Source organism: Odontesthes bonariensis, chromosome 1, assembly GCF_027942865.1.
Source record: "Odontesthes bonariensis isolate fOdoBon6 chromosome 1, fOdoBon6.hap1, whole genome shotgun sequence".
In the NCBI taxonomy this organism is placed as follows: domain Eukaryota; kingdom Metazoa; phylum Chordata; class Actinopteri; order Atheriniformes; family Atherinopsidae; genus Odontesthes; species Odontesthes bonariensis.
Genome location: NC_134506.1, coordinates 45,942,389 through 45,993,351, shown reverse-complemented (window position 1 = coordinate 45,993,351; position 50,963 = coordinate 45,942,389). Strand labels below are relative to the sequence as shown.

Genomic DNA, 50,963 nt, shown 5'->3' with positions numbered 1-50,963 from the left:
TTCACCACCAACACGACACTGTTGGAGCTCTGAGCTTCTCCTTCAGCCACAGACTGATGCAGCCACAGTGTGAGAAGGAGCACCACCACAGACCAATCATCCCCAAAGCAGGAAGAGTTTCCACCAGCAGCACAATGTGAAAACTGTTATCCATCGTTCCTGTTTGTCTGCTCAACCTTTGTCATTTCCAGACAGTAGTTGCTGGATAATAAACTGGAGTGGTCTGCCAACATAGAAGCAGTGTACAGGAGGGGCCAGAGCCATCCTTCATCACATGATGTGCATGTTTTATCACACTGTCACTGAGAGTGCACTGTTCTATGCTGTTGTCTGCTGGGGGAGTTGCACTGCAGACAAAGGCTGTAGGCGCCTGGACAAACTGGTGAAAAAGGCTGGTTCTGTTGTAGGCAGAAGGCTGGACCCTCTCAGTGCTGTGGTGGAGCAGCGGATGAGGAGGAAGTTAGATTCTGTTCTGGAGAATAAGAAACATCCTCTGCACAGCATCCTGGCAGGACAGAGGAGCAGCTGCAGGTCTGAGAGGTTCAGGAGGTCCTTTGTCCCAACAGCCATAAGGCTTTTTAACAGTGACTGCTGACATTTTCTCAAATTTATTTATTTATTTATCATTATTATTGTTTTAATATACAATCGTTGTACATATTCCATTTTTTTTAGCTACTTGACTAATTTGAATTCCCCACACTGGGGGATGAATAAAGTATTTTTCTATTGTATTTCCAACATATATTCCCTGTAAGCTGGTTGTGTCATCAACAGATTGTTTAGTCTATAAATGTCTTCCCAGCTTGTTCAGCCTCACATTTTCCTTTCCCCCACAGACTGTGTGTGTAACACCATCTTCAGATTATATCTGTGTGTAAGTATTACTGTACATGGTGCTGGTTTTGAGTCTGTTTTCTGTGATGCGGCTGTAACATGTAAAACCCCCTGTGGTGATGAATAACGTCTTGCTGATTCATTATTAAAGTTTTAAAGATGCTTTACCTTTCGCGGTGTTACGGTGACTTTCTGACATGGAAGAGTTGTCTCCATCGTTACTGTGACGCCTCTTCTTTGGCACCAGCTCTGCATTTCCAGTTGATTCACGCCCACTTCCTTCCTGATCTTGGCTCTGATCTTGGAGCTGGACATTTGTTGGTTCTGCTTCACTACGGTCACTTTCCTCATAAGTTAGGGTCACCGTAGGGTTATCAGTCTCCTGCTTCAGTAAGAGCTGCTGTTCCTCATGACTGGTGCAGGCTTCCACCGGTTCCTCTTTAATCTGTGGAGGTTCTGGTTCCTCCTGGTCCAGACTGGAGTCCTTCTCAAGGTTAACAGGAATCTCTTTCTCACAGAGATAATACTGTGGGAGCTCTGGAAAGACAAAAGGTCACAAGGAAATGGTTATTTAGACCATCACTAAATAACAAAGACTGTAGTTATAAGTAAGGCCCGACCGATATTTAGCATTTTGGAGATATCGGCATCGGCCACACTTTCCATAAATTTCCACCGATAAGTTTCTATAATTTTCACAACCAATTTTGCAGCCATTTCGTTCTGAACGCGTCTTCTGCTCTCGCCACTTTGAGTTCATGAGCATTGCCCCGCCTGTCACAGCATCTGATTTGTTTGGCACACGGAATACAACCAATCAACACGCAAGGCTGCGAACGGTTTCAAGGCGGCCAGTGTTTCCCACAGATGTGAAGGCAATGTGTGGTGGTGGGCCGGGGGGGGGGGTTGGTTGGGTGTAAAAAATTAAAATTCTTCAAAATAATTCCTCCGTTAATAATTGGTCACACAGAACTTTATTGTATTAACCCATAAGAACCCAGACCCATTTCTACTTAAATTAAAATTAAGGGGGTTATAACAGACTAAATAGACCACATAGAACCCATTTAAGAATTTTTTTCCAAAATACCACCCCCCACTGTCAGAGATCTGTAATGTGACATATATGTCACATTGGGAGTTAAGAACCTGGATAATTTCTCCATCAAGGAAAATTATGGGGGACGTAAGGATGTGTGACACCTGTGTGGGTGACACAGGTGCGGCTTATCTGCAGATTTTCACATCTTCATTGTAAACAAATGAATAACATTAATTACACTGGTGGGACTGTTCAGCTGTTTCAGACTGATACCTCCAGTTCAGGCTGCTCCTCATCCTCAACACGCTCTTCTCTTTTTCAACCGCGGAAAATATTTTTCAATACTCATCTGGATTGAAGTAGCAAACATTCAGTGTAAGAGTTTAAAAAAACTACTTTATTTGATTCACAGCTGCTAGTGTTTAGACCTCGACAACCCAACTACATTTTTTTTTTTTTTTAACGGCAAACTTGCAACTAGTTAACTTTAAAAAGAAGGCGTAATCGCGTGTTTGCTATGGGACGGGTCGGGACGGGACAACATTGTATTCAAAATATAAAATATTTTTATAGGACTTTTTAATGTGTGATTTTATAAAGGTGCACGTGATACCAACCTTTCGTGAATTCTTTCGGTTGAGCTAATCTAACGCGACGCTGAGACTAGCAAGCTTCCACGCTTCCAGGGAAGCACGGAGGGGAGGGGCTGTGTGTGTGAGTAGGCTATGCGAGAGAGACGGAGGGACAGAGAGACGGAGGTAGAGCAGCAAGGAAATGCAGCTGAACGAATACGAGTATTTTTTTAAATAGCGTTAAAAAAAAATAATAATAACGAAACGCAATATGTGGCGGCCGGTGTTGAATCTGTGGCGCACCGCCACGAATTACTCTATGTGTGGGAAACACTGGCGGCCGTGGCGCAAGTGGGGCCACGGTGGTGGCAGTACTGCCTGAAGCAGAGAGAACAAACTCCCTTCAAGGTAAGCACATATATATATAAATATATATATTTATAAATATGCACAATGATAAAACAAGAAAATACATTTATTAATACAAAGGCCAAAAGAATGTGCAGGAGAGGAAAGGAAGCCCAAGGGCTTATATAACGTCACCAAACTCACTACACGTCACTGGTCTCCTACGGATTACACTACAACTCTTGGTTTGAAATAAATACATTTTTCATAATTTCTGGGAATTTTTATTAGAAATATTAATCAATAACTTCATGATGATACAGTGTAGTGCTGATTAATTATTAATATTTCTAATAAAAATTCCCAGAAATTCTGAAAACTGAATTTTTTTCAAACCAAGAGTTGAATTGTAATCTGTAGGAGACCAGCAACGTGTAGTGAGTTTGGTGACACTACACTGTATCCTCATGAAGTTATTGAATATTTATTGATTATTTTTTGTAATGTCTCTCTTGGGTTGCACTTTGTAGACGGTCCCTGCTCGCTGCTCTCACAGCCGGCTGCACAGAAACACTGTTATAAACACAGAAACACTGTTAGAAACACAGAAACACTGTTATTAGTGTGGCGCAGAGGATGGCTCGTTTTGATCAAAGTTAGCTTGTAGCTGCTTGTCTGTCTTACTACGGTTGAAAATATTCTTGTTTTGTGTTTTAACAACGTCACACTTCTGAGTTACTGATCCCGGAAGTCCGAATCTGCCAATATCTTTCCAACTTTACCGAACTTGCTTGGTTCTGCTGGACCAGAGGTCCGTAAAATGACTGCATCCGTACAGAGAAGTGGAATAAAAACTTTGTTTTTCAATTAAATTTGTGAATAATCGCGATCTCAATGTTGATTTTTTTTTTTAAATGCTCGTGATTATCATGGCAGGCCTCGAGCGGAGGATGTAAAAGCCGTTCAGGCTGACAGAAACAGCGGATTCAGGATGAGGCCCGTTAAAGCCCAACAGAACCGGAGCGGAGCTCAGAGCTGCAGCCCTGTTCCTCCACACAGCCTTACTTACCCACTCTGTGGAAGTTTATTTGCGGTTTCCAGCTGATATCCAGCAGTCTGCGCTGACGGCCGATCTCTTCCTCGTACTGGACGATGGTTTTCTCAAACTCTGAGAATATTTCTTCGGCGGCAGCAGTTAGTCGCTGGCTGATAAACTCTCTCAGATGCTGAACTGAAGACATTGTTGCTGCACACACTCAGATATTCAGCTCAGACACGCTAACACACCGTCCAGCAGCTGAGTCCCACACAGAGAAAACTGGCGGCCGGCTGCGGTGTTTGCTTCCGGGGTCACAGGGTGGAGTTCCGGCCCAGAGGTCCTGGCTGCAGACCTCCACTGTCAGGCCCGGAAATGCACGGCGTACATTTCAAAATAAATTCGCGAATGCACTTCCGGTTGAATCGTTTTCCTCACAAATTAATTAATTATTAAACAGTATGACATAAAATCTATCAATTCCCGGTCTATCTTATAGGACCAGCCTGCTTTACAGCAAAATAAATAGAGCTGCAGGAAGTATTCATGGAAATGAAAAGAGATAAAGAACTAATATTTTCAACATTATGACTTCAGTTGAAATGAATTAACAGTTAGTCTTTCTGCAAGTTCTGCCGAACTCGAAATGAATAAATGAGCATAACTTTATTGGGGTTTATAAGGGCAGCTGGACTTCTTCTTGGATCTTGAAGACATTTAAAAAGATAAATAGTCTTGTAGACAATGAATAGGTGAGAATGACTGAAATAACACGGATGCTGGTCAGGTTGACTGTCTGCTATTCGGCTGATACTCTCCATTATGTAGTTTAGGACTGAAGAAGCCTTTCAGATGAGAGAGGAAACGTCTTCAAGAACAAATACAGCTGTCCTTATTCAAGCTCTGGGGATTACCATGAGCTGGATGACTGGGACTCTACACCAACTTTACACCCTACATAATACTCCTATGGAACAAAAGAAACATAATGATCAATAAAAAAAACAAGTAAAATCTAATTAATTCTTATAAATGGATAATATGCAAGTTTGTTTGATAAGAAAAATAACTTTCTGAAAATGTAATGCTATTAATTACTATATATACATATATATATATATATATATATATATATATATATATACATACACATACACACACATGTAGACCCTATCATGACTGATATCAACATGAAGCAGCTGTTTTTGTGTGGAGGTGAGATGACATATAAACACCAGAGATGACATAACAAGACAGCTGCGTGAAATAAAACCTTTTCTTTGGGCTTAATAGTTCTAAAAGTGCAAGTGGGAGCATTGACAGAGCTGGTAAGTGTTTGAGTTTAACAACACAGAAGTCACTTATGATTTTGTGATTTTGTAAAGCACATAACATTATTATTTATCTTTTATCATCATTATTGGACACAGATTGAGTCCATGCCCCTCTGGTACAACATGAGTCATTGATAGTGTAAGAAATGACAAACTTATGAATTACAAAACATCGTCATTGGGTACATTTATGTTTCCAGCAATATTCTCCATAAGCAGCATAATCCCTCCAGTGAGTTCTGGTTCTGCCCCGGGGCCTCCTCCCAGGAGGCATCCAAACCAGGTGAACCACCTCAGCTGACTCCTTTCTATGTGGAGGAGCAGCGGCTCGACTCCGAGCTTTCACCGGATGGTGGAGCTCCTCCCCCTATCTCTGAGGCTGAGCCCCGCCCCCCTCTGAAGGAAACTCATTTCAGCTGCTTGTATCCACCACCTCATTCTTTGGGTCACTACCCAGATCTGTGACCACAGGTGAGGGTTGGAGCAAAGATATCACTCTCCTTCAACAAACTCTTTAATCTTTAACCAATATAATCAACATGTCATTGGAGGCTTTGATGGAGTATCACTGTAACAAACACACATTCCTCAAAGTGTTTCCGGGCTCAGTTACAGCAGCAGGTGATGTAAAACCACAGCAGTCTCCTCCCCTCGGTATCAGAGAATGTCTCCTGGATCTACACCCAGAGCAACATTTTGCCGGATGACTCTGCAACGACTCATGCAGCTGATGCAATTCAGGCGCAATATGCCTTTAAACTCAACAGTTTCTCTCTGTTAGATTTTTGTTGTTGGGACTGTGAATCGTGACGTTGCTGTAAGAACACAGATTATCTGTGAAGTGAAAGGGAAATCCTCACTGTTTCCTTTATATTATAGAATGAAAAACAAGAGTGCAGCTTTTCACCTGTGTTGATTATGTAATGTTCTCTGATTTTGAAGTTATTCTTAAAGGGTTTCCCACAACCCTCCAGATATTTTACAGAACTTGTACCTGCATCAGTGTTACAGGGATTCTCCAATGTGGGAAAAGTGTTTGACTTGTACATCTGTGATGTATCACCTCACTGACAATCTGCTGAGCGAGTTCTGGAGAGAGACACAGACACAAGAAAAAGATTACTAATATGATAATATATATATATATATATATATATATATATATATATATATATAATAAAAAACATATATATATCTTCATGATAAAAAGGCACTGATCCACTGGTAATGTTACAGAAAGAGTAATAAGGAGCATTAAATGTTCACATGTACTTCAGAGAAGCGGCTTTATCTTGGGCAACATATAATGATTTTACATTTTCCATCAAAAGAAGTTCTAATAATATGTATATATGCTGTCAGAGTTAGGAGAAACAACATCAGTTGTTCAGTACAGACAATCCTGAGAATACAATGAAATGAAAACGTAAGAAGACAGAACAGCTCTAATCTTAACGACAATGATTGACAATTTCAACCCAATTCTTACAAGTTGAGACACGGTGAGAAATCTAAATAAAAACTAAATGAAATCAGTTTGAAATCTTAAACCATTTAATTCACAATAAAACTAAGAAAATATATCAAATTCTGACAATGAAACAGGGGCTGATGGTTCAAATCCTGGCTTGGTTCTCCCTGTATATTCCAGCTTCCTCCCACCAACCAGAAACTCTGTCAGGTGACTCAATTGACCCTTGGAGTGAGTGTGAGCGTGGATGGGTTCGTTCGTCTCTGTGTGGTCCTGTGATGCACCGGTTACCTGTCCAGAGGTCCGTTTCACGTAGCAGGTTTAGTGAAAACTCTGAGTTGATTAACCCTGAAATGAGGGAAACTCTGAGTTTTCCGTTTCACAAAGGGAGGTAACTCAACCCCGAGAAAGAGGGGTAACTCCAGCCTGTTTCACAAAGAGAGGTAACTTAACCTCTTGGTCAGTTACCGTAGTAACAGACTCTCTGAACCTAACCTGGTCGGGACCAGGTTTTATTCAAGAAACCTCGAGTTTCTTTCTGTCTCCGCCCTCTTTCAGCCACACACACCATTTGATTTCCTCATTCATTCAGTCAGCAGAGCGAGTTCTTCTACTTGTAGAAGTCCATTAGGCACAGCAGGAGGCGACTTTTTTCACGAACATGTCCTTTTGTCTTTTGTCACTCACTCAATTCTGAGGAAAAAATGATGGAATCACCCTGTAAACATCAAAGCGTCAAGACAGAAAACTTAAAGCAATATGTCTCAAAAACCGAAAATGCACAACAAAACAAATGAGGAACGAATGGGAGGAAACTGGAGTCAACGTCTGTGACCGAACTGTAAGAAAGCGCCTAAAGGAAATGGGATTTACATACAGAAAAGCCAAACGAAAGCCATCATTAACACCAAAACAGAAAAAAACAAGGTTACAATGGGCTAAGGAAAAGCAATGGTGGACTGTGGATGACTGGATGAAAGTCATATTCAGTGATGAATCTCCAATCTGCATTGGGCAAGGTGATGATGCTGGAACTTTTGTTTGGTGCCGTTCCAATGAGATTTATAAAGATGACTGCCTGAAGAGAACATGCAAATTTCCACAGTCATTGATGATATGGGGCTGCATGTCAGGTAAAGGCCCTGGGGAGATGGCTGTCATTACACCTTCAATAAATGCACAAGTTTACGTTGATATTTTAGACACTTTTCTTATCCCATCAATTGAAAGGATGTTTGGGGATGATGAAATCATTTTTCAAGATGATAATGCATCTTGCCATAGAGCAAAAACTGTGAAAACATTCCTTGAAAAAAGACACATAAGGTCAATGTCATGGCCTGCAAATAGTCCGGATCTTAATCCAACTGAAAATCTTTGGTGGAAGTTGAAGAAAATGGTCCATGACGAGGCTCCAACCTGCAAAGCTGATCTGGCAACAGCAATCAGAGAAAGTTGGAGCCAGATTGATGAAGAGTACTGTTTGTCACTCATTAAGTTCATTAAGGCCTCAGAGACTGCGAGCTGTTAGAAAAGCCAGAGGTGGTGCAACACAATACTAGTGATGTGCTGGAGCGTTCTTTTTTATTTTCTTCATGATTCCATCATTTTTCCTCAGAATGGAGTGATTCCATATTTTTTTTCCCTCTGCTTGGTCTAAAAAAAGTAACCATTACTGACTGCCACAATTGTTTTTTTCTTGATTTATTTTAGTGTTTCTTAAAGCCAGAAAGTTGCCATTTGAAATGACTTTAGTTTTGTGTCATGTCTGTGATCTGCTTTTTTTCTACAAAATGAAACAACTGAATGAACATCCTCTGAGGCCGGTGATGCCATCATTTTTGCCAGGGGTTGCACTTAGAATATTGTTATAGCACGATAAGTATATCGTGTTACCTTTTTTTTGTTTTTTTATTAAATAGTGTGCTTCAGTGGACACACTTGGGAATTGTCGTTGCCTTTCAGGATGCAGTGATAATAATAATAGATCGGTTTTATATAGCGCTTTTCATAATACTCAAAGCTACTTCCAGTAAACACCAGTGAATGAAACAGCAAGTTTCCCCAAAGTTCTGCCAATCTCCGTCAACAAGTTCTCACCCAACAAGATAGGGTGAGAAGCTCGGTCATCCGGGAGGGGCTCAGAGTAGAACCGCTGCTCCTCCGCATCGAGAGGAGTCAGATGAGGTGGCTCGGGCATCTGGTGAGAATGTCTCCTGGGGCATCTGGTTAGGATGCCTCCTGGGGCATCTGGTTAGGATGCCTCCTGGGGCATCTGGTTAGGATGCCTCCTGGGGCATCTGGTTAGGATGCCTCCTGGTGAGGTGTTACGGGCCCGTCCCACTCGGAGGAGTGGCCTCGGGGTTCCCCCATAAGAGCTGGAGGAAGTGGCCGAGAACAGGGACGTCTGGGTTTCTCTGGTCAAGCTGCTGCCCCCGAGACCTGACCCCCGGAGAAGCAGTAGATGGATGGATGGATGGATGGATGGATGGGTGAGCTATGTAATCATAAAACGTAAGACAAGTCGCTGTGGGACAAATGCGATTTAATCTGAATTTTAACTGCAGAGCGGCTTTGAACAGCAGAAGATGAACCAGCAGCAGACAATGAAGACAACATCATTTGACAGTTAATAACCAAAAGGAGACCGACACTCATTTGAATTTGGAGCTGACTCCACCAGGTTTTAGAGCAGACTCAACTAAACTCTACAGCAGAGATCTTTTGTCATTTGGATTAATGGGTTTTCAGAGTTTATCCAAGCCAGCCCATTGGTGGCACCCACTGTTTGGGAACCTGTGGTCATTATGCACTTTGACCCAGTGTTTGCACAGTTTGTATGATCAGGAGGATTCCCCAAAACATGACCTATTTTTGTTATGTGATACACAGTTTGTCTGATCTCTTTTGTTGCCCCATCCCAACATTTTATGTTCTCTAGTCTATTGTGAATAAAGATTTGAATATGAGCTTCTTAAATCATTGCATTCTGTTTTTATGTACATTTTACACAGCGTCCCAGCTGGATTTATGGTTGTTCTTGGCATCCATTAAAGTCATTCACATTATTTCTTTACCGATGTTTCAGGACTGTAACTTTTTACCTGTGTGAGTTCTCATGTGCTGCCGCAGACCTCCACTCCGACTGAAACATTTGCCACATGTTTTGCATGAATAAGGCTTCTCACCCGTGTGAGTTCTCACATGCTGCCGCAAATTACAACTCTTAATGAAACATTTGCCACATGTACAACATGAAAATGGCTTCTCACCTGTGTGAACTTTTATGTGAGTGGTTAAGCTACTGCTGTAGCTGAAAACCTTCCCACATATAGAACACGAGTACGGCTTCTCACCTGTGTGAGTCCTCATGTGCTGCTGCAGATTACCACTCTGTATGAAACCTTTACCACATGTTTCACATGAAAATGGCTTCTCATGTGTGTGAACTTTTATGTGAGCGGTTAAGTTACTGTTGGATCTGAAAGCTTTCCCACATGTAGAACATGAAAACGGCTTCTCACCTGTGTGGATTTGCAAATGCATTTTAAGTGTGTCCCTTCCATAAAACCTTTGCTTTGCATTTTGAGTTGATTCAGACTCTTCGTCTCTCAAGTTTTTTTCCATTTCTTGTCTCTCAGCTACAGAGGAGTTCTGAGAGAGGAGCTGGTCACTGGTTAGTTCACTTTCCTCATAAGTAGGAGTCACCGATAAGATATCAGTCTCCTGTTTCAGTTCAAGCCACTCTTCCTCTTGAGAGGTGCAGCGTTCCTCCAGCTCTTCTTTAAACTGTGGCGGTTCTGGTTCCTGCTGGTCCAGACTGGAGTTGCTCTCGTGGTTAAAGAACTGCTGGTCAGTAAGAATCTCCTCCTCCTCATAGACATATTGTTGTGAGAGGTCTGGGGGAAAAGGGACAAAACCAAAGGTTAATAACTCGATGACAGATGAATCTAAGATCTGACAAAAAAATATTTTAGTTTGAAATGTCGACAGTGTTCGACAGATATGTGGGGAACCGTAAAATATGCAAATGAGACTAATTATATGTCCAACTGAGCCTGAAGTTTTGAAGGTTTGATGAGTAAATGAGACCTTCACACAACAGTGCACGTGCTCGTACGCTCTTCCTGTCCTTTGAAGCGCTCTGAGTGGCAGGTTACAGGAATAAGGTGCATGAGCAGCCAGCACAGCATGCCGGGTCATTCCTCAGCTCCAGAAGGACGATCATTCGAACCATCAAAAGAGATACAGTGATCTCATTGATAACTGCTTTTAGCTTGATTGACAATCAGAGTCTCAGATATCAGGTTCTGTGCAGGTAACATTTATATAAAAGCCACAGGCTGGTTTAGATCATGCTTACTGTGACAGACTGCATCAAGACAGCCTCATGACACACAAACTAATAAATAAAGTAAATCAAAGTAAGAAGACACAAAGATTTTGTGAAAGCTTTATGAGTGTCTGTGTTTTTAACAGTGTCTGCTGACATTTTCTCAAATTATTTGTTGCCAGACTCTTATTATTTTCCAGTTTCCGTCATGAATTTTACTAATCAAGCACCGATGGTCCGACTGACGTAAAAAGCACACCGCTGCGTGCGCAACGACCTCGTTGAGCCCAAATATGCCCTATTTTGGAGGCGTCATAACTCAGCTATACTGAATCACACAGACATCATTCAAAGTTTATATGTGAGAGGACACTCTCTGTTTTAACTGAACCAAAGGGTTTGTTGATACATTATACAGCTTTGACACAACGGCAGTTTACGTTTTAGGAAGCCTACATCTCGGCCGAGGTGGATCTCCCACTCAAATCCCATAACAAACGAGCAATACATTGTAGCCGAATAAAAATTACACCGCTGGCTTCTGCTATCTCTTCCGGCGCTGACGGTTCAAGAATTATTCGGATACGACTTTTACTTTTCGAACAGCGACCGTTTGTTCGAGACAGTGCAGTCAAAATTAAAGTCCAATTTTAAGAAGCCATAGTGTGTGCACATATGTCAGTTTGCTCTCTGTCTAACACAGATGAGCCGCAGCTGGTTCCGTCTCCGTAGCAACGCCTTGTTAGCCTGCTCTGTTCTAAGACTGCTTATGAGGGCAGAGCCAAGATGGATGCCCTGTTTTAACAGCTTAATGTTATTAATCTGATCTGCTTTTCTCCTTTTAACTGATAGTGAGGGGAAGTTTGAAAATACCCACAATGCAAAGGGAAAATGCATTAAACAGCACTTAACGAGGCAATTTTGAAAATGCCATAAAAAGCACCCATCAAAATTTCTTCCGAAATTTTCTAGTTTATTATTATTAGGGACCGAGAAGTGAAACTGCAATGACCCCATTGTAACTGAAGGAGTTATTATTTTCTTTGCAAAAGGTACTCTAAAACTCGTCACGTGGAACAATGAAATTCGGTACACTCATTCATCATGCCCAGACGCACAAAAAAGTCTCTTGCCGCCATGGTCCCACGTTGGTCCCATTTTGGATGGAAAGTGAGTTTTCGGGCCATTTTTGACCAATTACACGCCTCGCATATGATCGAACTCGTCCTACAGATTTAATGCTAAAGACTTCAAACTTGGCCAGGGTACTCTTAAGACATGGGGGGAAAAAAATCATGGGGAAACTTTTTCAAAACTTAAATGGCGTGGCCGTGGAAAAGTTTGATGACTCGCCATCACTCGGCACAAAAAATTAAGTGGCTTATAACTCCCACATACATTATCCAATCTGTCCCATACGGTGACTGCTGGACCCAGCCTGAACGCGTACATATTATCATAGTGACATCCATCCATAGCGCCACCTGCTGGGGGTTGGAAACGTCTTATTTTTTCCACACCTCACATTCGATCGAACTCCTACTACAGATTTAATGGTAACTAGAGACCGACCGATCGATCGGCCAGCCGATTTATGCTATTTTTTAATCAATCGGCATCGGCCGATTTTCTTATTAATTTTTTTTTTTTTATAAACCGAAGTAATAATGCTTTGGCAGGCTCAGACATTAAAAGACACCCGACGGAACGCTATCCGCGCAAAACCCCTGGTCCCGGCTGACGACTCACCACCTTGACTAAGCAATTTCCTGCGGGAAACACTGTATAGTAACAATAATCTAAGTGGAAATATAACAAAAAAGAGGACGCTAATCTAACATGTGAATGCTTTATAACATTGTCATCCCATGTCCATTTGTTTTCAACTGCATTGGAGTTGAAGAAGAAATGAAAGTTGCTTAGCGTTGTGGTTACGAGTGCGTTGGGAATGCGCCGACTATGCAAGCCCCCTCAACGCTGGCTCTAAATTAACACCAGCCAACCGGTCAAATGCTGTTGAAAATTCAGTTTGGCTGGTAAAAAATAAAACTTACTAGCCACTTCGACCCATTAGTGAGTGTGTGTTTGGCTAGAAAGATTAATATCCACTAGCCATTTTGGCTGGAAATGTAAAGAAAAAAAGTTAATTTAGACCCCTGCTGGGGACTGCTATGTTACGATCTAAACTGAAGTAACGGACAATCTAAGTGAAATGTTAACAAAAAGAGGACGCACAAATAACAAGTGAACGTTTTAAAACATTGTCATCCCATGTCAATTTGTTTTTCGCGATGTATATCGCTTGATTTGATTGTGAAGTTGAGAGCGATCAAACGGATGTTTTCTAGTTCCCATTTCCGGTTTCCTGCACACCATGCTGGGAGACGGAGTTTTATATTGTTGAAACATAGGAAAGTGTATGTGCAAACATAAGAACGTTTAACGCATGGAAGTTCCTGGCAGTATTAAGAACAAGAAGCATAAAACATGCCTGTGAAACTGAAATAGTAAAACTTGAACCTCCTTGTTTACATCATTTTTTATGTTGGTCGTGTGTTTGCAGCACTAATATATTTTTTTTCATATTTATTTTTATGTTTATTATATGTAGTTATATAGTAACTATATTATTACAGTTGGTATTTATTTATTTTATATTTAATTCATATGTTGTTTTTTCAACAACAGTTGTTCAATTTTCAATAAATCGTGTGAAGTTTACAAGTGTTGTGCCTCCTCTTACTAGTATGTTTGTTTGCATGCTAATTAAGGATAATACGATAGCATATCGGCCCTAAAAATCGGCCCAAAAAAAATCGGCAGGTCACATCGGCCATCAGCTGACTCTGACCGCTAAATATCGGTATCTGCATCGGCTTTAGAAAAACCCATATCGGTCGGTCTCTAATGGTAACAGCTCCAAACTTGTCCAGGTTATTATGTGCTCGTACGTACGCAGAGGGTATGGTGCGTGTGGGCAGAGCTGCGCGACTACGACGTCCAACGCATGCCCCAACGTGCGCACATCTGGGTCCCGCATACAGCTGCTTGCAGCTTTCTAGTTTTTCTTATTCTTTGTAAAAGGTTCTCAAACTCATGAAATTCGCCAGGGACAACCTGCCAGTCGACGACATGGCAAATCCGGACTTTTTTTTTGGGGAGTCATTGACTGACTCTGTAGCGCCCCCTACGATATTTCAAAATGGCCCCTGCATTGGGATTAGTTTCGAATGGGATGACGAAATTCGACTAAAGTATTTTTCTATTGTATTTCCAACATATATTCCCTGTAAGCTGGTTGTGTCATCAACAGATTGTTCCGTCTATAAATGTCCTTCCCAGCTTGTTCAGCCTCACATTTTCCTTTCCCCCACAGACTGTGTGTGTAACACCATCTTCAGATTATATCTGTGTGTAAGTATTACTGTACATGGTGCTGGTTTTGAGTCTGTTTTCTGTGATGCGGCTGTAACATGTAAAACCCCCTGTGGTGATGAATAACGTCTTGCTGATTCATTATTAAAGTTTTAAAGATGCTTTACCTTTCGCGGTGTTACGGTGACTTTCTGACATGGAAGAGTTGTCTCCATCGTTACTGTGACGCCTCTTCTTTGGCCTCAGCTCTGCATTTCCAGTTGATTCACGCCCACTTCCTTCCTGATCTTGGCTCTGATCTTGGAGCTGGACATTTGTTGGTTCTGCTTCACTACGGTCACTTTCCTCATTAGTTAGGGTCACCTTAAAGTTTTCAGTCTCCTGCTGTTCCTCATGACTGGTGCAGACTTCCACCGGTTCCTCTTTAATCTGTGGAGGTTCTGGTTCCTCCTGGTCCAGACTGGAGTCCTTCTCAAGGTTAACAGGAATCTCTTCCTCACAGAGATAATACTGTGGGAGCTCTGGAAAGACAAAAGGTCACAAGGAAATGGTTATTTACACCATCACTAAATAACAAAGACTGTAGTTTAAATCCAGGTTAAAAACATTTCTTTTCTCATGTGTCTATGCATGAAATCTGCACGCTATCTTTTAACTTATCTGGACTGTTGCTTGTTTTTAAATTCATTTAAATTATTTTATTTGTTTCTCTTTATATTCTTTTATGTATTTTAATGCTTCTTCCACTCCCTGCTGCAATGCTTTTATTTTATGTAAAGCACTTTGAATTGTTTGTACACAAAATGTGCTATATAAATAAATTTGACTTGATTTAGTTATAAGTAATAAAAAGGATTCCACAGATATGAGGGTGAAACTTAATGTGAATGAGACTAATTATTTAGGTGCACAGATACGAGAAAATCTTAAGTTTTAACACTCTTAACAGCAGAGATGCAACAATCAACTGGCTGGTGAGCAGAAAAGTAGGTTTGTTAGCTTGTTTCAGATACATCAGATTTACATAATCTTTTAATTCTAAGGTGCTAAAACAATCATCTGCTCCTCAGAAGGTGTTAAAACTCGTTACATATCACACTGGCCCTCATTTATCAAGCCGTCGTAGAAAGCATCGTTGATATGAGCGGAGAACTCGTCGTACGCAGAGGCTCAAGTGAGATTTACAGAACATGCGTACCACACCAATCCCATCGTAAAACCGAGCGGCTGTTGATAAATCCGGCGGCCGAAATCCATCGTAATGATCCTAACCACGCCTTCTACAAAAGGGGGTTGAGAGGCCGCACCTCTAGAATTTGCAACATGGATAGACGAAAGGCGGCAAAGAAACGCTGTCAACGCTGTTAACAGCTGGGACGGCTGTCAACAGCGTTGGCGATGTAAATCGCAGACCGGACGAGTTATGTATTTTCCACTACTGTGATGGTCAATAAAATGTGATAAACTCCAGAATAAATGAAATCTAAAATTGAACGATGTTTTACTTTTTCTCCAATAAGATCAGGAAGAAGTGGTCCGATATGAAATTGGCCAAAAAAAGAAGGTCGCAGCTGTCCGACGCAGCATGTCACAAACGGGGGGGGTTTGGATTTGAGTGCCTTGGAGGAGAGGGTGGCTGGCCTGATCGGAGCTACGTCCTCATCGGGCGTGCCAGGGAAACTTGACACTGATGCGCCCATGTCAGAGCTTGAGAATGGTAAGAATGACTGCACACCCAAGACGTTTAAATAACACAGTTGCTTTAATATTCAACACAAATGAGGTCCCTAATCAAACTAATATTTTTCATTCACAGATGAATCCGAAATGGCATCCGGGCAACCTGACCCGCGCAACGAATACACGGCCCGTCAACATCCGAAGCCTCTGCCTGCCTCTGCCCCCCGGTCTGCAGCGTCACACCGGCCAGCCGTGTTAACCACAGAGGTCCTAGAAAGACAAACAGAGATCGTGAAGTGGATGATGGCTTTAACACACACCATGCAATCTATCGACAGTAGCCTACATTGAAAGACATAAATGAAACACTGAAGTCACAGAATAAATGCTGAAAGAAATCGTTGTTCTCCTTTCTTTTTTCATTGAATAACAGAATGCTTACCAAAAGTCAGAATCGCTGAATAAGTTCCTCTCTCCTCCTGAGCCTCTTGGCTGTGCAGGCTGGTGGTAGGGATCTCTGGGTACGGGGTCCTCTGGATGTACATCTGGAAATGGCACTCCATTTTTTTGGGCAATGTTATGGAGATCCCCGCATGCAATAATAATATTGCATACCTTTTCGAGCGGATAGGGTTCCCCCCACAGCCGAGAGACAGATCCAGCTTTAGGAGCCCTATACACCTCTCCACAGTGGCACGCGTGCGCGTATGCGCAGTGTTAAAGCGCCTCTCCTGTTCGGTGTGAGGGTGCGCGGTTGAATATGAGCCATCACTCTTCCAATTACGGAGTTGTACTTGTTTAATTTATTTAATTTGCGTTTATGTTTATATTTATGTTGAAGTCAAATAAAACATGGGCCTTCTTTAAAGTGATAAGTCTGTAATTTTAACCTAGGGATTTGTTGCGACTCATGAGGCACGCACTAGTGACGCTGCTGTGTTGCAGTCACCACAAGTCAAAATGGAAAAGTGCGTACACGGCCTCAGACCTGTCGTGGCGATTTCATCTTTCCTGCGCTCACGATGGATTTGATAAATGCAAAACCTTTGCGCAGAAAAGAACGTACACACGACCTACGCACGTTTTTCGTCTTACGCAAGTTTGATAAATGAGGGCCACTGTGTCTTTATTTATGGAACAAAAACTAAGTGAACCCCTGATCCAGCAGCTTGTAGCAGCAGCTTCAGCAGCAGTAAGTTGAAGTAACGGTTTCCTGTGTGACGTTATCAGTCTCTCACATGGTTGTGGAGGAATCTTGGCCCGCTCTTCTTTCCAACGCTGCTTCAGCTCATTGAGGTTTGCAGCATTGGTTCATGCTCAGATTATTTTACTTGCAATGGACATAAATGTTTAACATCTGGTCATGAAGATTAGAAATGGATCTAGATGTGATTTTAGAAGGTGATCCAACAGATTGAGCGTAGGAACATTACCCAGATGTTAGAATTCAGGGTGAATTGAGTGAAGCTGAAAAATTCAAGCAAACTGATTGATCGGTTAGTGCTCTGTTTGTGCTGCTTTCGTCTCTGAGATACGTTTTACTTTCAGGCGATCACATGACTTCACTATATTGATCAGGGGACAATGAATTTCATCTGCTGCAGGTTGTAGTCGTTCTGTTTTATTCCAGTAAGTTCTTTTCGCCAATTCAGTCAGGGGGAAGTTGCTGGATATGTTGCTAACGCAGGAAAGAACACAAGGTAAGTTTGTTTTTTATAATCTCTTTCTGCAAATAACAGTCACATTAGCCTGATAATGAAGTTATATTTTACAGAGTCAGTATTTTTTTATTGAGTTTATTGATGGTTGGCAAGGAAATTGGAGCATTACCGTCATCGAATGTCACTCAAGGGTTATATGTGTTAATTTTGGAAAACAAAATACTATCTGATAACTTCTCATTTTTGAGATTTTTCCAAATCAATAAACTAAATCTAGTTTTACTTTAATTCTTTTGTTATGTTTTACTTTCAGGCGATCACATATAGTGAAGTCATGTGATCGCCTGAAAGTAAAACGTAACTCAGAGACGAAAGCAGCACAAATGGAGCACTAAAAAAGTAGACCACTCTGGTTTGTTTTGGAGCAAGATGGGGGGATGGTGACGTCATCGGCCGAAATTATAATTCATAACATCTCAGAGATGAAAGCAGCACAAACGGAGCACTAACCGATCAATCTGTTTGCTTGAATTTTTCATGTGGCTGGGGTGTCAGCTTCATTCGGCTGCTGTGCACGGCTGGCAGTCCTCAGGAGCCAGGTTTTATTGCCTCTTTAATTGTTTACTGCGGTCAAGTGAGCAGACGTTCGTCTTTCCCTGATTTAAAGTGCGCCCGTATCACAGAATTTATGGCAAATGCAGGACGTCCACGATACGGAGCGTGCAAATATTTTACTCAACTGTAAAATCCCTTTGATCCATAATTTCTGACAGAGGTTGATAGACTTGAACTTAGGACCATCCTGACTGTTCACTCACTCAGTATCAAGCTCATTCACTGTATCATTTTGGAGAAATTCAGACTCAAAGTTCATGATTTTGAAGTGAAAAGGGCATTGCCTTTTTGAGAAATTATGGATGAAAGGAATTTTACAGTAGCGTAAATATCGCGCATAATGCCTTTTTCACTGCAAAATAATGAACTTTGAGGCTGAATTTCTCCAAAATGATACAGTGAATGAGCTTGATACTGAGTGAGTGAACAGTCAGGATGGTCCTAAGTTCAAGTGTATCAACCTCTGTCAGAAATTATGGATCAAAAGGATTTTACAGTTGAGTAAAATATTTGCACGCTCCGTATCGTGGACGTCCTGCATTTGCTATAAATTCTGTAATACGGGCGCACTTTAAATCAGGGAAAGACGAACGTCTGCTCACTTGCCTCGAGCGGAGGATGTAAAAGCCGTTCAGGCTGACAGAAACAGCGGATTCAGGATGAGGCCCGTTAAAGCCCAACAGAACCGGAGCGGAGCTCAGAGCTGCAGCCCTGTTCCTCCACACAGCCTTACTTACCCACTCTGTGGAAGTTTATTTGCGGTTTCCAGCTGATATCCAGCAGTCTGCGCTGACGGCCGATCTCTTCCTCGTACTGGACGATGGTTTTCTCAAACTCTGAGAATATTTCTTCGGCGGCAGCAGTTAGTCGCTGGCTGATAAACTCTCTCAGATGCTGAACTGAAGACATTGTTGCTGCACACACTCAGATATTCAGCTCAGACACGCTAACACACCGTCCAGCAGCTGAGTCCGGTGCAGGCACCAGAGCGGCTCGGGTTCCGTCGTCTGCTGATTACGTCACACAATATGGCTGAATAGGAGTACATTGTGATTGGCTCGGACAAACATAGATAGATAGATAGATAGATAGATAGATAGATGCCATTTCTTTAAGCTAATTTTTCAGTTTGTGTATTTGTCTTATTTACTTAGACTTTATCTATGTATACACATATATATATATACATATATATGTGGTGTATGTATATACACACATATCCAACAGGACAAGTTTTATGTACATTTATGTACAGGAGTCCACACGCATATAATCAAAGAGTTTATTGCTACTCAGCAGACAAACAATAGACAAAACTGAAAATAAAGCTTTTCATAGAGAACCAAGGCCAAAATAATTCAACAAAACAAACTAGATTTTAAAGGGAAACTACCTAAACCTTGTGTCAAATGAATTAACAAAAAGATGATTAATAAAACCTCCTAAAAAAAACCCTCCTAAAATAACAAAAAACGTGAGAAAACTAGTAAAAAAAAAAAAAAGGCGGCTCACTTCTACTGCTTCCACTAACAGTGTCTATATACAAATGTTGAAAAAAGGTGACAATTCAAAGTGACTATGTACAACAAAAGTGACTAGTGAAACAAACTAAGTTAATTTTTAACATGCAAATTTGTAACAGTGGAAACTAACAAAGCACAGGAACAAGAACAGAAACATTAATCCAAACGGCTGGCCATGACAAGTCGACATCTGTAATTAAGGACATATAAATAAATATATAGACCTTTCCCTTCATACATTTCAGTGACATAATTTAGTCTAGGATTTGTGTCTGTGTCCAACTTATGTTCACCTTTTGCAATTGGCTACAGAAGCGACTGCAGTATCCTTGATGTAGGGCTTCAGAATACACTGCTTGCAGTATTCCTCTTTTTCCTGTCCCGACATATCCTGTGAAACTGTGAAATTCAAAATAAAAATAACTGACAAGTGACCTCTACAGATGTGGTCAATGCATCGTTATGAGATCAATTACTGTGTGTAATCAAACAGATACAAACACTGTCGAGTATAAGATGTATACCCGGTGTGCAGTTTTTATATAGCTGTCCTTTTCATTTCCATGAATATTTCCTGCAGCTCTATTTATTTTGCTGTAAAACAGGCGGAACGTTAAACTGGTCCGTTTCCTCTGCCGGTCAAGGCCGGATTAACTATATGGGCCTGCGGCACAGTGCCCAGGGGCACCAACCATTCACAGCCAGTGGGGGGGCACCACACGACAAACTTTAAAAATAGTTTTTTCATGAATGTTTGTACACTTAAAATGGTTACACTTGACATAAATATTCATATAAAATTCATTATTAAAACTAATGTGATAAGAACAGCAACGATATATCATAATTCTGAGCAATAGTGGCCCAATGTGAACATTAACCCCCCCTCCCTCAACCTGTCAGTTGAGCCAGTCCACCTATGGTGAAATGCATCATGTTTTTTAAAAAACGCGGTAAAAAAAACAAAAAAATGGATAGACATCAATTGAGTGGTTGTGCGAAGAGAAAAATAAAAAAAAAGAGAAAGACTCCAGGCGTTTAGCGGCAATTAAAAATGTTCCAGTGTTAGATCGATGTTCACCGAGGGGTACAGTGACTGGAAACACCCGGACAGTCACAGCCCATGAGAAGAGCGCCAGCCACCGCGAGTGTCTGCTCGCACTTCTCAGGAGGTCACGGAAAGCGGGTACGGTTGATGTTGTTCTCAGACAACAAAAAGACGATGCGGCGAAGTATTGGAGAGAGGTGTTGCGACGCATTGTGGCTGTGATTAAGTTTTTAAGTGTGCGTGCAGTGTTTCTCACAGATGTGAAGGCAATGTGTGGTGGTGGTGGGTAAAAAATAAAAAATTTTCAAAATAATTCCTCCGTTAATAATTGGTCACACAGAACTTTATTGTATTAACCCATAAGAGCCCAGACCCATTTCTACTTAAATGAAAATTAAAGGGGTTATAACACAGACTAAATAGACCACATAGAACCCATTTCAGAATTTTTTTCCAAAATACCCCCCCCCCCACTGTCAGAGATCTGTAATGTGACATATATGTCACATTGGGAGTTAAGAACCTGGATAATTTCTCCATCAAGGAAAATTATGGGGGACGTAAGGATGTGTGACACCTGTGTGGGTGACACAGGTGCGGCTTATCTGCAGATATTCACATCTTCATTGTAAACAAATTAATAACATTAATTACACTGGTCGGACTGTTCAGCTGTTTCAGACTGATACCTCCAGTTCAGGCTGCTCCTCATCCTCAACACGCACGTCTCTCTTTCAATCGCGGAAAATATTTTTCAATACTCATCTGGATTGAAGCAGCAAACATTCAGTGTAAGAGTTTAAAAAAACTACTTTATTTGATTCACAGCTGCTAGTGTTTAGACCTCGACAACCCAACTACATTTTTTTTTTTTACGGCAAACTTGCGACTAGTTAACTTTATAAAGAAGGCGTAATCGCTTGTTTGCTATGGGACGGGTCGGGACGGGACAACATTGTATTCAAAATATAAAATATTTTTATAGGACTTTTTAATGTGTGATTTTATAAAGGTGCACGTGATACCAACCTTTCGTGGTTTCATGGGGGGGGGGGGGGGGGGGGGGGCACTTGAGGTTTAGTGCCCAGGGGCACCACATTGACTTAATATGGCCCTGTTGCCGGTGTTCTGTCGATTTGTGCTACTTCGTCGAGAAATGCTACCACCGCAAAAACCGATAGGCGTGTCTATCGATTCAAGCTACCCTATCAAAAAATGCTACTTTATGGTTTTCTACCTGTATAAAGTAAGTATTTTTGTCTCTCATGTGGGTAATTATAAAAAGTGTAATGAAATTGATTTATTTAAGAGGGTAGCACATTTTGATAATCCAATAACACCCTGTCAAATAATGCTTCCCCTTCTCAATGCATTCTTGACAATGATGGAGCAGAGTCACCTAAATAAACAATACAATACAAATACAACACATTCTTGTAAGACGACTTATCACCTCACTGCCACTGTAGGATGGATGGCAGTATGTTCATAACATTTTCTAATCAATATTTAAGAGGGGAGCACATTTTGATAGTCCAATAACACCCTGTTAAATAATGCTCCCCCTTCTCAATGCATTCATGACAATAGGGCTCGGGCACGTGACGTCACTACGTGAGCGGCGGCCATACTGGAGGCTCAGAACTGTTTTGTTTACATTGTTTTCCACTGCGCGCAGACGTACTCCCGCCTGGTCTCGGAACTTTCTTCGTTGGTTTATCTATTTTACTTATTGTCTTTGCCACTATGGTCGAACGTTGCTGTGTCGTGGGGTGCAATAGCGTAAGCCGTGACAGGAATGGGGGGGAAATCGTAAATGGTTTATCTTTTTACCGGTTTCCTGCTTGGAGGCGCACCCACGGAGACCAAGTGTCCGAGATAACAAAGCGTCGTCGACTAGCATGGATCGCTGCTGTAAGACGACCAAGCATAACTGTCCACTCAATCCCGGTGTCGATGAGAGTGTGTTCTCTGCGTTTTCATTCTGGTAAGTTACAGACTTTTGTGTGCTGAGGGAAAGATCCCCGCCTTCACAAGAGGACACTGTCAGTTGGAAGCAAGGGATGTCTCAATGGGTTAAAAGCGGAGGACAAATTTCGTGTGTATGCATGTATACATGACAATAAATCTGATCTTAATCTTAATTTAATGTGGAAAATACAAGGAAAATTGCCCATCTTCAAATTCACATGGAAAGGGCGATTGGAACTGTCAGAAACACCTTTTTGTCAGCAAAAGTACCTATCAACATAGTTTTGCCATGCGAAGGTGAAGACAAAACATTCTTTGACAAGATTGTGTCTGTATGTTGTACTCTGACCACCATGAGCAGGAGTGTTGTGCAAAGCTGAAGTCGTCTGAAATAAATATGCTTTGAGATACAGCCAAGTGTGTGTGTTTCATTATTTATTTACAAGTAGAGTAACATGACAAAAGTGTAAAGTGTCATTAGAATTGAAACTGTTGCAAAGTATAAGCACTGACACCACATACTATATACGCAATTATGTCCGAAAGGTATTTCATAAGGGTCCAGTCCGTTTATAACGCCAATCTTCTGTATGTACCGATCTATGGCTTCCTTCTGTAATGTATCCCGGTATATCCCACATCATTTCCTCGATTTTAACATGCTTTTCTCTCACTTTTCTCTCACTGTTTGGTCCTTGATCTCCGTCTTGCCTCAGGGTTTGTTTACGAGATTGTGCCTCCAATATGGCGACCATATCCCAGAATGCAACGCGTGTGCCCGAGCCCTATGATGGAGCAGAATCACCTAAATAAAGACAGAAGTGTCCCAAATACAAAAAATCAAAAGGTGAATGACACCCCATTTGTGCATGTTAAGATAACTGCTTGTTAATACGATAAGTGTTTATTACTTTGCATGTCTTCCAAAGGAGAAAACAATCAGACGCAGGGTAGCAAAACATTATGGGCGTGAAAACGGAACTTGGAAAATCGTCTCGGCGCATGCGCAAAACCACAAAGTAGCAACACAGCCCTTTTACAGACAGCCGTTCCACTTCCTATTCGCCCCATTATAAAAAAATTGGCTGCAGTTCAGTTGATTTTGTCTGGGGGCGCTGGCGAGCGAGTGCAGAATGACCATTTTCCATAGGGCTGGCGCTAATAACTCAAAAAATGTCCCCGCTAGCGGCTGAAACCTGAAAATAATACTGTGATATCTGACAGAGGGATGTGGATTTATATCGAAAGTACAATAACCTGGGAGTTATATCTTTCTGTTTTCTTACAGGTCTGGCATTTGCGAGTCAGTATCTGCTAGCATCTAGCTAACAAAATCTGAAGAACGCACGGCTGATTACGACCGGCTGCTTTACGGCACTCGTCCACTGTGCCAGAGTGCTAACCTGGTGCTGCTAACAACAACCGAAGCTAAACCAGAGGCTAGTCAGAGAGTATGTAAAAGGGCTGTGCTGAAATCTGTAACTATTTGAGCTAACCCCTCTCTGCTAGCTCAGCGCTAGGACTGACCATGCCGTAAAGTGATGCCACATGCGTGACGTCACTCGGGATGCAATACTGACAATAAATGTGTATTTTAAACAAATCTAGTGAGTCTAAAAAAATCAAACCAAGTGCCGTTTGAAAGGATAATTTATCCTGCCTTTAGGAAAATTAAAATGAAAAAATATGAAAAATTATATCCAAAGCAATGGCTGCATCTAAGGTGGATTTCAAAGTACCACCATAGAGTTCGGCGTGCATTGCACTGCTTCGTTGGCGCCCCTAGAGTGCAGTACCACCCGGAAATAGCCGCCAGTTTTCCCTCTCCTCATAATAGAGACTCTCTGGTAGCAATAAGTGAGTTCGCTATTACCGGCGCGAAATGCATTATGGGTAATATTCGCCATTTTGAGAGATAAACAAAACAGCGTTGCCCCGGGATACATTTAAACGCGCATGCTATTCCTTTGCTCACTCTGTTTTGTTGCGTGAAAATATAAGTTAAGTGAAGATTTCGTACCGTAATGGATGACGACTGTGATGGTCCTTCCTTGGATGAAATCCAGTTCTGGCGTGTGCCAGAATTGAAAACTTTTTTAAGATTCAGAGGACTGAAAACAACAGGCAGGAAAGCCGACCTGCAAGCGTTAGCATACTGCGCCGTGCAGAACCGTACGCCAGTAAAGCCCGACGAGGTAGCAGAGGACAGGGCACGATCAATCCACATACGCTGGTGTAAATAACATTGTTTAAAAAAAAAAAAGAGAGAGAGAAAGAGAGAGCGCTTAGCAGAGTGCTCCGGTTACATGCTGCCATTCCGACATACCGACAGAAATTTACTGATGATGAGGGCTGACGAGGGGCTCGTTGTGTAGCCAATATTTCATTTGGCAGTGTAAAACGGATGCTATTTGTTTTTGTGACAATTGCCTCAATTTATTTTTCCTTAAACCACTGAGAATGCTGTCAAAGTGAAGCCTCACAACAGCTGGTATAGGCTAGATCTTTATCAGGACAATGGACACTTGGGTTCACCGGCAGATAAAATGTCTTAAATTTCGCCGATTTTCGAAGAGTGGCATTAAATTTCATCTGGGCGGAATGAAAGAAAGATATGTCTGGAGAGAGCTTTTGTGTGTGCGCCAGTACTTCCGGTGAAAACTTCCGGTGATTTGACAGCTAGCTTGTCAGGTTAGGGCCAGTGGCCGTAAACAAAGGTTATAGCCGAGAAGAAAGATGATAATATAACGTAGCTAAAAAGACTAGCTTTCTTCAGTAGCCTAATGCTTACCGATTTAGCAAGCCTAGCAGCCTCGTTGCTAATACTACGAAATCCACAAATTATGACATTTATTTACCTCGTTTACTGGTGTGCAGCTCAGTGTCCTACCGCTTTGGGAAGGCAGGATCGGGTATCCACGCATTTGTTTATCTACCGTTTTGCGTTGCTAGGTCAATTTCGCGCAGGCGCACTAGTAATTGCGAACTCACCTGTGACCCCGGAAACAAACAACGCAGCTGGCCGTCAGTTTTCTTTGTGTGGCACTCAGCTGCTGGACGGTGTGTTAGCGTGTCTGAGCTGAATATCTGAGTGTGTGCAGCAACAATGTCTTCAGTTCAGCATCTGAGAGAGTTTATCAGCCAGCGACTAACTGCTGCCGCCGAAGAAATATTCTCAGAGTTTGAGAAAACCATCGTCCAGTACGAGGAAGAGATCGGCCGTCAGCGCAGACTGCTGGATATCAGCTGGAAACCGCAAATAAACTTCCACAGAGTGGGTAAGTAAGGCTGTGTGGAGGAACAGGGCTGCAGCTCTGAGCTCCGCTCCGGTTCTGTTGGGCTTTAACGGGCCTCATCCTGAATCCGCTGTTTCTGTCAGCCTGAACGGCTTTTACATCCTCCGCTCGAGGCCTGCCATGATAATCACGAGCATTTTTTTTTAATCAACATTGAGATCGCGATTATTCATAAATTTCATTGAAAAACAAAGTTTTTATTCCACTTCTCTGTACGGATGCAGTCTCCACGCATAACTCGGCTCATTTTACGGACCTCTGGTCCAGCAGAACCAAGCAGCCGGACATCTGACGGTGTGACACATCCGGCTGCAGCTGCATCTTAAAACTCCAGTTTTATCATTAAATCTTTTCAACTTTATTAGATACCAACATATCTACACAGCAGAAACAATTAAATAGGCATTAAAACCTGGCTTAAACCTGTCTAAGATGGATGAAACAATTTATTCACCATCCTAAAAATGGGAGGCAGTTCTATCCTTCAGTTCTAATTCTAACCATAACCACTGGCCACAAATATGTTTGAACACCTTCAGAATGACTCGAAATCCTAATTTGCAGCTCATACAAAACAAAATCCTTCACAGAACACATTATACAGGACAAAGGATGTTCAGAATGGGTTTAACACACTCAAATATCTGCTCACATTGCACAGATAACAAACCTGATGATTATGCACACGCTTTGTGGTTTTGTGCGCCTGTCCAGAAGTTTTGGCTTGAGGTCTGTGAGGACCTATCAACATGGCTTAAGTGTAGTATTCCTGCACGCCCCACACTGTGCATACTGGGTGACCTGGACAGCATCAACATGGAAATGAACTCAGCACACATGGTCCTCACAGTGCTATGTATCGCAAAGCAGAGATGGGGACTCGAGTCGACTCAACGTTTTTTTTTATTTATTTATTTTTTTTATTTCGTTTATTGGGACAATACAATCAGACATGGTTACAAATTAAAGCTTGTAGCTGATGTGATGCATACAGAGTATAGCAACAAGTGCTAGTTTACAACTCCCGTCCCTGGTTAGGCTTTTCTATGCTGACCTAAAATAGACATTAATTTACATAAGAACATTAATCTATAAATACAACAGTGCAGTTCAAACTTTCATCTCATTCATTCACTCTCACATTTTTACAAGTGAGTACAGTTTTGGTTTGTTTTAAGCCAAAATTTAAGTTTAAAGGTGAACAAGTTAAACTCACTGATGGACTTAATATCTGTGGGCAGTGAGGTCCAGAGTTTACAGCTTTTGTAAGAAAAGACCGACTGTCCAAACGATGTTCTGCACTTGGGGATTGTACAGTTGTGGTTGGAGCTGCCTCTTGTTGTCCTGCTGCTGTTTGGTCTCTTTATAAATTCCCTGAGTGGTTCTGGAGCCAAATTGTGATAGCATTTAAAAAATAATTTGAGAAAACACAAATTGCTAAAACTGTCAAAGCTCCACAAATTATGTTTGTAGAGGATTTGACAACGGTGATAACTGGAGGTGGGAATCTTGGGGCACCTCACGATTTGATTACGATTCAGAGGCTACGATTCGATTATAAAACGATTATTGATGCATTTTTAAGTTATGTATATTGATGCCGCAAGGTTCAGCGTGTGGGCGTAGCATTTCAGATGGCTGAAGTTACCCAGCTGGGCAGCGACAACCATATTAGCTGCGTTGTCTGTAACGACAACAACGTCTTTCTTCGCGATGTTCCATTCATTTACAGCACTGCTTAGCAGCTCAGCCATATTAGCACCCGTGTGGCTTTCGTGCATTGCTCTTGTTTGAAGCACGTCTGCTTTCAGCTCCCACTCATTAGTTATGAAATGCGCAGTAATAGTAACAAATGATTCGGTGGCTACAGATGTCCACGCATCACATGTAACGGCGACTCGGTCTGCATTCAACAGCGATGATGTGATTTCTGCTTTAGTCTGCTTGTAGAGTGCCGGGATGGCCGTGTCGGTGAAATAGCGTCGGGATGGGATGACGTACCTCGGCTCCGTTGCTTCCATCATTCGCCGAAATCCCCAATTTTCTACAACCGAGTAGAGTAGAGTAGAGTACCATTTATTAATCCCGAAGGAAGGTGCAAACCCATGGCTATGAATTCCACGATGCCTTTCGTAATTCGCTTGGCCTTTTCCGATGTGGGTGGCAGCTTACTCAGAGCGTCCTCAATTGTTCTCTGGCTGCTAGTAGCAACAGCAGCCGGCTTTCCCACCTCCTCCGTCGGGTGGAATCGTGCTGTGTGACTTCTCATGTTCGTTGTGTTGCCAAAGTATTTTATTTTAGCGTGACAAATCTTGCACACAACGTAGCTTTTGTCCAATTCTTTTCCTCCATCAGTGTTGTAGAATCCAAAATTATTCCACACATCTGCTTTTAAATGTTTAGGAGCAGGTTGGATCTCACGACGAGGTGGGTTGGTTAGCTCAGCCATGCTTGTTGTTTTTGTTTTCTGGGGGCGTGTGCGGTGGATGTGTGCTCTCGGTCCGTTCCCTGTAGTATCTCGAAGACCGCACTTGCTGTATTAGTTCCGCTTTACTTGGCATATTTGAATAATCGGAATTCGGATGTTTGTGAATCGTTCTCGATTCTTCCACGGCCGAGTCTAGATTAATCTAAAAATGGGAAATTTCTTTTACAAGTGAGTACAGTTTTGGTTTGTTTTAAGCCAAAATTTAAGTTTAAAGGTGAACAATTTAAACTCGCTGATGGACTTAATATCTGTGGGCAGTGAGTTCCAGAGTTTACAGCTTTTGTAAGAAAAGGATCTCACCCCCACCTCTAGTGATAACGGATTGGTTTCCAGCACCGCAGCTCGCTGTACACTCCTCGCCTCATCACAGATGTGTAATGTGTTCACAGCCCACGTCTCGAGAACCTGCTTTCTCAAAAAAAATAAAAATCCAGGAGTTCATTAGACACCTTGAATTTCTCCCAAGAGCTGCTGTCCCGTGCTGAGCAGCTCCAGAGTTTACCGGCCAGCTCCCAGAACGCCTCGAAGTCCGCCGCGCCCATGTTTGGTCAGATCCTTCTGTCAGGTAGGGGTGGGGTGGTAGGACACGGATGCAACTCAGGGATGTAAAAAGCGAAACTGATTTATCATTTAAAAAAAAAAAAAAAAAGTTAACACAAAGCGCGGCTGAGCCGGATGACAAAAACGAGACTGTGAAAACAAAACATGACTGTGACAAAAAAAGACTTGGCATGAAAACACTTAGCTTGGTTCGGCATGAAGACGTGGCGTGGCTGTGCAAGGATCTGACCCCGTGCATGGGGAAATCTAGGAACTAAATACTGTGGAGGGTGATTGGTGAGTGCAGCTGATGGGGAAAACACAGGCGAGGGAAGTGAAGCTGATGGCAGGGCAGGAGAAAGACTGAGGTGGCACAGCATGGCAAAAAACTAAAAACAAGACCTGAACCTAAAACTTAACAAAACTAGGACATGAAAAACTAAAACATGGTAAAACTAAGAATTTAAACAGAAACTAAAAACGTGGCAAAAACCCACAGACATGACATTTTTCTAAGAACAATACCGGTAAGCTAATAATCTGTTTTTTTGTTGTGTGTTTAGAGCTCTGGTGTCTCAAGATGATACAGATCAAACATACAGATGTTTCTGATGCTCTACTGTAGTATGTTTTTTCTTTCAGATGATTTTTATGTTTGCCTTTTTCTTGTTAGGCAACTAAAATACTAAACTAGTGGCAGAAGTGACCCTGTTTAGATTGAAAGCCATCAATAAATAATTTTATGAAGTCATTTCTGTTTTGTTTGATTCCATTATGTATTTTACTGATGATAATTACAATGCAAATCCAAATTATTGTCATATTTTTTTAAACAGGTTGGACACATTGGACAATGATGTTTACTGACAGTTACTTGTATCTTGTCTTTTCACTTTATTAAGATCAGATTCTGCAGGTAAAATTGCAATAATAAGGTGACTGACCTTGACTTGACTTGCCCAAGAAAAAATTACTTGAGACTTACTTGAGACTTGCACATGTGTGACTTGGTCCCATCTCTGTGGCAAAGAAAACTATTCTCATGAACTGGAAAGCAGAGAACAATCTGTGTATTAACCAGTTTATAAATGTTCTTTTAGATTATATTAGCATGGAAACAATGTCTGCCTCCTCAAAAGATCAACTGGCTGAATTTCATTCTCTCTGGTCCCCGCTGATTAGCTTTATCACATAGTGGGGCTGGTTGGTCGCTGTCCCGCCGCTCTGGGCGGTTGGTTGTGTGCTGGGGGGCTGTGTGGCTTCAGGGGTCTTGTGGTCTCTCGGGTCGTGGGGGCTGGGTTGATCATTGCTGGGGGGGACTGTGTGTCTGGCCTGGTGGGCAGTTTGGGGGCTTGTGGGTGGAGCTGTCTTGCGGTGTGGGGCGTGTTCGCTTGGGGGCCATGGGGGGGTTGGCCGCTGGCTCTGGGTCGGGTGGCCGCGCCGCTCTAGGATGGGTTGTAGTGCTGGGCCTGGGCCCTGGTGTCTGAGCGCTGCCTGTGCCTGGGGGGTCTGGGTTGCCCTGGGCACGCCGCGGTGAACGTGGGTTGGTGCGGGTCCTGGTGTCGGGCTGGTTGCTCTGGGATCTCTGATGTGTCTGCAGGTTTTTCTTTGTTAGCGTGTGGCGGTGCTTTTCCCCTGTTGGGGGCAGCTTGGGTGGGCCTGGGTGATGGTGGGTCTCAGGCCTGAGCTGCGCCCGTCTGGGGTGGGGCGGGTGGGTGCCTTCTGGTTACCAAGTGGCTCCCCGAATACGAATTGGGGGGTGGTAGCACTGAGTGGTACCTGGACGGCAGAAGCCAGCGGTGTAATTTTCATTCGGCTACTATGTGTGGCTCGTTTTTTATGGCAGTTTTAGAATAATTTTTTACTTTTTGTGACTTTAGGGCTTTATAATGGTGAGGTGACCTCTGGGCTCAGAGGCAATTTGTAAGAAATATGTGTGGCAGAGGTCAATGAGTGTGACTTTGTGTGAAAGAGGACAAAAATTCCCACGTTTTGAAGTAACATTTGTCCAGATCGAGCACATATTTTGGACATGAGAGACATTTGTTCCAGGAATTGGTGCAGTATCGAATTTAGAGTGGGAACAGAGTGGGAGAGACACCTCGTCCGAGATGTAGTCTTCCTAAAACGTAAACTGCTGCTGTGTCAAAGCTGTATAATGTATCAACAAACCCTTTGGTTCAGTTAAAGCCGAGAGTCTCCTGTCACATATAAACTTTGAATGAGGTCTGTGTTATGCTTTATAGCCTAGTTATAAAGCCTCTAAAATAGAGCATTTTGGCGCTCCTTGAGCGTCAAAAAGCCCATCCACAATTTTTCCACTTTTTCCCATTTTGCCGCAATTCCTTTCGACTACTGAGAGCCAAACTTAATAGCACACCGATCAAGGCCGTTGCGCACGCAGCGGTGTGCTTTTAATGCCGGTCGGACCATCGCTGCTAGACTAGTAGCGAACAAAAATTCCTGACGGAAACGGAAGAATAATAGTCCAGCACAGGAGTAATATGTGTGTCTAATGCCTTCGGCATTGGCACCCATAATGATCTGAGCATGAACCAATGCTGCAAACCTCAATGAGCTGAAGCAGCGTTGGAAAGAAGAGTGGGCCAAGATTCCTCCACAACCATGTGAGAGACTGATAACGTCACACAGGAAACCGTTACTTCAACTTACTGCTGCTGAAGCTGCTGCTACAAGCTGCTGGATCAGGGGTTCACTTAGTTTTTGTTCCATGAATAAAGACACAGTGTGATATGTCACGAGTTTTAACACCTGCTGAGGAGCAGATGATTGTTTTAGCACCTTGGAATTAAAACATTATGTAAATCTGATGTAACTGAAACAAGCTAACAAACCTACGTTTCTGGTCACCAGCCAGTTGATTGTTGCATCTCTGCTGTTAAGAGTGTTAAAACTTGAGACTTTCTCGTATCTGTGCACCTAAATAATTAGTCTCATTCACATTAAGTTTCACCCTCATATCTGTGGAATCCTTTTTATTACTTATAACTACAGTCTTTGTTATTTAGTGATGGTGTAAATAACCATTTCCTTGTGACCTTTTGTCTTTCCAGAGCTCCCACAGTATTATCTCTGTGAGGAAGAGATTCCTGTTAACCTTGAGAAGAACTCCAGTCTGGACCAGGAGGAACCAGAACCTCCACAGATTAAAGAGGAACCAGTGGAAGTCTGCACCAGTCATGAGGAACAGCAGCTCTTACTGAAGCAAGAGACTGATATCTTTAAGGTGACCGTAACTTATGAGGAAAGTGATCTTAGTGAAGCAGAACCAACAAATGTCCAGCTCCAAGATCAGAGCCAAGATGAGGAAGGAAGTGGGCGTGAATCAACTGGAAATGCAGAGCTGAGGCCAAAGAAGAGGCGTCACAGTAACGATGGAGACAACTCTTCCATGTCAGAAAGTCACCGTAACACCGCGAAAGGTAAAGCATCTTTAAAACTTTTATAATGAATCAGCAAGACATTATTCATCACCACAGGGGGTTTTACATGTTACAGCCGCATCACAGAAAACAGACTCAAAACCAGCACCATGTACAGTAATACTTACACACAGATATAATCTGAAGATGGTGTTACACACACGGTCTGTGGGGGAAAGGAAAATGTGAGGCTGAACAAGCTGGGAAGGACATTTTTAGACGGAACAATCTGTTGATGACACAACCAGCTTACAGGGAATATATGTTGGAAATACAATAGAAAAATACTTTATTCATCCCCCAGTGTGAGAATTCAAATTAGTCAAATAGCTAAGAAAAAAGGAATTTTTACAACGATTGTATATTAAAACAATAATAATGATAAATAAATTTGAGAAATTGTCAGCAGTCACTGTTAAAAAGCCTTATGGCTGTTGGGACGAAGGACCTCCTGAACCTCTCAGACCTGCAGCTGCTCCTCTGTCCTGCCAGGATGCTGTGCAGAGGATGTTTCTTATTCTCCAGAACAGAATCTAACTTCCTCCTCATCCGCTGCTCCACCACAGCACTGAGAGGGTCCAGCCTTCTGCCTACAACAGAACCAGCCTTTTTCACCAGTTTGTCCAGGCGCCTACAGCCTTTGTCTGCAGTGCAACTCCCCCAGCAGACAACAGCATAGAACAGTGCACTCTCAGTGACAGTGTGATAAAACATGCACATCATGTGATGAAGGATGGCTCTGGCCCCTCCTGTACACTGCTTCTATGTTGGCAGACCACTCCAGTTTATTATCCAGCAACTACTGTCTGGAAATGACAAAGGTTGAGCAGACAAACAGGAACGATGGATAACAGTTTTCACATTGTGCTGCTGGTGGAAACTCTTCCTGCTTTGGGGATGATTGGTCTGTGGTGGTGCTCCTTCTCACACTGCGGCTGCATCAGTCTGTGGCTGAAGGAGAAGCTCAGAGCTCCAACAGTGTCGTGTTGGTGGTGAACATGCCGTCCATGACTGATGTTAGGTTGGCTCCCATCCTCTTCTCACGGAGTTCAAAGGAAAGTCCAGGACTGAGCTGGCCTCCTGACCAGCTTGTTCAGTTTTGACCACCTCAGTACACCATATCATGGAAAAGGGCTGATGATATCTGATAATATCACTTTGGCCTTTCTGTGCTGTCAGAACAGAGCAGTTTATTTTTTATTGTACATTGAGGTATTTGTACTCTTCCACCACCTCAGATTAAGGTCAGATTTATTGTCATGTTTATGTTTATGTTTATGCATTTAGCAGACACTTTTATCCAAAGCGACTTAAAATTGAAAAAAATATAACATTACAGCTAACATCAACGCTAACATTAAGCTACATAGAAGGAAACCACTAGTCAGACTGTCAGAGGTGACAGGGGGGACAGTGGCACAAACACTGGCACCCCCCAGGGTTGTGGCTCAGCCCCCTCCTGTTCTCCTTGTTCACACATGACTGTGTGACAACGCACAGTTCCAACCTCATCGTGAAGTTTGCTGATGACACAACCATCGTGGGTCAGCCTACAGAGAGGAGGTTGACACCCTAACAACATGTTTTCAGGAGAATCACCTCTCTCTCTCAACATAAGCAAAACTAAGGAGATGATCGTGTACTTTAGGAGGCGACAGGGGGTAGAGCATGCACCCCATTCACATCAACGGATCTGTGTTAGACAGACAACAAACTGACATGTGCACACACTATGGCTTCTTAAATTTGGACTATAATTTTGACTGCACTCGACTGTCTCGAACAAACGGTCGCTGTTGGAAAAGTAAAAGTCGTATCCGAATAATTCTTGAACCGTCAGCGCCCCAAGAGACGGCAGAAGCCAGCGGTGTAATTTTCATTCGGCTACTATGTTTTGCTCGTTTTTTATGGCAGTTTTAAAATAATTTTTCACATTAATTTTATGATTTTAGGTGTTTGTAATGGGCGGAATGTCAGCTGGAGGGCCAACTCTCTGCGCTCAGAGGCAATTTGTGAGAAATCTATGAGGCAGAGCTCAATGAATATGACTTTGTGTGAAAGAGGACAAAAATACCTAAATTTTGAAGTAAAATTTGTCCAGATCGTGCAGATATTTTGGACATGAGAGACATTTATTTGAGGAATTGGTGCAGTATCAATTTTTGAGTGGGAGAGACACCTCAGCTGAGATGGAGTCACCCTAAAACGTAAACTGCCGTTGTGTCAAAGCTGTATAATGTATCAACAAACCCTTTTGTTCAGTTAAAGCTGAGAGTCTCCTGTCACATATAAACTTTGAATAAGGTCTGTGCGATGCTGTATGGCCTCTAAAATAGGGTAGTTTATAACTACCCTATTAACTGCCCTATTTTTGAATTTTCAATGCATTTTCCCATCCACAATTTTCCCACTTTTTCCCATTTTTGCCGGAATTCCTTTCGACTAATGAGAGCCAAACGTAATAGCACACCGATCGAGGTCGTTGCGCACGCAGCGGTGTGCTTTTTATGTTGGTCGGAACATTGGTGCCAGACTAGTAGCGCGCCAAAATTCATGACGGAAACAGGAAAATAATAAGAGTCTGGCAAAAGATTAATATGTGTGTCTAATGCCTTCGGCATTGGCACCCATAATAGATAAATTTGACAAAATATCAGCAGACACTGTTAAAAACACAGACACTCATTAAGCTTTCACAAAAACGTTGTGTCTTCTTACTTTGATTTACTTTATTTATTAGTTTGTGTGTCATGAGGCTGTCTTGATGCAGTCTGTCACAGTAAGCATGATCTAAACCAGCCTGTGGCTTCTATATAAATGTTACCTGCACAGAACCTGATATCTGAGACTCTGATTGTCAATCAAGCTAAAAGCAGTTATCAATGAGATCACTGTATCTCTTTTGATGGTTCGAATGATCGTCCTTCTGGAGCTGAGGAATGACCCGGCATGCTGTGCTGGCTGCTCATGCACCTTATTCCTGTAACCTGCCACTCAGAGCGCTTCAAAGGACAGGAAGAGCGTACGAGCACGTGCACTGTTGTGTGAAGGTCTCATTTACTCACCAAACCTTCAAAACTTCAGGCTCAGTTGGACATAAAATTAGTCTCATTTGCATATTTTACGGTTCCCCACATATCTGTCGAACACTGTCGACATTTCAAACTAAAATGTTTCTCGTCAGATCTTAGATTCATCTGTCATCGAGTTATTAACGTTTGGTTTTGTCCCTTTTCCCCCAGACCTCTCACAACAATATGTCTGTGAGGAAGAGGAGGAGGAGATTCTTACTGACCAGCAGTTCTTTAACCACGAGAGCAACTCCAGTCTGGACCAGCAGGAACCAGAACCGCCACAGTTTAAAGAAGAGCTGGAGGAACGCTGCACCTCTCAAGAGGAAGAGTGGCTTGAACTGAAACAGGAGACTGATATCTTATTGGTGACTCCTACTTATGAGGAAAGTGAACTAACCAGTGACCAGCTCCTCTCTCAGAACTCCTCTGTAGCTGAGAGACAAGAAATGGAAGAAAACTTGAGAGATGAAGAGTCTGAATCAACTCAAAATGCAAAGCTGAAGCCACATAAGAGACGTGGGAGAAACATAAATCACAGTAATGATGTGATCAATGAGAGCCAGTTTAATGCTGACACAGATGACCAGGCAGTAATATGTGGAGTTTGTGGAAAAGGCTTTATGAGTTACTCTGAGTTGAGGGCACATTACGGAATGCACACAGGTGAGAAAACCATATATAAACCATATTCTTGTGAAATATGTAAAAAAATTTTCAGACATAATAGTATTTTGTTGGTCCACATGAGAACTCACACAGGTGAGAAGCCTTATGTTTGTAAAACCTGTGGGAAAAGATATTCTCAAAGGTCAACACTTACAATGCATTCGCGAATCCACATAGATGAGAAGCCGTTTTCATGTTCTACATGTGGGAAAAGTTTCAGCCACAGCAGTAGCTTAACCGATCACATAAATGTTCACACAGGTGAGAGGCCTCACGTTTGTAAAACATGTGGCAAAGGTTTCCGTTACAGTAGTACTCTGTGGAAACACGTGAGAATTCACACAGGTGAGAAGTCGTACTCATGTTCTACATGTGGCAAATGTTTCAGTGAGAGTGGTAATCTGCGGCAGCACGTGAGAACTCACACAGGTGAGAAGCCTTATTCATGCAAAACATGTGGCAAATGTTTCAGTCGGAGTGGTAGTCTGCTGCATCACATGAGGACTCTACACAGGTAAAACGTTTCAGTCCTGAAACATCTGTAAAGAAATGATGTGAATGACTTTAATGGATGCAGAGAACAACCATAATTCCAGCTGGGACGCTGTGTAAAATGTACATAAAAACAGAATGCAATGATTTAAGAAGCTCATATTAATATATATATATATATATATATAATCTTTTATTCACAATAGACTGTAGAGAACATCAAATGTTGGGATGGGGCAACAAAAGAGATCAGATGAACTGTATATCACAAAACAAAAATAGGTCATGTTTTGGGGAATCCTGATCATACAAACTGTGCATAACACTGGGTCAAAGTGCATGATGAACACAGGTTGCCAAACAGTGGGTGCCACCAATGGGCTGGCTTGGATAAACTCTGAAAACCCATTAATCCAAATGACAAAAGATCTCTGCTGTAGAGTTTAGTTGAGTCTGCTCTAAAACCTGGTGGAGTCAGCTCCAAATTCAAATGAGTGTCGGTCTCCTTTTGGTCATTAACTGTTAAATGATGTTGTCTTCATTGTCTGCTGCTGGTTCATCTTCTGCTGTTCAAAGCCGCTCTGCAGTTAAAATTCACATTAAATAGCATTTGTCCCACAGCGACTTGTCTTACGTTTTATGATTACATAGCTCACCCGTCCATCCATCCATCCATTGCTTCTCCGGGGGTCAGGTCGCAGGGGCAGCAGCTTGAGCAGAGAAACCCAGATGTCCCTGTCCCCGGCCACTTCCTCCAGCTCTTCCGGGGAGACGCCGAGGCGTTCCCAAGCCAGTCAAGAGTCATAAGCCGTTCGGACAGAGCAGTTCTAAGAACGGGCCACCTCGAATATGTAAAGACATAGAGACATAGTCTCTCCAACGCGTCCTGAGTCTTCTCCAGGGTCTCCTCTGTTTGGGATGTGCCTGGAACACCTCACCAGGGAGGCGTCTTGGAGGCATCCTAACCAGATGTTCGAGCCACCTCATCTGGCTCCTCTCGATGCGTACACCCTGCAGAGGAAGCCCATTTCGGCCTCCTGTATTCGCAGTCTCGTTCTTTCGGTCACTACCCACAGCACGTGACCATAGGTGAGAATAGGAACATAGATTGACCAGTAAATCGAGAGCTTCTCCTTCTGGCTCAGCTCCTTCTTTACCACGACGGGCCGGTGCAGATCCCGCATCACTGCGGACGCCGCACCGATCCGCCTGTCAATCTCCCGCTCCATTCGTCCCTCACTCGTGAACAAGACCCTGAGATACTTGAACTTACTTGGGGAAAGATCTCATTCCACCCTTTTCTAACTGAGGACCATGGTCTCGGATTTGGAGGTGCCCACACTCGGCTGAGAACCGCTCCAGTGAGAGCTGAAGGTCGAGGCCCGATGACAGAGCTACATAAAAATCAGAATCGCTTTTATTGCCAGGTTTGACTCTCTTGGTACAAACCGAAAGAACAAACAAGCATATACGGATCAAAAATTTTTCTTTTTTGGTTCGATGCATAGTGCATGGATGAAATGATAAATATAAATGTGCAGTATGAACAGTATATACAGATATTTTACAGGTGATGTTACTGATATTTGAGTTCGGTTTTAGCTTTTCATCTGAGACCGCTTGAGGGGAAAAAAACTGTTCTTCCGGAAAAAGCAGAAACCCGATTCCGAGGTTGCCAAAACGGACCCCCTCAACGCCCTGGCTGCGCCTACAAATTCTGTCCATAAAAATAATGAACAGCATCTGTGACAAAGGGCAGCCCTGACGGAGTCCAACTCTCACAGGAAACATGTCCGACTTACTGCCGGCAATGCAGACCAAACTCTGACACCGGTCATACAGAAACCAAACAGCCCCTATCAATGGGTCCGGCACGCCATACTCCCGGAGCACCCCCCACAGGACTACCCGAGGGACACAGACAAACGCCTTCTCCAAATTCCTCCCAATCACCCCCTTCCACGTCTCACTGTCACGATCCACGTGAGCATTGGGTACCCAAAGGCGCTCGCTGTCGGGCCCCACCCTTTGGCCTGGCTCCAGTGGGAGAACCCGGTGACCCACGTCCGGGCAAAAGGAGATTTTCCAACTTTGTTTTTCATGATAGGGGGTCTTGTGAGCTGTTCTTTGTCTGGTCCCTCATCTAGGATCTGTTTGCCTTGGGTGACCTAACATGGGGCTTAAAGCTCTGGGCAACATATTCCAGGAGTACATGGGGAGAACCCAGTCGGGATTTGAATCAGGAACCCTCTGCTGAGGAGACGGTGCTAACCCCCACACCACTGTGCAGCCCCTATTTCATTGTCAGAATTTGATATATGTTTTTGTTCTATTCTGAATAAAATGGTTTATGATTTGAAACTGATTTTATTTAGTTTTTATTTAGATTCCTCACCGTGTCCCAACTTGTAACAATTGGGTTGAAGTTGTCAATCATTGTAGTTAAGATTAGAGCTGTTCTGTCTTCTCACAATACCATCAGGAAGCAAACCTGTTGCAGTGATGGGATGGCTGGGAATGTTGTTGAGTGCCTTGAAGTTTGGCTTATAGCCTCTTTGTGAAATTTCTGTCTACTTAATTGCATAGTGTTGGTCAAAGTTGGAAAATGGGTCTCTTAGAAAAAAGAGATAGAAGTGCTTCTCTGCATCAGATGTAATATATCTGTGCAGTTAGTTTTTCTTTAAAAGTCCTCTTCAATTATCTGGAGGGTTTCAAAGACCAACCAGTTACTCATGATTGATAGGATGGATCATTTGGATGTGCAGCCACAGTCTACAAGACGGTTCTGACACTACTGATGTCTCGCTTTGTGTTTTTACAAGTAAAGTCATTTATGGATTGTGAACTCTTGCATTCAGGTTTTGCTCCCTGCCAACTGGACTCATTGTTTCATTTTATGTTTTTATTGGCTTGTATTTTGTGATTTCATCAACTTTTTAATGTTTAATAGTTAACAGATTGATGAAGAAACAACATGATTTTGTAAAATGTTTTCGATTAATAAACTAATTTCTAAGAACATTTCTTTTTTATTTTTAAATTATTTCATCTTCCTCAGTGTGTGGAAGCATATAAAAGGAAAAAGCTTAGGTATGTAGAGTTGGGGGCTGAAGCAGAGCAGCGAGGATGGAAAATTAAAATCTGTCCAGTGGAAGTAGGATGTAGAGGATTTGTTGCAAAGTCTGTTGTCTCATTGTTGAGGGAGCTGGGTGTAAGTGGACAGAGTGTGAGGAAAATAGTGAAGGAAGTGTCAGATGAGGCAGTAAAGTCCAGTCAGTGGATTTGGATTACAAGAAGCAATGGCAGCTGGGGGCCCAGCAGGGGGAGCACTGAGGGTAAACAGACTATTGGAAGAAGCAAAGAAGAAATTCAGGATATTTAAGTGAAGGGTGTGGCCCATGTGAGCCTTTTGAAACCAGGCGGCCATTTTAGGTGAGTTGGCCTGCATGGCTTTTTTTTTTTTTTTTTGCTCGCATTTTTAGTGATTGTAGGACTGTTTAGGTGAGTTTGTCTGCTGAATCTGCTAGTGTTTCTTGTCATGCCTCCACCTCTGGCACCCTCCATACTTTCATTATTCCCCTACCCGAACCAGGGTTTGAATCCCATTCCAACTTATCTTTAGCACAAGTTTCTTTTGTTTACCTTAAATCTAAATCTAGCCTAGCTAGTGGCTGTTGTGAATAGGCAGCTGACAACAAGGGAAAGACTATGTGACAGATTGTAAAGACAGCTGACAGGAGGCAAAGACCCAAAAGGTGCTGCCATGGGGTAGCAATCCACGGTTGCGGTAGCGAGGCCTTGCAGCTTTGTTACAACCAGCATAAGCTACAAATAGATTAAAGAGAATACCCCTCGAGTCAGCAAGAGCAGGGGCGGAAGATGACTCACAGGTAGACTACATGGCAACTGACACTGGAACGAACATGACTATGAGGTGGAGACATGACTCAGTGAAGGATAGGGGCACGGACCTATTCTCTCGGGCTAGAAATGACCAGAATAGTTCTCAGAGGAAAGAAAGCGTACCTGGACAAAATAAAAGTGGTTGGCTAGAAGGAAATAAGCTCCATGTTTGTCCTTGTGGCTGGCAGAAAGTAACAGAAGCCTTAAAATGCATCGGGGAAGAAAAAGAGGTGTGGTAAAAGAAGGACAGTGTGGCCGTATCGATCAGTAATTTTTAAGAAGTCAATCAGGTAAGTCGGATGAAGTCCAGCGGCAGGTAGAAAACCACAAGGATACCAAGGATATCAATAACACAGCTACGGAGGTGGAGGAGGATCTAAGAAGGGATGCAGCTGATACTGAGGTGAACAGGCCAGTTATAGAGAGAAATATGGAGCAGAAAGCTGGAGTTAACTGGCCTAGGGCAAATAGCAATAAAGAATGGGAAGTAGTCAATAAAGATTTGTCTAATATTAGATAAGAGGAAATGCAAGCGATAGGCTAGAGAAGAAGGGAGATATAATTTACTCCTATGGTTTAGAAAGATTTGGTGTGCAAGACAGAAAGAGTTGAAAGAGTACATTTAGTTAAGCCTAGACCAGAGATACTCATTGTGCGGCTCCTCAAGCTTTAATTGGCGGCTCGCACTCGCGTAGTAGCTTATAACAATATGGTAACAATAACAATACATTTTTTCAACTAACATACAGCGAATACTGCACAGTATTAAGTATTTTTATTAAGTATTAATTAAGTCTTAATGGTGTTTCCTAAAGGGGGCTCTGTTAAACCTGGAAACGCAGCCCGCTTAAACCACCATCACACTTGACCGCAGAGCACGCTAGCTCCTTTAGCCAGTGCGAGATGCAGGCACAATGGATCGGTTTTTAATTAAAAAAGGGCAAAAACCAGCTCAAAAACCATGCTCATCTTGAATGTTTCACTATGATTACAACAACAAACTACAAATACAACATGAAGAAAGTCAAGGACATGCACGCCAGTTTCCGCTCATCCCAGTATTAAGGTAAATGTGCTCTGAATTCAAAATGTATTGGCTGTGTTGTCTCTTTTTTTGTGGGATGTTTTATATGTACAAATGCAGATTTGCAAAAGGGGATTTAGTGTGTTGGCGTAAAAGTGGTTCTTCCCTTGATTTTGCTCAGCCAATGTGGCTCTTGTGAAAAAAATAGTGAGTATCACTGGTCTAGATGGCAAAAAGAGATGGAGAAATTGGTTAAGGAAAGAAGAAATTTAAGAAAGCAGTGGAAAAGAGTTAGAAAAGAACAGAGGGAGGGAATTAATGTTTCGCAGGAAGAATTGAGAAGCAGGCTGGCAATACTCAGAAGGGCTGAATATCTGGTGACGCTTTGCTTTGTGGTAAGACGTCTTGCACCAGCAATTCTTGTAAATGAAGAATCTTCCTCACACACCAGAGTAAGTCATGGAGTTCCTCAGGGTTCTGTGCTTGGACCGATTCTTTTCACTTTATACATGCTTCCATTAGGTAACATTATTAGACAGCATGACATAAATTTCCATTTCTATGCTGATGATACTCAACTGTACTTATTTATAAAAGCAGATGAACCCAATAGGTTGGTCAGACTACAAGCATGTCTTAAAGACATAAAGACCTGGATGACTCAGAACTGTCTGCTTCTAAATTCAGACAAAACTGTAGTTGTTATCTTTGGACCTGAGCGCTCTAGGGAGAAATTGTCTAGCTATATAGTTACTCTAGATGGTATTTCCTTGGCTTCTAGTTCTACAGTGAGGAACCTTGGAGTTATTATTATTTTTTTTGTCATTAAAGTTTTTATTCAATTATTCATACACACCTAAACAAAACATTCCAACTAGAAAACAGACACTGACACCAACATCAACAGACGGTATATCCAGTTTATAGCCCTGTACACAAAGACCTCCTGCACATAGACTTTTCTTTTTTTTTTTTATACATTTTACATTTTGCATTGATCAGCACCATATCTACAAATTTTCATTTTCCATACCTACAAAAAAATACGTTCCCAGGCCCTCCTTACATGTTCCTCTTCATTGTTAACTCTAGCCAACATGCGTTCATATGATGCAACCTCTGACATAATTTCCATCCACTTTTTAACATCTGGGGCGACTGTACTCTTCCATACTCTGAGAATTGTTCGGGCAGCTGTGACCATTCCAACTTTTAAAATCCCTCTTTCATATTTAGATATATTTAGGATTCCTGTTTGGTCCCCTAACAAACACAGTTTTGGTGATACAGGTACTGCCACACCCAGCCATTTACTCACATGGTTCAATACTTTCTCCCAAAACGGGTACACTAGTTTACATCCCCAAGTCACATGTAAAAAATTCCCTATCTCACTCACATTTCCAACATAAATTATTTCCTATTAAGCCCATTCGATGTTGCTTTGAAGGAGTAAAATAAAATCTATGAATTATCTTGTACTGAATAAATTTCCCCTTCGGCTCTCTCATGTGTTTCCCTGTATTTGATAAGATATTTAACCAGTCCTCCTCACTTAAATCACACCCTAGGTCTTTCTGCCAATTAATCCTCAGATTTTTACATGTATCTTTTCGTAGACCATTAAATGTTTTGTAGAATATGGCTGCTCTGTGTGCTATGCTGGGTAGGTCCAAAACTTCCATCAGTGTATTCTTATTATGACTAAATTTACCCTTTGTGATACAGTCTCTTATTTGCAAATACTTCAAAAAATTACCTTTATATTCCAGATTATATTTTTGCATCATATCAGAAAACGACATTAATACTCCATCCACACACAGGTTGCTCAGTTTGCGTATCCCCCTTACAAGCCATGGATTCCAATAAATGGGTTTCTTCCCAATACGGATGGCTGTATTATGCCATAGAGAGGCATAAGGTTGTCTCAAGTGACAAATACTATATATCTTGCGTATTTCTCTCCAAACTGCTTTAGAATAAGACAACACTGGTTTTGAAAAATAATTACGTCCAGGAATTGTTACACCGTCTGATAAAACATCCAGAGGTTCAAACGGACTAGTTAGTTCTCTTTCAATTTTGATCCAACTCAGCTCTTGATCTATCCCCTTCCAATGTTTTATCAATCTAGACGTTTCAAATGCTAAATTATATCATCTTACATTAGGTAGACCCATACCTCTTATCTCCCTAGGTGACCACATCTTCTTTTTATTAATCCTTGGTCTCTTTTTATCCCATAAAAATTCTGTAATGATTCTATCGTATTGTTTAAACAACTGTGGTGCTATATTGACTGGTAGCATCATAATTGAATTGTGGTGCAACCACCATTTTAATTACATTATTTTTTCCCCACAATGTGAGCTTCAATTTTCCCCATTTATCCAGGTTCATTTTTATTTTCTGTATGAGTGGTTCCATGTTTGAGAGCATTATTTCATCAAGATTTGAATTTAGTTGAATGTCTAAATATTTCATCCCTGAAGGTAGAAACTCAAAGCCATATGAAGTGACAACCCCAGAGTGACATGTATGCGATATTGGCATACATTCAGATTTATTCCAGTTTATTTTATAACTTGATTATCTAGAATACTGTTCAATATATTCAAGTAACACTGGTAGGGAGTCCCCAGGATCTTCTAACACTGCTAATTTGTCATCGGCATACATAAATAGCTTGTGCTCTCTACCCCCTGAAATTAGACGGATCAGAAGTATCTCTGTCCTTTTTAGGAATAAGCGAAATTAAAGCATCATTAAATGTACCAGGCAGCGAACCCCTCTCAAACGCTTCCATGTACACCTTATGCAATATGGGGGCTAAGATATCAATATATTTCTTATAATATTCAACCGGGAATCCATCCAAGCCTGGTGACATCCTGGTTTTCATGGATGAAATGGCTCTTGGAGTTATTTTAAACCAGAATTTATCATTTGACTCGCATATAAAACAGGTTTCTAGAACTGCTTTCTTTCACCTTCGTAATATTGTTAAAATCAGGAACATCTTGTCTCAGAGTGATGCAGAAAAACTAATTCATGCATTTGTTACTTCAGGATTGGACTACTGTAATTCTTTATTATTGGGCTGTCCCACATATTCTCTGAAAAGCCTTCAGCTGATCCAAAATGCTGCAGCCAGAGTTCTGATGAGAACTAACAGCAGAGATCATATTTCTCCAGTTTTAGCTTCTCTTCATTGGCTCCCTGTTAAATTCAGAATAGAATTTAAGATTCTTCTCCTTACATATAAAGCTCTTAATGACCGAGCTCCATCATATCTTAAAGATCTCATTAGAAGATATTTTCCTAACAGAGCACTTCGTTCCTAAACTGCAGGTTTACTTGAGGTTCCCAGAGTTTCTAAAAGTAGTGGGAGGCAGAGCCTTCAGTTATCAGGCCCCTCTCTGTGGAACCAGCTGCCAGTTTGGGAGGCAGAGCCTTCAGTTATCAGAACCCTCTCTGTTGAACCAGCTGCCAGTTTGGGAGGCAGATCCTTCAGTTATCAGGCCCCTCTCTGTGGAACCAGCTGCCAGTTTGGGAGGCAGAGACTTCAGTTATCAGGCCCCTCTCTGTGGAACCAGCTGCCAGTTTGGGAGGCAGAGCCTTCAGTTATCAGGCCCCTCTCTTTGGAACCAGCTTCCAGTTTGGGAGGCAGAGCCTTCAGTTATCAGGTCCCTCTCTGTAGAACCAGCTGCCAGTTTGGAAGGCAGAGCCTTCAGTTATCAGGCAGAGGCTTCAGTTATCAGGCCCCTCTCTGTGGAACCAGCTGTCAGTTTTGAAGGCAGAGCCTTCAGTTATCAGGCCCCTCTCTGTGGAACCAGCTGCCAGTTTTGGAGGCAGAGCCTTCAGTTATCAGGCCCCTCTCTGTGGAACCAGCTGTTAGTTTCGAAGGCACAGCCTTCAGTTATCAGGCCCCTCTGTGTAGAACCAGCTGCCAGTTTGGGAGGCAGAGCCTTCAGTTATCAGGCCCTTCTCTGTGGAACCAGTTGCCAGTTTGGGAGGCAGAGCCTTCAGTTATCAGGCCCCTCTGTGTGGAACCAGCTGCTTGTTTGGGAGGCAGAGCCTTCAGTTTATCAGGTCCCTCTCTTTAGAACCAGCTGCCAGTTTGGAAGGCAGAGCCTTCAGTTATCAGGCCCCTCTCTGAGGAACCAGCTGCCAGTTTGGGAGGCAGAGCCTTCAGTTATCAGGCCCCTCTCTGTGGAACCAGCTGCCAGTTTGGGAGGCAGAGCCTTCAGTTATCAGGCCCCTCTCTGAGGAACCAGCTGCCAGTTTGGGAGGCAGAGCCTTCAGTTATCAGGCCCCTCTCTGTGGAACCAGCTGCCAGTTTGGGAGGCAGAGCCTTCAGTTATCAGGCCCCTCTCTGAGGAACCAGCTGCCAGTTTGGGAGGCAGAGCCTTCAGTTATCAGGGCCCCTCTCTGTGGAACCAGCTGCCAGTTTGGGAGGCAGAGCCTTCAGTTATCAGGCCCCTCTCTGTGGAACCAGCTGCCAGTTTGGGAGGCAGAGACTTCAGTTATCAGGCCCCTCTCTGAGGAACCAGCTGCCAGTTTGGGAGGCAGAGCCTTCAGTTATCAGGCCCCTCTCTTTGGAACCAGCTGCCAGTTTGGGAGGCAGAGCCTTCAGTTATCAGGCCCCTCTCTGTGGAACCAGCTGCCAGTTTGGGAGGCAGAGCCTTCAGTTATCAGGCCCCTCTCTGAGGAACCAGCTGCCAGTTTGGGAGGCAGAGCCTTCAGTTATCAGGCCCCTCTCTGTTGAACCAGCTGCCAGTTTGAGAGGCAGAGCCTTCAGTTATCAGACCCCTCTCTGTGGAACCAGCTGCCAGTTTGGGAGGCAGAGCCTTCAGTTATCAGGCCCCTCTCTGTGGAACCAGCTGCCAGCTTGAGAGGCAGAGCCTTCAGTTATCAGGCCGCTCTCTGTGGAACCAGCTGCCAGTTTGGGAGGCAGAGCCTTCAGTTATCAGGCCCCTCTCTGTGGAACCAGCTGCCAGTTTGGGAGGCAGACCCTTCAGTTATCAGGCCCCTCTCTGTGGAACCAGCTGCCAGTTTGGGAGGCAGAGCCTTCAGTTATCAGGCCGCTCTCTGTGGAACCAGCTGCCAGTTTGAGAGGCAGAGCCTTCAGTTATCAGGGCCCTCTCTGTGGAACCAGCTGCCAGTTTGGGAGGCAGAGCCTTCAGTTATCAGGGCCCTCTCTGTGGAACCAGCTGCCAGTTTGGGAGTGCAAAAACAAGACTTCACCAATCTCCCTGCTACTTGAAGCCTCTCAGCTGAGAAACCAGCGGTCCCGTTCCCAACCGAGAAGTGCGAGGACGCACTGGAAACGCTGAGGGCGGAGTTCAGTGTGCGGTTCCGTGAGCTTCATGACCACGTTAAAGAAATTTGCGTATTCCAGAACCCTTTTGCTGCCGACATTAACGACACCCTGCCTTCTCTTCAGTTTGAACTGGCTGAGTTGCAGACCTGTGATGTGCTGAAAGACGCATTCAACCCCAGCTGTCTCATAGAGTACTATGCTTCCCTCCCAAACGAGACCTACCCCAACATAAGAAAGCATGCAATGAAGATGTCCACAGTTTTTTTGGGAGCACATATATCTGTGAGCAAACTTTTTCTCTTATGAAGCTGATAAATAATTAGATGAGATCAAGATCAAATCAAATCAAATTTATTTGTAGCACATTTCATGTACAAACAATTCAAAGTGCTTTACATAAAATAAAAGCATTGCAGCAGGGAGTGGAAGAAGCATTAAAATACATAAAAGAATATAAAGAGAAACAAATAAAATGATTAAAATGAATTTAAAAACAAGCAACAGTCCAGATCATCTTATTTTTAACAGGTGCAACAGTATCCATGACAGTTGACATTTTCAAGTTAAAGTTATCTAAGAGTTCATCAACTGTCTCTGCACTCGCAGTTGATGACATAGCTATAACTTCCATAAACTTAGCACTGGTATTCTCATTTATGTACCTTTTTCTAACAGACACACGGGTTAACTGAATGTTTGGAGTTAGCTGTAACTCAGAGAACACACAGATATTATCAGAGAGCGCCAAGTCCTTGATATCAACAGAAGAAATGTCAACACCTTTAGAGATAACCAGATCCAGTGTGTGGCCTCGAGTATGTGTGGGTCCATTCACATGTTGGAGGAGGCCAAAAGTGTCAAGTAGAGAGCAGAGTTCTTTGGCATTAGTGTCCATGTTATTGTCCATGTGAATGTTAAAATCCCCTGTTATGATAAAAAAGTTATAGTCAGTGCAGATAACTGACAGCAGTTCAGCAAACTCATCAAAGAAAGTTCCTGGGTATCTTGGTGGTCTATAAATGATTAGGAAGATAACTTTTGGATCCCACTTTACTAAAAAACAGAGATATTCAAACGAGCTAAAATCACCAAGTAAAATTTCTTTGCACTGAAAGACTGATTTAAAAATGGCGGCAACTCCCCCGCCCTTCTTACCACTTCGACACTTATTGATAAAACTGAAATTTGTTGGTGCTGCCTCATTGAGAAAGGCAAAACTATGCCCAGGCAGCACATGTCCCTCTCTGTGTTGAGGTATTATTTGTGGAAAGCTCAAAGCACTTCTGTTTTTCCGTCTATGAGCCAACTTTGCACTATTACAGTCGCCTCGGGAGGATATTTCACTGCACCAGTGGTGTCAAAAGTACACACATTTGTTACTTAAGTAGAAGTATAGATACTGCAATTTAAAAACACTTTGGTAAAAGTTGAAGTATCAACTTGACCTTTTTACTCAAGTAAAAGTAAAAAAGTATGTGCTCCAAAACCTACTTAAAGTATAAAAGTATAAAGTAACCTTTAAATAATTTTTTTTTTTTTAAAACCCACACACAAAAAGGTAGATGCCACTATATGAATTGCAAGCTTAATTTGAAAACTGATTAGTTCTACATATGGCCCAAGACAACAATCATAAAACCATTACTGTCAAAGACAAAGTCACTCCAGGAGCATGTTCTTTCTCAAACTTTATTGGAATTCAGTCCCATCAAAAAAACAAAAAAAAGTCTTACTGCCTGAAAAAAATATATAACTATGCCAGTTGTCATAACTGACGATCAAGACCAAAATTTAAACTTAAAAAGACTACATAAAAAAAATCCTAAATAGCATCACATGTACCCTCCGTAATGAGTTGTTCTTGACTGCTTCATAAGACTTTTGTTCCCAGGGTATGTCAGGTACAAACAGTAACAATGTAACTGGTACCAGACACTGTCTGGTAACTTCTGAGAAAAAAAAAAACACAATGGAAGCCAAAGTCCCCAGCTAGTGAGTTGCATTTAACATATTCTTCTTAATTGCATCCTAGAGTCTGCTATTGAGCCCTTGGGATTTATAAATGAATTACACATCCTTTACCCTCACCTTTTAGTAACACCATGCATCAATTTAATGATGGGGTCCATAGAACCGTTCAGAAACTGGACACTCAAGAACTGTGTATGAGGGTGTGTGCGCAATACCCAATAAGACTACCAGAATGCTTTGTTGAGCCTCAAAAGAAGCTGATTCTCAAAGTTCTTGTGATCAATACGTGCCCTTTTTGGACGGAAGATCAGTCCCGCTACACTAAACAGTCTCTCACATGCAGCTGAGGCTGGGAGTGCAGTGTTAAGCCTCAGGGAAAGGTTGCAAATAGCTGGGAAAGTCTTAAGTGCATCCATTGTGTCACCTGGGGAGCCAAGGTAAGTCTCCAGCTGTTTGGCATGGGTTTCTTGGGAACTGGCCTGTTTGATCGAACAGAAGAAGTCCTCGTCTGAAGAAGAAGGCGAGCACTCAGCTTGATCGTCCTCAGCTTGGTCCTTCAAGTGACCTTTGATGTAGTCAAGGCCTAATGAATATGGGGAAAAGACAAAAACACTGAAATTACAACAGTGAAAAAATGCACAATGATCAACTGTATATGGGTTACTAACAAATACACCAGCACATGCTTGTGATAGAGCTGAAACAGTTGGCACCCTCCTTGACTGGTTGGTATTTGAGGGAAATTCACACTGGCCATGAAAACCAATAGAATGTATAGTCTACAGTCAATTAGATATCGACTGATACAGTATTTCCCTGAATGCTACCACAGGTGACATCTGATGACCTATAACATGTGTCCTTTTAATCTTGGTAAAGGACACTTGTTGTGAAGGGTGCCATGTTGAATGAGGAAAATCACTGCATTTCAGCTGCGTTGGATATAAAAAAAGCCTGATTTGGTTATTCAAAAAACTTCTAAATTATGTACAAAAATAAATAAATAATCCTGAAGGGTGCCAACAATTTCAGCCATGAATGTACTTTGTAGCAAAAAAACAGAACAAAACGAAAAACACCTGTATTATAGTAAAAAAAAAGCAGCACTTACCGAGTCTCAGGGTGTAGTCATTACTTGTCCAGCTGGTCTTGAATTTTGGCACAAGAATTGCAGCAGCAATCAGCTCTGGTTCTGTGAGGATGTGTTCGAAACGCTTCTCGAGGCCTTTTAGTAGAGCATCAATTAAAGGCCTACAGAACTTGGTGGAAAGGCGGAGGTTTTGGAGCTTATTCTTGAGTATTGTGATCGTTGGCACCAACCAGCCCATCTGCACATACGTCTCGCCCTGCAGGACATCCAGGGCCTTCGCCACCGGGGCCATGGTCTTCATGTATTCGGCCAGGAATGCGAGCTCAACAGGTGTGAACCTGATGAATCAACAGAAAAAGAACAGAAAACACCTTCAATTAAATAAATAACAAATAATGCAAATCATCTGCACAAGGGGTTAGTACATAGAGGAAATGCATTAATATGTATTTTATATCTTTTCAGTTAATACTGATTGGAATAATACAAAAAATAAAATGTCTGGTACATACATGGCTATCTTCAGTGCGCTGCATACAGCTGTGATGGCCCCTTCTCCCTGCTCCCTTGTAATTCTTATGATCCTCTCCACTGCCAAGAACAGGGAATTCCATCTTGTTGCATTTGGTCTCAATAACTGCAGTTTGCAGTTCTTTTCGATGACCTCTGCTGCTGTGGTAGATCTTGAGCTTTTATTCCAAAGTCCCCAACACTTCGAAAAAGCTGAGCGCGACACTCGCTTGTAGGCGCTGTTGACATTGGCCTCCTCAACATCAACAGTTGACACCAAATTAAGAAGGTGGC

The 50,963-nt window shown here is 42.4% G+C and overlaps 2 protein-coding genes and 1 long non-coding RNA gene across 7 annotated transcripts; 1 reads left to right on the top strand and 2 right to left on the bottom strand.

Moving 5' to 3' along the window:
* Positions 1 to 4,500: 4,500 nt before the first annotated feature.
* On the bottom strand, positions 4,501 to 19,316 carry LOC142382519 (uncharacterized). 5 transcript variants are annotated; one of them, XM_075468507.1, is made up of 5 exons: positions 19,042 to 19,316; positions 14,516 to 14,869; positions 10,165 to 10,539; positions 6,164 to 6,258; positions 4,501 to 4,802 (listed from the first exon to the last, which is right to left on the bottom strand). In XM_075468507.1, exons 1-5 carry the CDS (start codon positions 19,211 to 19,213, stop codon positions 4,746 to 4,748), a joined length of 1,053 nt encoding a protein of 350 aa, XP_075324622.1. In that variant the 5' UTR covers positions 19,214 to 19,316; the 3' UTR covers positions 4,501 to 4,745. The 5 variants fall into 5 exon arrangements, 4 of the variants coding, with proteins under 4 accessions (XP_075324622.1, XP_075324614.1, XP_075324604.1 ...); XR_012769936.1 differs by lacking the exon at positions 4,501 to 4,802 and adding an exon at positions 4,885 to 5,984 and having other exon boundaries at positions 6,077 to 6,258; XM_075468499.1 differs by lacking the exon at positions 4,501 to 4,802 and adding an exon at positions 4,886 to 6,003.
* Positions 19,317 to 19,767: 451 nt separating this feature from the next.
* LOC142382575 (uncharacterized) lies at positions 19,768 to 25,827 on the bottom strand. The gene is made up of 3 exons (XR_012769938.1): positions 25,705 to 25,827; positions 20,121 to 20,226; positions 19,768 to 20,017 (listed from the first exon to the last, which is right to left on the bottom strand). It is a non-coding gene; the product is annotated as an uncharacterized LOC142382575 (long non-coding RNA).
* LOC142382509 (uncharacterized) lies at positions 25,334 to 39,835 on the top strand. Its single transcript, XM_075468450.1, has 3 exons — positions 25,334 to 26,124; positions 32,245 to 32,613; positions 35,856 to 39,835. The coding sequence occupies exons 1-3, from the start codon at positions 25,953 to 25,955 to the stop codon at positions 36,869 to 36,871; spliced, it is 1,557 nt and encodes a 518-aa protein (XP_075324565.1). The 5' UTR covers positions 25,334 to 25,952; the 3' UTR covers positions 36,872 to 39,835.
* Positions 39,836 to 50,963: the final 11,128 nt, after the last annotated feature.

Excerpts from the sequence above, each read along its gene's own strand:
- LOC142382519 (XM_075468479.1), bottom strand. The coding sequence starts at position 19,213 with ATGTCTTCAGTTCAGCATCTGAGAGAGTTTATCAGCCAGCGACTAACT. Across the intron at positions 14,870-19,041 it reads AATAAACTTCCACAGAGTGG|AGCTCCCACAGTATTATCTC; the intron begins GTAAGTAAGGCT and ends TTGTCTTTCCAG. Across the intron at positions 10,540-14,515 it reads TCACCGTAACACCGCGAAAG|ACCTCTCACAACAATATGTC; the intron begins GTAAAGCATCTT and ends CTTTTCCCCCAG.
- LOC142382509 (XM_075468450.1), top strand. The coding sequence starts at position 25,953 with ATGTCTTCAGTTCAGCATCTGAGAGAGTTTATCAGCCAGCGACTAACT. Across the intron at positions 26,125-32,244 it reads AATAAACTTCCACAGAGTGG|AGCTCCCACAGTATTATCTC; the intron begins GTAAGTAAGGCT and ends TTGTCTTTCCAG. Across the intron at positions 32,614-35,855 it reads TCACCGTAACACCGCGAAAG|ACCTCTCACAACAATATGTC; the intron begins GTAAAGCATCTT and ends CTTTTCCCCCAG.